The sequence below is a fragment of the Amphiprion ocellaris genome, chromosome 13 (genome assembly GCF_022539595.1).
Source record: "Amphiprion ocellaris isolate individual 3 ecotype Okinawa chromosome 13, ASM2253959v1, whole genome shotgun sequence".
NCBI lineage: Eukaryota > Metazoa > Chordata > Actinopteri > Pomacentridae > Amphiprion > Amphiprion ocellaris.
Window position 1 is genome coordinate 31,840,391 of NC_072778.1, and position 70,437 is coordinate 31,910,827.

Consider the following 70,437-nt stretch of genomic DNA (forward strand, 5'->3'; position numbering starts at 1 on the left):
GTTTAATTGTTTTTTCAAATGTTTTATCGGCTTGTTTGAAAAACTTCCTTTTCTTTCCCAATGTTTAAGTTTTCGATTAAATCTTTAAGGTTTTTCTTTTTAAATGTTTTACCACCTTTTAATGTTTAATTTTCTTTTTAAATGCTTCATTGTATTTTCTGTTTAATTCCTATTTAAAGTTTTATTGTCTTTAAGATTTAATTTCTGATTAAACATTTAATTTTTTAATTAAATATTTTGTCTTTTTAAAGGTTTAATAATCTAATTAAATGTTTTGTATTTTTTAAAATGTTTAATATTCTTGTTTAATTGTATTTTATAAATGTTTAATTATCTAAAATATTTCATCTTTAATATTTAATATTTGTTAAATAATTTTGTTTAATTTCATAATTACATTTTGTATCTTCTGTTTAATTATCTAATTAAATATTTTCTCTGTTTAATATAATTTAATTGTATTTAATGTTTAATTTGCTTTTTAAAAGTTTTATTGTATTAAATGTTTTTTTTTTTATTGAATGGCTTTTTTTTAACATAGTTTATTTCTTTAATCTTTTTGTCTGTCAAGATTTTAACCCCAACCTTAAAAATGAAACAAACCCTTAAATCACAATGAAAATATTTCCGTTGTCACAATCATGAGTTAGTCAATTATTCACTTTATCAATTCAACTTTATTTGTTTAGCACTTTCACACAAATGACAAAACTAAACAAGCAAAGTGATAAAACTATGCTGAAACTATGATTAAAACTCAAAAACATAAAAAAAAAAAAAAAAAAAAAAAAAATTTAACATGGTAATAAAATATGTTGTGTCCAGGGGATGGAGGGAGTTTATTGAAGTCTTCTTGGGCTCACATGGTAAATCATTCAAAATAGAAACTTGATATTCAGTCTAAGGAAACTGGAAACTGCAGAGCGACAGAAGAACCAACAATATCTCCTGTTTTCTCCTTTAATGAGTCGACTCTTGTGCTTTCAGACCAAAGAACTACAGACTCTTCACAACCTACTCAAACTCTTGGTACAGGACCTCACCACACAGGTCAAGAAGGTTTCTGTCTCATTTCTACTCTGAAGCTCACCTTCTCCTGCTCAAACTGCTGACAAATGTTTCTGCTGCTCTAAAGTCTGGTCTCCAGAACTTCCTAAAAACTCTCGAAGTCTCTTCTGCTGCAGGTTGCTTTGTAGAACTGTTCCATAAAACCTCACTAAACCACATGGAGGAGCCTCAAGATAGTCCAAATGAAACCATACAAAAACCAAACTAGCACAACCCAAACGCTAAAGTCTCCTGCAGCCTACCAGAGAACCTCTGAGAACAGAGAATCAGGACAGGAACTCTTACCTTCTGGACAACCAACATTGCTTCACAAACAAGAATACAGAATGTGTCTGACCAAAAACCTCTGAAGACTCACTACAGCCAAGATAAAGACACAACTCAGCTGGACCAAATCCACTAATCACTGCACACATTAGCACCATGTGCTAACTGTGGCTAAAGAACCACATTTACCAAGACAACTATCCAGTACAAAGCCCTAAAACACACCAAGAAACACATTAAAGACGATTTTACTGCTGGAAGCTGCAAGCCAACACCTAAAGAACAAACTAAAGCAACAGAACCAAACCCGGATCAGTGGTAAAGAGAAACAGAGGAAATGTTTGTTTGCAGCCACATAAAGCAGGAAGACACTGAGCTGCTCAGGTGTTCCTGATAACACCAAGCTGCTCAGGTGTTCCTGATAACACCAAGCAGCCACCTGGACAGCCAATAGGAACACAGCTTACTGGAAGTCCAGAGGGCTGGGTTAGTGAAGGAAATTTAGTTTAAAGCTGAAGCAGAAAGTTAACAAAGAAAGTTGAAAACCAGCTTCTGATCCCTGAAATCTCTGAGTTTTCACACAAAGAACACCTGAACATGTCAAACTGGTTCCATAGTAGAACCATCATTGTAAAAACATCATAGTATGGTGTGTTGCTCAAAAAACATTAAGACCCGGCTGTCATGGGACAAACATGTAAGAAACATGAGAACAGAGAGAACCCAACCAGTAGGTCACAGTTTATCATCCCCCAGTCATCTCCTGAAGTCCATATGGTGAGAGACATCAGTATCTGGTTGTTCATTTACCAGAGGATGCTTATAATCATGCTGATGTGGTCTGTACTCTACAGTATTTTAGTGACTCAATAAATGCCTAAGTTGTTTTTTTTTTTTTTTAATGCTTTTTAGTTTTTAATAAACATTTAACAGCCTATATGTGATCAATAAATGGCCTTTGCCTATCTTAAGAAAAACTCACTCAGAACTCTATGTTAACAGTACTAAATAAATCAATAAATACATGCATACACACAAAAATAAGTTAATACATTAACTGTGTTGAGATTTAGATTTTTTTAAAAGTTGTTTATGTTTTTGCAGAATCCAGTATTGCTCAGTGGTTCATCATTACATTTTATTAGTTTGATTTCACCGTTTAAAATGATGCCACCTCTTTTCAGACAGAACCTGTGATCATAAAACAATACAAAATTTTTAGTTCCGTGTTAATAAAGCACTTAAAGATTTAAGTATGGCTAAGTGCTTTTTTCAAAATTAAATATATCACTCCTTAGGTGGTAGTGGCCCCAAGTTCAGTAAAGTTGGAAAGATATTCACAGATTCAGACTTCCAGCATCAATAACTCATTAGATATAGGTTGTCAAAACATAAACGGTGCCTCTTTCCCATTGTTGCAAGGCAGACAATGTGCTACAAGCCCAGTTTTATCAAAAGTAGCTGTCTTTCAAGCTACAGGAATAACATTGGTGTCTATGGAGTGAACAGGGTCCGTCTGCAATTTGCAAAACCGCTGCAACAGTAAAGAGAGACAAATATTCAATAACTTCACTCTTATACATTGTAGTGTCACTAAAATCACTGCAGCCTTCAACTGGCTCCTGTTGACAAAGTGTTTTAACAGTAATGTAAATGCTGTAATCTGATTCTTTTAATGAACCATGTAACATGAATGGATGTGATGCTGGTGTGACCACAGTGCACACGTCTGATGTTGCTCACAGTGGTCCAAGGAACGCTCAGGGAGTTTGTGTGTTTGCTCAGACTCAGGAAAAATTACAGGGAACATTGGCTGTCAGCACTACCAACAAACACAACACACACTCTGACCCAGGCTGTCCATCATGAAGAACCTTCCCTCTTCCTAATAGAATCCGTTCGTGCTAATTCCTCCCCTTGTCTGATGTTGGATTCAACAGGTGTGTGTGTGAGAGAGATGCTCTGGTGTTGGTTTTTATTTAATACAAACCTATAAATCAGCCCTTTTGGAACAAGAGATGTGAGATATTCTTTTTCTCTTTGCCCGTATCTCTGACAGAGGGATAGATCGCTCTTAGCTCTTTTTGCTTCCTGTGTATGACAGGTTATCACTCCTGGGACAGATACAGAGGGAAGGGAGTGAGTAAGGAAAGAGGTGGAGAGTGACTGAGTGAGAATGATGCTCCGTGGCTGATGTATCGGATGGCAGACGAGGGGACGGGGCGGAGAGGAAAAAGTGATTTAGCGCCGGCCTGCACTCTCCTCTCCTCTTATCCCTGCCTCGCTTTCTTTCATGTCACAACCAAGGGGTCGACCCGCCTGCCGCCCCAGATGGTGCTGTCCGTCTGGGCTGCCCTCTACAGGATGTGCCCCTCTCACCCCCACAACTACAGACCTATACTCGCTTAATTGATTTCAGGGGGGGAAGGTCCTCTTTCTCTTCTGATTCACACACACACACGGACAGTTTGCCAACAGCTCGTGGCCCCGGTGCGCACACACGAACACACACATGAACACGCGGCTGCCGCTGTGTGCTGTCAACGCTAATTCAATTTGAGACGCAGGAGTGTGACTAACAGCAGACCTACAGAGTGTTTTACCATATGCACCACACACACACACACTCCTGACTGATCACTGCTCACACTCACCATTCTGACAAATCCACTGGTAGAATAATAACGTGATTCCAGAGGTGTAAATTCTATTAGTAGATTTGCTGTTTTCCTGTTTCCATCTTTGTCACTACAGTTGTCTTGTCAACAACCCCCTTCATCTTAATTCAGGATTAACTTTGTAGCAAAGAGAGATATAGTTGCAGCATGTTAAAACTATTAGAGTTATAACCATAAATACAAGAGAGAGTGATTTAACTAACTTGTTTCTAATTTTAATTACTTTTTAGTATACTGCAAACTTTTTAAAGGAATAAAACAAAGTAGTTTATATTGAACACTGCATTATGTTTGAAGTTGCACACAATACTTTCTGAAAATATAGAGAAACACGTTAGATATACACTCAAACACAAACAGAACGTGTGAATAATATTGATTATCTTGTTATGGTTAACACTTGAAATGTTTTCCTGGTACTCATGTGGATGTTACTTTTTTAGACACATAGCCCAGCACTACAGCCTCCCCTAGCAAGACAATTGTTGCATGTCAAAAACTGTTCAGGAATGGTGCGAGAAACACGACAACGAACCAAACAAAGCTCCAGTGACGCTGACTGAGTATCCATGGGACCAGAACAAGACTGATCCACAGAGGCCCCACCCTGCATCCCACAGGACCCAGAGGTTCCCCTATAACATCAGAGAGCCACATACCACAGGACACCCCCAGAGGACCCGTGTCCAAATACAATAAGAATAGGATCAGACCTGTTTTGGTCAGATTTGGGTGACCTACACAGTATTAGGTAGGTGGTTTTTAGTGTTGCAGTTGATCAGCATATTAAAAAGAGTAAAACTAATGACAGCTCACAGTCCTGTGAGTGCAGGCATAGCAGTCCTTTGTGCTAAACACTAATATGCAAAGCTAGCAGCTATCACTTTTTACCACTTTCACTACCACAGTATAGTGTGTTAACCTGCTTTGCTAAGTAGCAGTAAACACAAACTACAGGTACAGGTGACAGGAATAATATTAGTTTACAGGCCATAAACAAAAATGTCAGAAAATGCAGGGATGATTCCCTCTGCCGAAAAGATAGGGATCACTAAAGTTACTACAAGTCATTCTAGAGGGAAATAATATTAGTAAATGATAATAATAAGTACACTGACATTATTTGTATAGCACGTTCTGAAAACAAAGTTACAAATGCTTTATAATAAAACGAATGCCAAATTAGACAAATACTGAAAATGATTTCAAACGAATAACATCGTAAGCATGATAAAAGTAAGTCAAGACAGCATTCTTAAATGGCACCAAAGTTTCTTCCAGTAAAAATATTTATAACTGGTTTTATGAAAGCAACCTAACGAGACTTAACATTGCAGTTAAGAACCTGTAGTTTTATTTAAAGTGTGATTATACCACAGTAACTTAAATATTAGGAATTAAATCCAATAAAAATTCTATCTATCTATCTATCTGTATAAAATTATTATTATACACAATACTTAACTGGACTATAATACATGTTAAGGCTGAGACCCCACAGAGTTATTATTATCATTAGACTAATCTAACTAATGTAATAAAGCTAAACATTACAGTATAATTTATGGAACTTAACTAATATAAATAGTGTGGCTTTATATTATTTCATGTGTATTATTGTTATTTTATTGTATTTTATTTGCAACAGTGACAACAGGAATACACCTCCAGCAGAACCAGGCCCAGGGAGGGTGGCAGTCTGCCCCAACCGGCCGGGGCGATGTGGGAAAAGAAGGAACACAACATGACAGCAGAGACAAACATCCGTCCATCCATTATCTATACACCGCTTCATCCTCATTAGAGTCACAGGAGGGCTGGAGTCTATCCCAGCTGACTGAGGGTGAAGACGGGGGACACTCTGGACAGGTCACCAGTCTGTCACAGGGCTGCATATAGAGACAAACAATCACTCTCACTTTCACACCTATGGACAATTTAGAGTTACCAATTAACCTCAGCATGTTTTTGGACTGTGGGAGGAAGCCGGAGAAAACCCACCCATGGACAGGGAGAATATGTGAACTCCATGCAGAAAGATTCCAGGAAGGCCGGGACGCAACCGGGGATCTTCTAGCTGCAAGGTGAAAATGCTAACCACTGAGACACCATGCGGCCCAGAAAAACAAACAGACAACACAAATATCCGTGCCGAATTTCACATCAATCCATGCAAAGGTTGTGGAAATTATTCTTTTTTGTCATGCTCGGCTTTGCTAAACAGAGCACACCAGAGAAAAGAAGAAACGGCTTGAAGTGTTGTTATAGTTCTGCAACACATGGATGCAATGAGAGTTCTAATTTGTTTGATATAGCCTGAAGCAGCACTTCCCCTTTGTGAGGTGATGAGTTAAAACCCCGATAAAGCAAGCATGGCACACCTACTGCATTCATATGTGTGGAAACAAAAAATGGCAGACAAGGCTAGATGTCCACGTTCACGGGCTGTTTGGCTGTAAGAGATATCAGAGTGGGTGACAGGGTGAGGTGAGGGTTAAGTTGAGGGGGGTTAACAGGGTGAGGAGAGGAGTGGTGGGATCAGGTGTGTGACACTGAGGTTGTGAGCAGGAGATTGGTTAAATCTTAATGAAGCGTGCTCTGGAGAGCAGCGATGGACAGGACCAGCTGTTAGTGTGTGTGTGTGAATGAGACAGTAAAACTGATTAAAAGCAGCGTTAACACATCTGACAGGATACAATGGTCAAGAGGTGAGTGGAAACTGGGGAAAGCCTCGGTCTGGAACGATTAGACACACACACACACACACACACACACACACACGCGCAGCAGCAGCAGATGGAAACTGGGGAAAGCCTGGGCAGCAGCGATTGGTCACACATGCCCATCGATATCCGAGTAGAACCAATCAGGTCGGCTTCCTGTGTTTGACCTGACCCTTCACGGATGGTAATTGAATATTTCAAATGGGAAGCTGAGAGGTAAAAGGCAGACAAGCTGAGTAGAGGAGGAGAAAGACCGCGTGCTGCTTCATTGTGTGAACGTTTTCCACCTTTAAAGTCACTTTAAATAGATGATGGGTCTTTTTACTGTCTACACTCACAAAAGAGGGTAAAATTTGATCTTCAAACCATTTTAAAAGAGATACAACAAAAGATAGAAACAACAAAAACTTGCGCTTGTGAAATATTGTGGTCTATATAAAATTCTAGAAGCGCATTCATTTAATATCCCCCCCCTTTTTTTTCAAACACCTACATAACTTTAAACACATTATATACTATAAATATGCAGCCCCGAGACTTTTATGAAAAATTTGGTGACACAAAATTTTTACATTTTAAGCTTTTGAAACTTTAGTCAGAAGTTTCCTGGAAACAACTGTGTGTTTGAGTATTTATACAGGAAAAGAGGAATTTCTGCTGAATTTAAGTACAATCAGGTCTCATCATCAATTAAACTGCCCAGTATTTTTGATTAATCAGTTATTAAACATTAAAAAATAATACAATAAAACCTAAAAGTCAAAAGTTATGCAGTTTACAATTAGCTTACAGCAGTAAATCATCTCATGTGAGAAGCTTCAACTAATGTTTTTAAGTTTTCAAATTTTTTTCTTGTGAATTTCTGAAACAATTAATTACTAAAACAGCTCCAAATATTTTACTGTCAATCTACTAATCTCATTATCTTTTGGCTCTAAATTGCAAATACATATCAGATATTTGTTTACCTTTTTTTGTTAAAATGTGTGATGTGTAAGTATGTTAAGTTTTCTAGTTCTTTTTTCCGCTATAACAAGCACCCCATTTAATAGTTATTTCCTGTAAACTTCTTGGAAATTATTAGGAACTAATCCAGAAGTTATGGAGTCATAAATTCATGCGGGTTTTATTCTCAAGATAAAATCTGGGGTTTTAGCGGCATGGATGTTTTCCTGCTGAGTCCCAGCTCATGACTAACTGAACATACCGTTTCACATCCTGTGTGTGGATCACTTGAAGGTCCAACCAATCCCCCTTGTTGTAATTACAGCTTTTCCACTGAGCCAACGTACCCCCTTTTAATGCAGAAGCAGACGGGTCGGCCACAGGGACAAGACCACCAGGCCGCCGGATCCCCCGCCTGTCAACAAGTCCCGCTCCTCTAGGAACCAGAACATGGAGGTGTTGATGGCACTGGAGGGGAAAGCCACAAGGTATCAACACCTGACACACACATAGATACACAAACACGGGTTTCCCTCATGCAGCAGCGCCATACAGGAGCCGTCTCCTGCACATCTGGTGGACGCATCCCTGCACACATGTTGGGATGCACACGGCCGAGAGGAAAATAGGCCGTGGCAGACTCGCCCAGCTTTAATCATGTTGAAAGAGAAGAGATGACCATTGGGGGTTAAAAATAGACTTTAAGAAAAATGTATCAAATAGATTGTGTGGCTCCTGCTGCAAAGGGATGAGGAATTTTAATTTCAGATGATTTAACTGAAAGCAGAAATGACTGACAGCTGCTGGATCACCGGGGTCGGCGGCAAATAGAACAACTGAGAGGAGCGTGTGCGTGCTCGCTGCAGACAGCTAGCTCATCAAAGTATCTGGTAATAGGCAAAATAGAGACTTGTGTCAGTCTGGGGCCACTGATGATGATTGTGGATGTAGTTAAGTGTGTGCTGATGATGATTGGGAAGGACACAAAAGGGGTCAGAGGTGGCCGAGTGTCACTCTGGAGAACTGCCATCAGCTGCAGGGCTGCGGGTGTGTTCATGCGTAGATATTTGTGTGCGTCGGACAGCACCTGTAATGGCTCCCAGCTGAGACGAGGGATGTAGTGAGCTGTGTGTTTGTAATGAGGCTCTGGCATGCGAGCGGCAGAAGGCCGCTTCCTCTATAGGTGACACCTTTGACCTCTCATCTGTTCCCTGTTGGAGGAGAGAAAGAGGAGGGGTGGGGTGGAAGATGGAGGGACTCAGAGGCATGTGGCGAGGTGCATACTTCAACCAGAACACAAAATTACAAAACAAATGGGACAAGCACAATGTGTTAAATTGTCTTTAATGTCTTTCTTTCTGTGCATAGACTTACCACCAGAAGCTTACAAATACTTGTGAAAACCATGTATATTATGGCAGTTTTGAGTTTTCAATGACTCTAAATTTTCTATGATGGAATGACTGAAACACGCGCCTTTCTCACAAAACAACAACAATCATGCATGTTTGTTCTTTCAGAAATGTATTATAGATCTTCCAGACATATGACAAAATCTGCTGCATTAAAATTATACATACAGCAACGTGAATCATCAGATTTGGATTAACTGATCAAATGTTTTAGTGACATGGCCTTTCAACCTCTTCTGGGTGTTATGATTGACTAGAGCTGCTGACTCTTCTGAGCCAAATTAAATTGGACCCATTTGATACTCATCAGACTCAGCCACAAACACTGCAGTGGGAAAGTCTGTGGAGCTCAGCAGATATCTGAAGAAGCAAAACCATTTTTTGTTAGTATAAAGTGCATGGTACAGTTGAGTCACTGCCATGACCAAGAAGAAAACACAAACTTTCACCTGCTGCTGAGAGACAGTTGGTGAAGATGGTCAAGAATCAACCAACAATCACCAAAAAACAGATCTGCAATGAATCAGAGGCTGCTGGAACACAGCTGTCAGTGTCCACAGTCAGCTGTGGACACTGACACAGCCAAATGTACTTTGGCTGTTGAAAACAGCTGAACATTTCAGTATGGATATTTTTGACCCCAGCAAATTTTGTCATATTTCCAGAAGTAATAAATCTATTACAGAACAAAAATGCATGATTTCTTTTTGCAACACGACAGATGTGCTTCGGTGATTTCATCAGAGAAAATCTGTAGTTAAAGGGAAACTCAAGACTGCCATGATACACGTGGTCTTTATGAGTGTATGTAAACTTTTGTTCACAAGTGAGCCGCTAGAGGGGTTACATGAAGAAAATAGCTCACATTTCAGCTCTCTCCTTAGCAGTACTCAAGGCAAACATTTACTGTGGAGCGTCTTTCTGAGTAAAATATACAAAAGAATTAGAATAACTTTAAGTTACGACAGTGCAGCCAAAACTGAAACTGTAGCAGGAGTCTCCACACCCTCAGTCATGCATAAAAGACAATATAGTTACACTAAAAGCATGACCTTATTGATATCCAGTCAGTCAATAAATAAATAATTACACTAATAAATAAATAAATAAATAAATAAATAAATAAATAGCTCTTTGCATTTTATACATACTGCATAACAAGTTTGGAATGAGGTATTAGCTGTACACAATACACAAGTATTATTTCCCACCAGCTGTGACAATTTAAATATAAATACCAGCAGAGTCCTGTTGCTGAGCTACATAATGATAATAGATACGTGTACCACAAAAGTGTGCAAATCAACAATATTGTGGAACAATGCAGTTAGTAGTTGGACTGTAAACATTCGGTTCTGGCATAATAATTGCATTTCTCCAAAGAGAACAAACCTGGAACACAGAGGAGGGCAAAAAGCTTGCAGGCACATTGCATCTTTTTTTTTTTAATCGATTCTCCACTTTTTCTTTTTCAACTTCAGTGTCTCCTTCCTTCTCCTCTTCTTCTTTCTTTTCTTGTAAACATCATTATGATACCTGATCTCGCAGCCTGGACAGCCTCTGTGAGAGCTCATCCTAATGCCAACACGAAAGACAAAAACAGGTCAATCAGTATTGGGGAGATTTGTTCAAAACTGAAATTAAAATGATTAGTCCCAAAAGAAAAGCCAGATACTGCTTGGATACTAAAATTTCACAACACGAGCAACGCAGTGCTTAATAGAAAACCAATAAGATATGTGTGATGCACTAGTCAAAATAAAAATAAGCAAGCTAAAATATGACTAAAATAGAAAAAGTAAAATGAAACACTGGCATTGATCCTGAGGTAGTAAAGTTCTCTCACACATGCTAATGAAATATTCCACATGAAAAGAAATATTACTTCTAAAATTGAAATATTACATGTAATAAAGAAACTGAATGCTTTCATTTCAGAATCAGCGATAATGCAGTCAATATATTGAGACAGAATGTAGTCCAAAATATGTTAAATCTATGATATTAGAAAGTAACGTGAGCTTTTGTGAGCTTACAGAATGACTGCATTTTAAAACTCCACGGATCTCTTTCTTTCATTAAGGGATTAGTGACTATTAACTGGCAAAGATCTCAGAAAATCCCTCTCGGATTACTAAAGGTTTCAAGTCTACTTAAGAAAAACCTGCACTTGTCAGTGAGGGAGGACTTGTCACTATTTAAACCTGCATACTGCACACAATCCAAGCTGCTCACAGCCACCGTTTTAAAACTACAAATGTTTAAGAGCCACTTTTCAAGCGTACAAATAATCGCTCAAACATCCCTTTAAATTCTTGTGGTTGAAGCGACTCTAGTTCATGTGTACTAATGACACCGCCAAAGAAGCTAAAGATAATTCTGTTGTGAGATGTAAACACTAAAAACAGCAACAGCATAATGACAAAAGTGAATATGTTACCTGCTCTGTTGATGCCACGGATGACGCCAGTGTGGATGTCTGGCCTGGAGGAAGCTCCAGGTTAAGATCCAGTCTAAAAATAAAGAAGGAGGGAAAAACAGGAACAGTTTCACAATGATTGTTCCTTATCTGTTAGAGAAAATCAACAAAAAAAGGGATAAAGTCACTGTGGCCACACAAAGGAGCTTCTTTAAAACCCTAGTATTAATTGTAAAGGACCTTTCGTATTAATTCAATTCAATTCAATTTTATTTATATAGCGCCAATTACAGTCAAATTGCCTCAAGACGCTTTACAGAACCCATATGCCTGACCCCCCCAGAACAAGCCAAAAGGCGACAGTGGCAAGGAAAACACCCTTTTAACAGGGAAAAAAACCTCGAGCAGAACCTGCTGCAAAAAGGTTAAAAAGCAGCCTTGTAAACAGTGAAATGTTGCTAGGTTTTAAATGAAAGTCATTCATAGAAACTTTCTTCCTGTATATAATTCAGCCTTTATTCCAAACTACAAACACTTTAAATAAAGTTTTAGGTACAATTTGTATTACTTGCCAGTTTTACCTTTATGTTTTAAAACGAATGGCACAATATGTCCTTCTTTTATTTTATCTCTATTACTCCGCCAAGGAACGCAGCAGAGTTATGTGACGATCAGCGTTGGTCTGTCTGTCTGTCTGTGTCTGTTCACAACATTACTCAAAAATGGACTTATGGATTTGGATGAAATTTTCAGGAAAGGTCAGAAATGACACAAGGAGCAAATGATTATATTTTGGCAGTGATGCGGCTTATGGTCTGGATCCACGGGTTTGTTAAAGATTTCTGTATCGTTGCCAGATAGCGGCACAGCATCACTGTAACTATGACAACAAGTGAACACTACATCAGCTGCCTGCTGACGATCACATGATTGTGATCCTACTACAAATCCACCGCTAAGGACTTATCAAGACTTATCCATTGGAAATGATACAAGGAATAGTTGATTAAATTGTGGGGGTGTTTCTGAGTCCCATCAATTCTTGCCACCTGCTACATATTTAGGTCACGCGATTCGGTATCTGTCCATAACGTACATAACACACACCTGTGCTCAGCGCACGGTCATTTTGTTTGTGGGTACATCTATATTAAATGGTCACATTCTATGTTGCTGTGATTTCGGCCACAATTTTTTTTAAAGATTTCATCCGTCAGAAATGATTCAATGACTGAGTAGCCTTGGCAGAGTACTGCACTCTCTGAGTGCTTTTCCTGTTCCAAACTACAAACACTTCAAATAAGGCTTTAAGTACAACTTGTATTACTTGCCAGTTTTACCTTCATATTTTAAAACGAATGGCACAATATGTTCTCCTTTTATTTATTTTTCTCTTTATTAATGCTTTTTCTGCTATCGTTATTATTAATTGTGTTGTCAGACTGTTTGTGTATCTTACCCTGCTTCATCAGCCATCTCGTGTAACAGCAAATCCACTTCATTCTAAGGGCAGAACAAGTAAATAACAGTTTTTAAAAAAAATAAATAAATACATTTTTAGAGGAAAACTTTGTTTTTGTGTGAGAGCAATTCTTCATTTATAGGCAGCGACAAGAGCAAAGCCGTTTTCCCTGGTTGGGAGACACCAGTGTTTGTTACCTGAGGTGTTGTCAAAGTGGTGGTGCTGCTCATGGTGTCTTCCATCTGAGCTGTCTGCACATCAAGGGTCTCAAACTGGTGCTCAAACTTGTCCATCAATGCAGAGATCTGTACAGAAAATTAGATAGAAAAAAGCCAAATGAATACATTCTGTTGAATGTCTGCTAAATAAGGATGAGTTTTATTTACCTTCTCCAAGTTCATGCTTTTCAGTGTAGCATCCATGGACTTGACCACCCCCGACATGGATTTAGACACCTGGGCAAAAATGGCATGAAACAAAGTGTTGAGGCTACTTCTCAGTTGCTGGGTTTTTTTTAATTATTATTATTATTATTTTTTTTTTTTAATACAAATCTAATTTGTAGTCCCTGAAGAAGCAGGATTATAAATCAGACAGGCAGACTGTTGACGTTACAAAGCTTAAAGTGCTGTACCCTCATATTTCCACTAGGTGTCACTTTAACCTTTTTAACTATACTTTGTCATGACTACCTCTCATCCTAGAAGCATCCCTAATGGTTCGAAGATGACGCTGATTAAGAATTATTCTTGTCAAAACCAACCTAGCATTACTTCAACAAGCTATGCTAAATGGGTTTGTTATTAATGCCACGGATTTAATATTCTGCGAGACAGTCAGTCTGCTAAGATGTGTTTTCCAGCTGTACAATCTCACACTCTCCTACCGGTTCTGCAGACACCATTATGCTCTATTATATGAAATGGTTCCTCTCCTACGGTGAACTTGAATTAAAGCAGTTTTAAAGAGGCTGTCACTCTCAGAAGAGCGAGAAGCTAATAGCATAAAGTGTGAAGCACATCTAATGACATTATGTAATTGAGTCTTTTTGTTTGCATGTCTGCCAGATCTTTTTTGCAGAATGGCTGCACTCTGTAGCTCCTAACCTTCTGGAATAAAAAGTCCTTTTCAAACTATAGATATTACACACTACGTGCACAGTAAATTATGTGGCAACAAGCATATCCTTGTCTATCACAGATATAATTAGGTGCTTTAATGAATTTTTGTTCGGAAACTCTCAGATACAACGTAAAGATACAATACAGTATAAAAAACTACAAATTAAACATAATTAAAGAGCAAATCTAGAAAAAAGTCTCACTATTACCTACTATCAGGTACAACTCATGTAATTACTGCATCTGGGTCAGTAAATACAATGGGGTTTTTGCTAAGGTGTCGAACAAGAAGGCAGCTGGGTTAAGAAAGAGGCTGCCGCTATATAATCTGCTGCTTTTCAAAAATGACAATGTTGGACCTTGACAATGAAGTGTAACAGCCTCATATTAAATCCATCTGGGAACCTTTGCTGTCCTTCTCTTGCCCTCAATTCTATTCATCCTCTTAGTCTCACAATCTAATAGAGCCAGAAAATACACAGATATATGCATTTATAGGCCACAATTACGTCATTAACTTTTCGTCTCCTCTCTCCCTACTTTGTGTTTTGTCCTCTCTGTCCTCCTTCTCTCTGTATCAGTAGGTGTCTCTGGATTCAGAACTATATGTTTCTCATGTACAGTGAATGATCCCTGCGATCTGCTTTGTTTGTATTGTTCTCTTGCACGTTGTTTGTTTTCCTCATTATGATCCTTGTGTTTCTCCCCTTTATCTTGGCCATAACCGGGCGAAGCAGATAGCTGCCCTCCCTGAGCCTGGTCCTGCTGGAAGTTCCTGTTAAAGGGGATGGGGCTTTTTTCTTACCATTGTCGCCAAAGTAGAAGTAAAGTCAAGTTTCATTTATATTCACTGTGTAATAGAACATGTGATGGAGCAATACAATGTGAGATACCATGAGGAATTTGTAAAACCACTGAAATTTCATACAGTTTAAACTCTTTATCAGACTTGCTGCATAACAATTTGTTCAACCCTAAGCCAAAGAGTTTGCTCAGAAGACAGTTTCTCTCCGTCGTATTATAAGGGTTAACCTCGCTATGTGAAGTGCCTAAGATGACTCATGTTGTGATTAGGTGCTATGAAAATAATAATAAATTAAAGTGAATGTACAAAAGTTAGTCTTTTGATAAAGCTAGTTATGTGTATAATAGAACCATCTTGTTGTAGGAAATCTGATACGACTATTACTGTTTTCTTGAGAAATTAATGTGTGTTTTTCGCAGGCACTTGTTTGACAACTGGTGAGCAGTGGGAGTCTTCTACAAACCGTTGACCTGTAATCCTGACCTGGTTCATAGTGACAGCAGTCTGGACCCTGGAAGCCACCGCATCCACACGGGCGCTCATCCTCAAGAAGTTAATAGACTGATGCTTCTGACGGATGGCGTTCTCTGCATGGATCCTGGCTGCCTCCATGTTCCCCTTCTGGATAGCCTGAGAAACAGAGACACACATGTACACATGACACATGCGTTGTAGCCCAGCTTATCAAACTGCTAATAAATCTAGAGTTTAACGAGCCAACCTGCTTCACTTTGTTTTTTTCTGCTTTTTCCTCCTTGTCACATTTCTTTGAGTTGCGTTGGAGCTCCTTGGCAGCAAACTTGAGGTTGAACAAGTGTTCTGTACAGCTAGTTAAGGGATGTTAGTATCAGTCAGTTCAAATCATATGCTAAGACGCCTAATGGCATTTAGTTAGCTAAGTCAGTACGTGCATGAGTGTTTTCTCAAAGTAGTAAAAGTCATATTTGTAAGGGGATCTACACAGCTGTCAGTGTTTTCCTTCATCATTGGGCAGAACTAAGAGGCGTAGCAGAGTTAGCTGGTTAGCTTTATGACAAGCTAAAGCTGCTGCTAGGGAAATGTATCGACCGTTAAGCTGCACAGCAAAGGATACTGTCCATATTCGACATGACGAAGGCCTCTTTCTTTCTCTGTTTGGCTGTATACGGACACAAAGCAGCAACCAACCGTTAGCTTACTTCCAGAGTTGTTTGTTTTGATTTGTCGAGGCTGTGTTAGCTTGTCCAGCAGATCAAGATGGTTCCCTTACATGTACTTCCTTATTCGCTTTAATTCAGTTAAGCGGAGTGAAGACTTTGCGTGTGTGGCGCTAATACAATTACTGTCTTGCACGGTTTTTCCTTTTCTACAAATTTTATTCAATTTCCATATTGGAAAAAAAAACATTGCAACCGATTAATAAAAGTAAAATACTATTGAAAATTAGGCATTTTTATATTACGCATGCGCAAAAGAGAAATGCGGAAGTATCACTGATTATTTACGAATTTTCCCTCAGTGTTTTCGGTAATATTGGATTAAACACCGATACGTTGGGGTAATTATTGATTAATGAACCAGTTAAGTTAATGCGCAGTAATGTTTTTTGGTAGCTGCTGAATAATGTTTTTTTATAAATTCTCTGTAATCGTGACTGGACCTCTTCACTGGGTCCGGCGTGAAGTATCTAAACGTGTATTTATCTTTGAATACGACGCTTTCACCGTCGTCACACACGATCACGATTTGGCAACGACGTGCTCGCGCCTCCTACGTCACGACCGTCCGTGAAGTGGACGGGCGCGCGTATCCAAAGCAGACAAGTTCCACCGAGGCTAAAAATAGTTTGTACCCGGTATCGGTGGGCCGTGGTACGCGTCTGGTGACGTCATTTGTGCTTTTTTAGCGAAGGAGTAAATTGACCTTTCTACGGAGCCGCTCCGTGTTTGCTTTCACTCATGTTTCCTCCGCTTTATCTCCGGTGCATTAACGAGCCTGCAAGCGGGGTTTTATTGCGGCGCGGAGAGAGAATGGCACCAGTCTGGACTGGTCTGTGAACTAACACCTACCTACACACAGGGATTTAGTGGAGGAGATGGGAAGAAAAGAAAATACAGCATGAAGAGGAGGTGGTGGTGGTGGAGGAGGAGGAGGGGGTTAGGGTAGAAAAAACCGGCTCCGGTGTGTGGCTGCACCGGCCAACCGAGGAGGGCTGGGGCCGGAGGGGGGATTAACAGCTGGGTCGGGGAGGGAGCAGCACGGATGACTCATACTGTATCTGCTGACACTTTCTATGGACACGGCATAGATATAATGATGTTGGCGTGAGGGAGAGTGAAGTGCATGAGAAGTGTCTGAAAAATGTTCCACAGAGCCACATATATGAAGTCATTTCATGGAGCAGAGTCCTCTGAGGTTTGTGACAAAAGCCCACAAGTCCTGGCCTCAACCTCTGCGCGTGGGCTAACATTTGCGGCAACGTGGCTGCACTTAAACTCACAGTTACGAGATAAAAACACAAGAATCATGCTCCATTTTATTGTCAAGTAGGTTTCCCCTTTACTTGTGTATATGACTGTTTGTATTATCCCATTTTGCTGCTGTAACACCCCCCAGATGTGGGATTAATAAAAGTTTGTCTTGTTGTATCTTATCTGACATACTAGGAATACTTATAAGTATTATTGTGAAAAGCAATATGTATATTTCACGTCCATATATTCTGGTGATATTCCCTACATGTTTGCACCATTTACCACTGTAAGACTGTATATTTCCCATCTGTGAGATTAATAAAGATTTATCTTATCATATCTTAATCTTACATGGGAGAATTTAGATTTGGTGTTTTGGTGCAAAGAGTAAACAAGTAGAAAATCAGTTCTATTGGAGAGTAGGTTTTCCCTTTTAGTCTATTCCTTGTCCTTGTTAATGATTATTTTCTGGTGATTTTCCATATATGTTTGCACTATTCATTGTCGTAACACTTGCAAATGCCCCTGCTGTAGGATTACTAAAGGCTTTCCATATCTTAATCTTATATAAAAATAGTTTGACTTATTGGTGCACAGCATTACAGACAATTACATAAAGATAAGAAACAAATGTTACAAGTACAGTGAAAATCAAGTGCAGTCCTTCAATTTGGTACATTGTTTCTATGTATATTCGTCATGCCTCATCTGTACATGTGAAAGGTGTACGTAGTTTTTATTATATCTTTGTTTTTAGCCCTGCTGTAGTTTTGTATTTACTTCTTCCATGTCAGGGTTGTATTTAGCTGCTGTAACATTTAACTTCTCTATATCTTAAAATAGCAGTAGTAAAAATATGTACAGTGGTATTTGAGGGAACAGCTGTGAAGATTGCGCAGGGATGTGCAAATTATTCGCCTGGGAATGTGGAAAATCTCACAGTGTAGTGTAAACAACTTAAAATATGCAAAAGCATGCTAATAATAATCCCACATTCAATATAATGGGTGAGTAACACAGAGTACTGCTTTCTTTTTCATGCCTCTTGTGAAAAAGATACACAAAGAGAAGGGGGGTTGACTTGTAGCAAACATCTGTGAGCGGGAATCGAATCCGCGCCGCTGCAGCAGAGACTAAAATCTATGTACACTTCGATTTATGTATCTACCTTCCCTACCAGAAACCACAAACTCTTAACTCCCCCATCAGTGTTGTGAGCACACACACTTTACGCACACGCACGCACGCACGCACGCACGCACTCCCCAGTCATAAGTGAATGACGGCAGGTCGCTATGGAAACTGCGTTACGCTCCGGGCGGCCGGAGGAGAAAACAAGAGGCGCGAGGGCTCGTTTCATTCTTCATTTCAGCACCACGCTGCTCCTGGACAGCGCCCGAATGAACCCGAGCGCAGATTCAGGCGTCGCATGTCTTCTTATAAGAGACGGAGCCGCAGCACCGAGGAAAAACAGACCCACGGACACGACACGAGAAACTCCAAGGACCTGTAGATCGGTGGATACGCGAGGCGTGATTCGGCAGAAGAGCCAGGAGCCGGTCGCTCCCTTCAAATGCCACAGCAACAGGTAAGAAACCCCAGTTTAATCCTGCTAATGCCCTTTAGCCTGTCTGCTACTTAACTGCGGTTAATTGCTCTCATTTGGCATCTCAGGTGTAAGAAAGTGCATGATTAGGTGATTAGAGTGAAACCCAACAGGACTTCTGGCTTATTTCCAGTAAATTCTAAGCAAGGATGGGCTGAGAAACTGTGCAAGAGGTGAACTCTAACATCCAGCAGGTGGTTCCCTCATCATTTTTGGCTGATAAACTCGAACATTATCAGAATTTCTCTTTTATTGCAGCAACAAGCAGTGATGTATTATCCTATATGCATGTATTATAGTTGTAGAAGTGAACAAAACTACAATCTATCACAGAGCATGATGTAAAAAAAAAACATAAGAGCCACTCTGCCAAAATTTTCTTCACACAAGACAGATTTATTTGTTTTCATTTATGCTGCTCTCCAGATTTTGCACCTAGGACAGCCACTAAAGTTTACAGAGCATTATTGTTTGTGTATAAGACAGCCTAAGATTTGCTGGGAGTTTTTTAGTTGTTTTTTTTTTCTTTTTTATCCAGTGGCCATAGATTATATGCGAGCTGAGCCGATACGCCTGGATGAGTCACTCAGGCTGCAAGTTTGCAGAAGAGTGCGAAAGGGGAGGGGGAGATACAGGGGACCAGCTGGAAAACAGTCCCGCAGTGCCTCTCTGCTTCCTCAACACATTGTTTCGTTTTATTGTTACGCTATGATCAACATCTGGAACTTTATTTCTCATCTCTGGATGTGTGATTATTTTGGGACAAAGGCAAGGGGTCTCATCTGGAGCAGTCTTTGTTCTCAGACTTTTGTTGTCTGGTAAGCATGCTCACTTCTTCTTGAATGGAGAAGCTTAATAGAGTAAAAGAGCAGATCTAGTGTTTGTTGAAATGCATGCAGCATAGATTAGAGGAATTCTAAACACCCGCTAGTAATAGATTGTTTGTGGTTGTTACAGACTACAGCCCTCTGATGTCTGATAGCAGAAAGCATCCCATTATGGCTCATTAGTATCCCTGTGTTTAGCCTGCTGTTACTGACAAATCATAGCAATCAGCAGCATTCAGCTGTAGCACTGAGTGACAACTATTGATTAAAGCAAACAATAGATCATAATGGGTTGCTATGAACCACAGTAGCACACTCAAACACGAGCACTCACTCCCTGAAAACACTTTGACAGGCACCCACAATCACACACTCAATCACATAACAGAGACCGTTCGGACCGACTCAGTTAGGCAAATGCTGTGTGGCTTATTGAAAAATGTGTCTAGTTTGTACACATTGATTGATGGAGTCTGGATGCTCTGGAGGCTGCAGGATTACACGTGTGAGAGCCAAACAAAAAAATAATTGGCTGATATTAAATTCTACTTTGTTCCAGTTTGCCTCGCAGTTTTCAGGGGTGGTACATAAAAAAAAGAAGGAAAAAAAAGCAACTCCGGTGAACGTGTGAAGGAGTCACTGTTTGTAATGTACACACACATCATGTGCTGCACACACGGACACAAAAACAGATGTGCGTCTTTAATTAGTGACGTTGGTGTGATTAATGCAGTCTGCCGGTGATGACTCATTCAGCTTAACCCTTGCTGCACTGGTGGAAACAATCAATAAACAAAGACTCAGTCTGCCTTTACATTTATTATTTTTATCCTTATTATTTCATGCAATATTTGAGTGTTTTTTTTTCTTGCTCTGCTGCTTTTTTTCCTTGCTCTGCTTTGTGGTTTTTGCACTGGATCTTGATTGAGCTGTTAAGTCTGAGACTGTAAATAATGTGACTTATTAATGTGATGTCAGTCAGGGATGGTAAATGTTTTAATGTGTTTCCGACTTCAGTTGCAACTCCAGTCAGACACGTCCTCATAATTAGTTGTGATCTGTTGTGATCAGTGAAAGAATATTTATGCAAAGCACATCTACGTGGTTTTGCTCCATGTGTCAGCTTGTCAACACAGCAGTTGCATTAGCATTGTGGAAAAGCTGTCAGCCAAGCTGTGACTTGCAGACAGCAGACTGGCAGGAAGTGTGCATATGAGTGTGACTGAGTGCAAAGTATGTGTGTGTGTGTGTGTGTGTGTGTGTGTGTGTGTGTGTGTGTGTGTGTGTGTGTGTGTGTGTGTGTGTGTGTGTGTGTGTGTGTGTGTGTGTGTGTGTGTGTGTGTGTGTGTGTGTAGGAACAAATCAGAGAGCAGAGTTAAACACAAATTTTGTTGTAATTAACCCTCACTGTCGTCTTTCTTCAGGGCAGCAGCATGTCTGAGAGAAAGTCCAGTCAGCGGTTTCACAGCCTGAACGCTGAGCAGGTGGAGGTTCTCCATCAGGTTCTTTCAGAAGTGGTTCCCATCCACGGTCGCGGGAACTTTCCCACATTGGAGCTGCGCCCTCGAGACATCATCATAGCAGTTCGGGCCAGGCTACAGAAGCAGGGCATCACGGTCAGAGATGTTCGTCTGAACGGCTCCACCGCCAGCCACGTCCTTGTCCGAGACAACGGAACCAGCTACAAGGACCTGGACATCATCTTTGGAGTGGAGCTGCCCAGTCAGGAGGAGTTCCAGGTGCGATTACTGTACTGCATTGATCAGCAGTCATTCTGCTATAATATCCTTAAGCACAGCACTGAATATTAACTCTCTCTAGGGTGTTGCAGTATTGGTTTTTCTAGTGCTATGATGAAAATGTTATTATTGTAACCCTAACCATAATTGGATTTCAGAATACTTTACCTTAAGGCCAGATCAATACAGCTGGTTGTGATAGTTCAGCTGCATGATATAGAAAACTAAACCACAGTAGCACCACGATATTCAATGGCACAAGCAAAACTAATCTCAGATTGCCATCATTAGTTATCACTGTCATGTTGTTGACCTCTTGTCCTCTCAGGTGATCAAAGAATCAGTGCTGGGCTGCCTGCTGGAATGCTTGCCGGCTGGAGTCAACAGGGAGCGGATCAGCAGTGCCACAATGAAGGAGGCCTATGTCCAGAAGATGGTCAAAGTCTTCAATGAACACGACCGCTGGAGCCTCATCTCCCTGTCCAACAATAGTGGCAAAAACCTGGAGCTCAAATTCGTGAGCGCGCTGAGGCGGCAGTTTGAGTTCAGTGTCGACTCCTTTCAGATCATTCTGGACCGTCTCCTAGAGTCGTACATGCAGCAGGAGTCGCAACACAAAATGAATGCTGTTGATGTGAAGGACCAGCCTGCAGAGAATCTGAATAAATGCTCCTCTTCTTCGCAGAATCAGACCTCTGCTCCAGAAACAGAGAAGCCCACAGACTTATCCAGCGAAGAAGGGCCTCAGATCAGTCGGACACAACAGAAAGATGCGGTGCATGTAAATGAGTCTCAGACAGAAGTCTCACAACAAAGTGAGAATTCAAATCAGACAAAACACACCATACTGGAAAAAGACAACAAAGAGAAAACACCTGCAGAGTTGACAGAAGTGTCAGCGCACAAAGGAAACTTGAGTGAGACAGACCAGACTTCTCTAAACCTTTTGTCAGAAAAGGAACAAGCCTCTGAGAATGCTGAACCACCAGCTCATATTGATCTCAGACATGAGCCAGAGCTCTTGGACGAGACTAAATGCTCAGTGAAGGTAGAACAGTCAGAGCAGACAAAGCCTCGTGATGGCCGACAACCAGCACATTCGAGTCACAAGGAACTCTCTGTCCAGAAAGAACTGTCCAACCACACAAACCCCCCTGATGAACAGCAAGAACTCACAGAGCAGATGGGACCCCTTGAGACGCCAGAAACCTCAAATAAAACCCAGGCAGAGTGTCTAAACCTGACAGACGAATCTCAGAGCACAGAGCAATCTGATAAAACAAATTTATCTGAAGGTTTCAGAGAGGATCAGAGAAGCAATGAGGAAGATAAAATTCAACATGTGTCTGCTCCAGACACTAGCACGTCTTCACATGCAAAGTTAGAGACAGAGTTAGAGGATGAAGGAGAAGCAGAAACAGAGCCCCAGGATGAGATACAGGCAGAGAGGGAAAATGACACAAAGAGAACCGAAGAGACTTTAGCATTAGAAGCAAAACATGCAGGAGACACACAGGGTATTGATTGTTCCTGCTCCACCTCTTCCACTCTCACACTTCGCAACACACAGCCTGCTGGCACACAGGATACACTGGAGACTCACAGCACACAACACACGGATAACTCAGAAAAAAACCCAAACACACTTGATGCTGTCAGCCCTCCAGATACTCAGGATATTTTACCTGCACCACCCAGCCTTGTTTCTGACAAAAAGACCTCCTCTTCTCCCCCCACGAAGGCCTCAGAGAGACTATCTCACATGGTGGTGCTGAAACATTCATCGCCCAAACCCCCTCGGAGGATGTGTAGAAAGGTTGCACCAAATCCTTACCCCAGCCCACTCTCTGAAAGTGAACTTGTCATTTCAACCTGTTTAGATCCAAACTCCTGCCCCGGCCCAGAATCTGAGACAGCCTTTAACCCTACAACTATCCCAACAATCAGTAAAACAAATTCGGGGCCTGAACTCAATCCTTCCAGTGACCAATCTTCAAACCTTCATCTTACCTCAGCTCCAGATTCAGCCCCTGATTTAACCTCCACCTCTGCAGCTGATGCCACGTCTGCTCTACCTCAAGAGCCATCGTCCTCTCAGCTAATCACGCAGAGTTCATGTGAAACCAGTATTCAGAGCCTAGAAGAGACACCGACCACACAAGATGCTGTTGATGGGCGAAGCCAGCCCTCCCCTGTAGAAACTGCCTCTGCACCCAAACAATCAGAGCCTCTCGACTCAGTGGACACATCCAGCTCCAACACCCATGAACATACCTCAGAAGCTAAGCTCAGTGACGAAAACAGTACAGAACAGACCAAAAAGGTGGACTCGAATCAGCCCAACGTCAGTCCACAAGAGACTAGACTCAGTTCAACCTCCTCCTCCCACTGTGTCACCCCTCCTGTTACCTGTCTGACCCCTCCTGTTCTCAGTCTCTCCCCTCCTTGCATCATGTCGTCACCCCCTAGCCTCAGCCCTCCCCCATGTCTGACCCCTCCATCTCAATGCCACTCGTCTCCGATGCTCAGCACCATCAGCCCCACCACCAGCTTCAGCTCTCCACCCTTAAGTTTCAGCCCTACGTCATCCTGCCTCAGCTCACCTTACCTCACCCCTCCCATGCTCAGCCTAAGCCCTCCTCCGCTCTGTCTCACCCCACCATCCCCCTGCCTCAGCCCTCCCCTCCTATGCCTCACTCCGCCGGTGGAGTCGGAGGACCTTGTACCTCAGGTATCTTCAGACTTGGAGCCTTTGATACTGAACACAGACAGCGATGAACAGATAGAAGAGTCCTCCCCTCAGCCAGGAGTTCCTCTCTTACAGTTGGAGGATAAAAAGGAGCATGATTATATCTCATCGTTGCCTCAGGTTACTGAGCCCGTCTCTTTTCCAATCACAATCCCAAGCTCCTCCTCACATGCGCTGCCTCACACTCAGTCTGGAGACTCAGGGGAATCTGCCCCACCAAAAGCTGTTGAGGCATCCAGCTCCCTGCCTGAGAACAAAGAGGCCTCTGAGGTAACCACAGACCTGCCTGAACAGTGTGACACTCTGGCATCTGACTCAGTCCCTGCTGTCGAGGTCCTGGCAGAGAGCATGTATGGTGACTTTGAGGCAGCCATGGACCACCTGCGCTACCGCCTGATCGCTACCAGGAACCCCGAGGAGATCCGAGGTGGTGGTTTGTTGAAATACAGCAACCTGTTGGTCAGAGACTACCGACCAGCCAGCGAGACTCAGATAAAGACACTAGAGCGCTACATGTGCTCACGCTTTTTCATCGATTTCCCCGACGTGCAGGAGCAGCAGAGAAAGATCCTGTCGTACTTGAAGAACCACTTCATCGGCGAGGAGAGGAGCAAGTACCAGTACCTGATGACGCTGCGTCGCGTTGTTGACGACAGTACGGTGTGTCTGATGGGACACGAGAGGCGTCAGACGCTGAACATGATCACAGTGCTGGCGCTGAAGGTTCTTGGAGAGCAGAACATTATACCCAACACAGACCATGTGACGTGCTTCTACCAGCCTGCCCCCTACCTTGCCGAGCACAGTGCCCCCTATCTAGCAGAACCCAGCTACTGCAGCTACTACATACCCCAAGGAGGGTCGACTCTGCTATACCAACCATATCCGTTACACTTACACCCGCAGACTGGACTAGTCTAACACACGCATACATGTATTTACACAAAACACACAATTGAGCAAGGGGATGGTGCTTGCCATGAAGAAAGAACTGGAGAATGGAAATCTAATCCAGGGATAAACTGTTTGGTCTATAATAGACCTATGGGGGTGGGATTGAGTGGGTTTTTACAGTAAACTCCCTGACTACTCTGTAAGGTTCTAACATGATTATATGTGATTATCTAGGCTTTGTGGGAAAATAATAATTCTTCCGATATTGTTAAAATTCCAGATAATGCTGTATGCACTGCATGAGTCATAGGCCTTTGGTCTCCCTGGGTAACCAACAGTGCTGTTGACATTCACACACATGCACAGACACGCAAACACACACACACACACAAACACACACACAAACACACACACACACACACACACACACACACACACACACACACACACACACGCAAACACACTTCCAGGTTCTTGAATTCTTGTACACTCTTTTCATGTTCTTACTGTGTTGTTGTTAATGGGTTTGTTCAGAATGTGGACCTTGCCTGTGGTTGATATTGTGCATGGATAAATTAGGACTGTTCTCTCACTGCCAAATACTGTGTAACTACTATGCTTCTTAAACAGTTTAATGTAACTTTGTTATTCCTTTACTGACGGGTGTATTTCTGAAAAAATACAGAGGGACAAGTCTACCAGTGTGTACAGTATTTTCAGCAAAACACACAAAAGCATGGACAACACACACTCACACACACACACACACACATACACACACTAACATATACATACATGCAAGTAAACATGTAGTACTGTACACACACAAAGTTAGACAATGCATGAGTAGCTAAATAGATCACATCCTACAGTCAAAGCAAAGGCTTTTAATTTATTAAAATTGATCTATTTTTGCAAGACTTTCCAAGATACTACTCAGTGGTAAACAGACTGGTTAGTTACTACAGAAAAATGCCAACAACATTGCCTTTGAAATAGACTGTACAGCGTATTGATTACAGTATATTGTGTGCGATTACACTGCATTGTTTTCAGGTAACTTGTGTTAAATTGTACTGCTTGATTCCTTTCCCTTTGTGGAGTCTTTTCTGTAATCATGTGACGTATTGTATCATCTAGTGTTAATTTATTTAATGCTAAAAGTTTACTCTATGGAGGTGGTCAGGTTATAACCATCTTTGGGTCATCTCTAAACATGGCGGATGTAGATCTGCCTGAACCGAAAGGAATTACATTTAAACCCGTATGACTCCTCTCAGCGTGAATCCTCGGATTCACACCAGAATTAAACAAGATCCACCTCTTAAATCTAAGTTTTAAGCCGTGCAACAGCAACTATGACCAAAGATGGTTTGGTAGGGAAATCAAGTGCCTAAATGTGAGACATCATTGGCATGTCTTTATCTCACTGCACTGGGGGTGTTAATGGGGTGGGCCTGGGGCTGGGTTGGGTGTGTGTTCAGTTGTTGACCCCTGTTATTGCTGCCCATTTTGATGTCTTCTTTAATGTAGTCCTTTGTTGTAGTTTATTCATGTACATTTTGATATAATAAAGGGGAACCTCAACAAACCATTAGACGTGTGCAAAACTGAATTTTCTTTTCTCCAGAACAGCTAAAGCCTCAACTTTAAAGAGAAAAAAGAATCCCAGTATCATCTTGTCTTCCCTTTTTGCATGTGCATTCATACCCCCTCTGCACTTTTTTTCCAAAATGACATGCTGCACAGCTCACCCATCCTCCCCATGATTGCGCTCTGCAATGATCCACTTAAGCGTGACTGTCGAATCACGATGGTGCCCAGGAGAGCGACCCAAAGCTGTGAAATTCTGTCTGTGTGAGGACTCTTATCGCAAATCACCTGTCCTTCAGATGTGTTTGGACCCAGATGACGCACGGGCTACGCAACACAGCGGGCTCAACAATGTGTAAATGCGAGGAGAATGTGGTTCGTGAGGTGAGAGACAGAAAAGGGGGGAATAAAAAGGAGAGGTGGGGTGGGGGGGGTGCAGAGTGCGTGGACATGTATGCGTGAGCTTCACATGGGAATACAGAGGCGGCATCAGGTGGTCCCTTTCTCCAGCTGGTAATTGAGGAGACTCACAGCGTAATGAAACAATAGCGCTGCCTCCTTACTCCCTCATTGCCTCCATCCTTTCCTCCCACTTCACACCACTGATAGGTAATGGGCGCGAGGGGAGATGAGGTGTCTCTTCTGAGGTGGCGTATTGCCATGGTCACACGCCATCTATTTACACACAGTGTAGGCTTGCAGTCCAAGGTTGCATGGGAGAGAAAAGAGAAAAGTGTGAGTGATCTAAAAGGGTCTGTATCAGTGTCACACAGACCTCTGAGCTACTCTTGTCCACTCTGGGGTTTCCATAGAGACACAGACAGGGAGCACTGTGGGCGCACAGAGCATGACGGAAGACAGGGAAGACCCACACACCGAATGAGGGGGAGAGAGATGAAAACAAGTAATAAGAAGAAAAAGAGGTGGGTGAAGTGAAAAAGAGAAAGGCAGTGGTGGACAGAGAGATGGATGGATGAGAGAACAGAGTCGAGTGAGTGAAGGGATGGGCGAGGTTATAGATAAAGCCAGGAGAGAGGAGCAGGAGCAAGGGGGGAGTTGATGGGGGAGAGCGTGGGAGGTTGTCAGGCCTTCAGTCACAAGGGAGTCACTGTGAGGTGGCTGCAGTGACGGCAGCAGTGATGTCAGAGCACACACACTTGTATGTACGAGCACATACACACAGCTGCATGCACATCAATTTTCCTAATGGCCTGCCCACCCGTCCACCCTCAACAAACATTTCCTAACTCGCCCAGACAAAAAGAGAACATCACCCACACATCTGCTTCTCTCTCTCTCCCTCCCTTCTGTCTCTCGCATGCTTCGACCGATTGGACTTCGGGATCATTTTAGAATCAACCGCACAGGTTTGACACGTTCCTCTGAACAACAACAGCTTGCAGCCACATGCAGTGTGAAAATAAAACCATTAAGCTGAGGTTAAGAGGAGGCTTAAGGGGTGAAACATGTTGCTCCGATGACCAGTTTATTCTCACTACTCCCTTGATCATATTCTCTGAATTGTTTTTCTGTCATTTTCGGTAAGTCTTTATTAATCCCACAGTGAGGAAATTGGCATTGTTACAGCAGCAAAGGGGGATAGTGCAAACATTGAAGAAATATCAGTAGAAAAATAAAAATAAAGAAAAATGGTTCTTCCATGTGTGGATATTCAAACTATACACATTCCTGTGGTGTTGCCTGGATTCTTTCATGGGTAGAAATAATGAAGAGAAGTACAAATACTGCACAGATTTGTCTGTAAGTAGAAAATATTCAACATGCACAGTCAATTTCAGTAAATTACCAGCCTCTTTGAAGTCTCATGTGAGATCTATGTTCACTGAATATCAATAAAAATGAGGCAGAAATGATTAAATAAATCTGTTGTTGTAAAACACTTACTGGAGCGTAATCAATAACAGAAACCATAATCGCTTGTGACGCTTTATGTGTCGTTGCAGACAGAATTTCTATTTCTGTGACTGATGAGTACAAGGCAATAAAACAGATGCATAGTATTCACCATTCATGATTTTTTTTCATTCACTACAACCTCCCACTTAGTCCCCCACTTCCCATATCCTCTCCCCTTCTCCTTACCCCCCTACCTCACCCACTGTGTGCCTCCCACCCACCTGCTTCCTTGACTGCTATGACTCAGTCCTCATCCAACTGAGGATACATGAGGATAAAAAACCTTGATGAAAAACAGCCTAGAGAACCATTTTACCCAAAAGAAATAGAGCAACTGGCGAGGCAAGTGGCTGCTGCTGCTGCATCTTTAGTTCTGATGCTCCCCGCCGCACACCCCCGCTCATTAGAAACACACACACATTCAAATTGATGCTTTATCCGCTAATTCATCCTTAAAAGCAAAAACTGGGAAGGCAGCGAGGAGTGTTTCAAAAATAGTTTTTCATTTCTCTAGATAGAAGTCTGTGTCGTCACGACTCGGTGACATGGATGGATGATTTCTTAAAGGCGAACTTGCCAAACACGTGCCTTACATGGGGCCTGATTCAAGAGAAACCTCAGAGGAATAGGAGCTGTCCATCATCTTAATTTGTTATTCCACTTGCAAACCCATCTGTGTGATTTTAATGCCCACAATTGTGCCACTTAAAACTCCTCTTACGTCCAAAATTGTGCACTGATGCAAACTGTAATGGGAGACAATCATTAGCTGCTGCCTGTCTGCTGGTCCCTGTAGTTTCAGCTCCGTTCAGGAACCTGCGGGTCACAGAGACCTTGCTTTGTTAATTATGCAAACTAAATGTGCCATAATGGATGATAACGTTAGCCATGTGACACAGACACGAGTTTGCATAACGTAATCAATCAGGCGAACTGAGAGGCAGCTTTACAGCAGAGTGAGGAGTTCAGTTTACTGAGGAAGGATGCACAGCTGTACCTTACTCTGTAACTTCACCAATTATTTTACTTTTACACAGCAGCCACTATAGACCTGGTAATATATACATTAATGCATCACCTGGCCTTAGAAATAAGTGGAAGTCATTGTCTTAAAGGGACCTCTAGGAGTTGGTCACAGAAAGATCAGTTTATACAGCATAAGAAATGCTATTAAATGATTTGTATAATGCATTCTGTGATTCTGGGCAAGCTTTCAAAAGTGTCCCCTCCAAAAAAAACATTGTTAAATGCTGATGTCAAATTGATGTCATCAGGGTTATCTCAGGGTTATTGCTTGCGAAACCTTTTAAATTACCGTTCTCTGCATGCTAATTAAGTCTGTCCTATGCAGCGGAAAGTCACTAAGTGCTGTTGTGAAGTACATTTATAAAGTAGATGTACTTGAGTATTTGTAGTTTTTACTACTTTTACTTCACAACACTCCTCTGCATACACAGTATCTGACATTGAGTTGCTGGTTATCATGTAGATTAAGATAATACAGAGACAAGAACATATTTCTAAGCTCAAAAAACACTAAAAATACTGACTTTTGATTAAATATAAAAGGACTTTCAACTTGGATCTTCTTATCATGTTTCAGGTTTTTCTCAACTACTAGATCTCCACTAAAAAAAATCTTACTTTGTAACTTCTAACATGGTTTTATTGAAACAACAAATGAATAAGGTACTAGTTCCTAAATTTCAATATAAAATCTACAACAAAACTGTATTTTGATTTCTTTAACCTGCATGAATAATAATTTAATAATGTCATGTACGATATATCAATTTACAAATAATTCTTCAGTGCTCTTACTTTAGTATATATTTTATATATACATTTTCATGCTGATGTAGAACACGTACATATGACTTATTGTTTCAACATGAGAATATGAGACAAAGTCAAAAAATACGGTTCATCCTTTTAAGCCACCAAATGTTCTCCTGACTGAATATTAAATGCTCATTGATTTGCCATAATGCTGCTCCACTCAGAGCTATTTTGCACCACAGTCAGTGATAAGATGTGACAAAATTAATGTACAAAGGGCTGAATCCAGTTTTAACCTTCACCACAATTAATGCTGTTTTCATTACCATGAGCTCAAACAAACATCTCATTAAAGATGCAGCAAGTTTCCATCACGCCTGTTGTCTTCTCACTTCAAAATAAAGGAGCCTCTGGAGCGTTTTAACTCTCAAACAGCTTTGAAGTCTGCTAATGTGCCAGTTTTGTTTCTCGAAAACTTAAATAAATGAGTTGAGTGAACTCTCAGCAGTACATTCATTCAACTCATTAAAAGAGCTCACATGTGAGAACAAGTCAGATTTAATGTTTCAAAACCTGATGCAAAAAAAGAGATAAAATATAGCTTTGTGTTTGAATGACAGAAACGAGAAGCTGGCATCATGAGCCGGGTCAGAGATGAACCCAGATCTGCATGTCTGAGTGTGTCTGTGTTTGTTTTTCATGGAGGAGCTTGTTTGTGTGCTGATGTTTGTGCCTGTGATCCGTAGCACCGCTGCTGTTTGCACTGAAGCATGTATTAGCATGGGACTGGAAGAGGAGGGGAGTGTCTCGCTGTGTGTGTGTGTGTGTGTGTGTGTGTGTGTGTGTGTGTGTGTGTGTGTGTGTGTGTGTGTGTGTGTGTGTGTGTGTGTGTGTGTGTCTATGTACACTGATTGACGTCACAGACGCCCACTCATTTCCATCTTGTCTGCGTGCACGGAGAGAATAGATCCCCATCTGCATCCAGCTCTTCTTCATCCCCCCTCCTGCATGCTTCCTCTCCTCCCTCTTCTTCCTCACCCCCTGGTACTTTCTCTTCCTGCCTCTTCCCATTCACTCTTTGCACATCCCACCCCCATAAGAGTGCAGCCAGTCTAGCAGATAAACAAGACCACTTTAAGACAGCCAGACAGCAGCATCCTCTCAGAGCAGCGTTTTGTAGGAACCTTGCCACAAAACATCTGCTCATTTCAAGCATCACTAAGGTCTGGAGATCTGGAGGGAGGACAGGCTGTTTCGTTGTTTTTGTGTGTGTGTGTGTGTGTGTGTGTACCTGTTGTGTGTGATCTCGCTTTAAGCATATGTGCAAATCCATGACGTTCTTTCCACAACAATGGCTCATCCACATTCACACAGTGATATCCCTGCTGACGACACCACGTCATTTAAATCACTTCCTCATGAAAGGTCATCCTCATTCTTTACTCTGAGAATGCCCCCACCCCCCTCTCATACTACACACACACACACACACACACACACACACACACACACACACACACACACACACACACACACTCAGCTAGGAAGGTATGTGTGCGAGCAGTCCTTGATTGTAGACATGAATGAATGAGTGTGGGGAGTCGACAGGGAGCTGGAAATGCGTGGGATGGCAGAATAGGATGTTTAAAAAGAGAAAACGTGGCTATTTTAGTCAACAGAGCGGAGTTAGAAAGGGCAGAGGGAGCTCTGAGGGGGTGTTTGTGCACGGCTGGGGGGCAAGACTCCCCTGAGATTACTCAGACTAGACAGTGAAAAGGCACAGAGGAGGATGAGTAGCAGACAAGGAGGCAGGTGGTCAGACATACAGTTACTCAGGCAGGCAAACATTCAGGCAGCAAGCATATAGATAGGAGGAGAAAATATACTGGAGTGGAGCTAATTAGCACTTTGATGCCTGATTCCCTGAGGAGAGGGGCTATATGTCTGTGTGTACGTCTGCAGGAATCAAAGCCAAAGTCGGAGGCCTGATCACAGGAGACAGAGTGAATGCAGGTGAGAAAGACTGATGAAAGAAGAGTGAGACCACCGTGGCTGAGATGTGAAACTTTCTGGTCTGGTCAATAATGCGTTTCCTTTTAGTTCCCCTTACAACACCGCACCCCATCAATACATCTCACACAGAAGATGCGCTCTTAATTGAACCGTCACGTTAAATTGAAAAGTAAATGCATTAAAGAGGTGATGCTGACAGAGGATTAAAAGATGTGAATGAAAGGAGGGTTTTTTAGGAAGCCTTTAAAGTGCTTTTTAATTAAGGAAATGCGTGATTCGTCTCTTATCATTTATTATCAGCAGTGATGTGCCTGCAGGAAAAATAAAAACACCTCTAATGTATGAGATGAGTTAATAAATCCTGAGGTTAATCAAAGCTCCTCAGGAGGCCCCTTGGACATGGCTCCTCTGGGTTTTAGCAAAAGTAAATATGAGACAAGGCTGCCATCTAGTGGTGCCGCCGTGCAGCAACGCCTGCACCCGAGAAAAATATCGACAAAATGGAGCCCGGTGCTCGGCCATGACAATGCAGGTCAGAGGGGCTGCAACTGCTGCACACAATAGCGGAAGAAAGGTCAAACATGAACGCAGCGATGTGTTTTGTGCAAAATGCAGGCAGTGACTGGTGGTTAAATGCGCACTTAGAGCAGCTGTGAAGTGAGAACCAGAGGCCCTGCTGCAGCCACATCATCAAATTCTGCCAAACAAATGACCTTTTTAAGAGGTGATATGAATCATTTTCATTATCATCGCTGTATCATCGCTAAAATGTCTCCCTCTATAGGTTAACTCACCGCAAAGTGGGCTTTTGGCCTTGAAAGAACACAGAAAACACACTCACATCTTCACACTGCCGGTGCTGGAGGCAAATGCACGCATTCAAAGCCTCCCTTAATGGACTCTATGCATTTTCTCCTCTCTTGTCCTCCCAGGACTGAACTGATGCATGCAGCTTTGTATGTAGGAACAGAATATGGAGCTGGCTTCAAATGATGCCACTAAACCTGCTGCTGATATGTGCTTGATGGGGTTGAGGTGAATGTGGGTCACAGCACTCAGGCAGGAGTTTGTGTGGAGTTTAATATGAAGGTGTGAAGCCTGAAGGGGAAGGAAGGAGCTGGGTGGATTAAAAAAAATGTCTTTGGACTGAATACATAGAACGCTGAAACCTTCTGTCTGGAGAAAAGGCTCCACTAGAGGCCTTCAGTCAGGTTTTGGTTGATGATGTGTTTTACTTGAGCATTTCAGTGAGTAAACAAGGATAAGTTAGTGGGATAAAGAAGCACGTCCTCCAGGAGGATCATTGGGAGGTCCTTTAGGGCCTGTAGCAGCAGATAATGTGCACAGACCTAGAGAAGATGTTGAGGATTTGTGAACTTAGGAGGAATTGCCTCGGTTAGCTGTCGGTATCCTGCAGCTCTCTCAAAAGCAAATGTTAGACTCGTTTACAGTGAAATTGCATTACAGGGAAGGTTTGTTTAATCAAAGGTCACGCCAGCAGTTAGAATGCCGTTGTAGTTCTTATTAAAATCATCTGATTATACAGCTGCTTACACAGATAAACACAGAAAAGCTCTCACATGTAGTTAATAATGGAGATTGCCAAACTAGGTTGCTGCCTGCAATGTTGCTTTAAATTTTAATTTCAACACGGCTGCATTTCTGCTATTGCATTGCTTTCCATTCGCATTCATCGGTGGAATTATTGGAAGAAACAAACTGGAGACACCGATTCGAGGAAAATTCCCAGGACTTCTTTTTATTAAGAGAATTTCAGAACATAAGAGAAGGGACCAGACACCTGCATTTGTCAGAGAAGGTTTCCAAATTCAATCGTTTTAAAAAAACCAGAGTGTTTAGAAAAGCCGACATGACAGCAGCGTGGATGGAGCAGGAGCTGTTTCTTTTTTACAACGCAGGGTCGTCTAGGAGACAGGTCGGAGGCAATCGCTGTTCCCGGAATGTTTCACATGTTCGTCTTCCTCTTTCTTATGGACAACACGCTTCAACACGCTATTTTTTTTTGTTTGTTTGTTTGTTTAAAACACAATTTCAATGGAAAAAAAAAACAAGACCATGAGACAGAAGCAAAAAAAAAAAAAAAAAAAAAAAAGGGAACTCACTGCACATTTAGAGGTCTAAAAGAATCACCCACATTAACATGGCTGAACCGTTAATAAAACATGGATAAAGGCTGAGCTGTCGGGGAGGAAGAGGAGGGAGGTCTAATCTGTGGAGGAAGAAGAAGAAGAAGAGGAGGAGGAAGAGCAGGAGGGGGAAGGAGGAAAAACACAGTAATACACAACTCACGACGTAGCCAATCCGGCAGGGACACGCTTTCTACACCAAAAACAAGCCTTCAACAATCATGAAATGCCATTTAAAAAAGATTTTAGTGTGTTCATCTTTGCTTGCAGACACTTTGATATGACCACTGCAAATCTGCAAGGCGCTCCATAATCAGCTTTGCTTTTTGTGCTAAAAATCTGTACGGATACTTATAAAATCATTGATAAAAATATTCCTCTGTTAACAATACGCCTTGGAGGGAAACCATGTGAGAGACTTGGGGTGGATGGAGGAGGAGGAGGGGGTAGAGCTGGCTGGCTGGGTGGCTGGCTGGCTGGGTGGGTGAGGGTGAGCGGTGGAGAGTGGGGGAGGTCTAGGAGGGGTTGGGGGGTCGGGAGGAGTTTGTCGAGGAGGAGGAGGAAGCTTGGGCAGTGGTGCTACTCGGACTTGGCCTCCTCCTTGGCCTCCTCAGGGGCTGCCTCCACCTGCGGGACGAAGCACAAGAGCCAAGGTCAAAACTTTTTCTACATCCACTCGATATTTGGTCGAGGGTGACGACTTTCTTTCTCTCTCTCCCCGTCGACTCACCTCGTTGGTCTTGGCCTCTCCGTTCTCAGAGTGGTTTTCCTCGTTGGCCTCTGCCTCGGCGTTCTCCTTTGCCTTCTTGGTCTTCTTGTCCTCCTTCTTGTCATTCACAGCCTTTTCTTTCTGTTAAAAGAAAAAAAAAAGGCACCAGAATAAATTGTTAGCAAGCCCAATGTTCAATACTGAAACGTGTGCATCTTCTCAGAATTAAAGCTTCCTACCTTTGCCGCCTTCTTGACCTTTGGATCCGGCTTGGGTGGGGCCGGTCTCTGGAAAGAGAACAGAAAAAGGATCTAGAAACAGCTACAACTGAATATGGTGTGTCTGTTATTGCATTTTTGAAGACAGAAAACTACTTTTAAAATCTAAAATGCCGTCAAAAATAAAACTTTACTGAATTTAAGGCTTTATGACCTCAATATCTATCCTTAAATGGTTCTATTGAGGGATATTATGGTGTATTCTTGATTGTATATTTCCTCTTATTCTGTTGCTATTTAACTAGTATCAAAGCTAAATAGATGTAAAAATGTGTTTAGTGCAGTTTTTAACCTTTCTAAATCATGTTTTAATTGTGCAATGAGCCATGTATCAACTTTACAGTGCTACACATTTGTTCTTCAGCTGCACTTTCTAAAGAAAATAACATGTTTTTGTTTTTTTGTTGTTAAGAATCATATTTAAAACGTACAAATACGTAGTTATATGCTTTTCTAAATGCAATACACCGTTTTGTCTACCTGTTTAACCGTGTGCCGCTACTTTTAAGCATATTCTCCTATATTTTACATGTTCATTAACTGTATTTGTTAATGTAAATGAGATTAGCGAGGTTGCAAGCGTGTCTTCTTACCGCTGATAACCGAGCTGATCTCCTCTGGGGCTGAAACAGAGCAAAGATGGTTATCACATGGAGGTTTTTTTTCCATTTTTGAATAAGAAAATATGCATTTTAATGAACTATATCTTTTAAACAAACACTCACATTCTTCATACTAATTAAAATTTAATTCTAATTGTGAGGCGGGACTCAGCCAGGCCCTCTCTTACCTCCTCTCCTGCGTCTCCCTGTTCAGGAAAAACACAAAGACAACAGGTTAAAATCAGAAAATGAAAAAATAATCACAGTGAGAAGTTTAGCTGGAGTTTATAATGAAAGCAAAAGGCTGCAAAATGCTTCAGCTGCATATTTTGACTAACTGCAGACTTGCTGAAAAAACTTCTCGGTTTCAGGTGAAAACTAAAATTCACTGCAAATACAGGTGGATTTCAGGGATTTCTCCCCAGAAGCGGAGGCCCTGTGCGCGGGTTCGGCAGCGGGCCGTGCGTCCGGAGCCCTGCGGGTCTCCGGAGCCACATTCTGAGGGTCCAGGCCCCGCTTTTCCCCCTCCACTCCCCCCTCCAGCTCTTTCTCTCATTCAATGCATGAAGCCTGGATTTGAAAGCTGGCGCGGGAGTCCTGGAGAAGGGGGAGGGACCTGCTCCGCGGCTCCGGTGCGCCACCGGGCGGCGGACCGACGCCACCGCAGCCATTTGGGACCACGAACAAAGAGCAAAAATATATAATTTTACCGAAACGCGACGGCCAATGTTCGCTTTCGCGGTCAAAACGCAAAGTAAAGGCACTGAGGCAATTTTTGGCGCCACTTTCGGCCGGTTCGGCGGCCGTGCGGGCGATAAGAGACGCGTTTGCTTTTGGTAGGTCGGCGACGAAGGTGGACAAGAGCTGCAAAGCATGGCTGCTGCTTGTGCTTTAACTGCATGGAGACCAGGAGAGAGACTTCTGACTCCCCCAAAGGACAGCGGCTCATGCAGGAAAATGCGTTTTTAAACGCCACGTCCGAGCAGGAAAATATTGGTTCCAACACGCAAAAAATGCACATTATATCTAGAAATTCCGCAAAAATTCCCAGCGAGAAATAGCGGTCGTACACTGCGTTATAATTAAGTAATGTCTCAGAGGGATGTCTCCACAATCGTTTGCATTGCATTAATGGCAGATTTCCCCCTGAAAGAATTTTTATTATTTTCAGAATACGTACCTTTCTCTTGGGCATGTTGAGCTCTTGGAGGTTTTCTTACAAATACAAACTAAAAACAGTTTTTCTTAGTGCATGTGAAGACGAGTGTCTCCCTTATGCTCGGCAGTGTAGTAAACACACTGGAACAGAGAGGCGAGTGGTTGAATGGGGGGAGGGGTGCGGCTAAAGGCATGATTGATAGGCGCTCGGCCAATCCGGAGCCGCCATTCGGGGCTGCAGAACACTTGGAATTTGGGAGCCGGTGATGTTCTGGGGCGAATGGCTCCTTCTTTTTTGCACGGCAGAGATGGGAGGAAGCCTGCAAGAGTGTGGAAAAAAGGGGGCTTTGCATTCGAGGACATGTTTGCCTTCATGCAAGTGTGACACAAACACGGAGGCAGAAAAGGGGGGGACAAAAGGGCAGCGGAGAGCCGGCCTTGTGCGCACTGTGGCACAGGCCCGCGGCGCACAGGCTCGCGTTGCCCCCCGGTGCAAAAGCGTAAAAGACAAGGAGCGGGGCTCACATCTGCAGCGGTCAGCCAGGAGAAATTTCACCACTTCGAGTCCAATATGGCGCCCACCCCTCTCCCGACACATTTTTTTGTTTTGTCAGTCGGCTTTCCCTAAATTCGTTTCAGGGTTTTAAAAAAAAAATCTGCCCCAGACGCCTGCAGGGGGCCACAAAGCCCGTCTAATGAACCGACACTGGCTGCTCAGGACTTCCACAGGCTGTGCTGTTACACACACAAAAAATCACAGCATATATTTTTTATTTTTATCATATTTATTTTACATGCATCTTTTTTTCTCTCCACAACCTCTCCAGTTACCGTGCAGCAGTTTTTTTTTTTTTTTTAAAAACAGAACACCTGCGGCGGGTTTTTGCGGAACAATAGGCAGCGTCTGGCTCGCATTTGCCAGACAAAGGGGGTCGATGCTGAAATATTCAGACAATATAACCCCGTTGTGTTGCTATCTTACGTGTCTCCGAGTGTGTGTGTGTGTGTGTGTGTGTGTGTGTGTGTGTGTGAGGGAGAGAGAAAGAGAGACTGGAAGGGGCGGGGAGGAGAGAGTGGAGGCGGAGGAGGAATGCGAAGCTCCATCCAGTGCTGAGAACGGGAGCATTTGCGCAGATAGTCTGCGCTGGGGCGACAACACACGCACACACACCGTATTTCATCCCCTGGAAGTTTGCTGTTTAGCTCCCGCTGCTGAGCCACCCGGTCTGCAAAAGTGTGTCTGCAAAGGAGCGGGGCGACGCATCAAGGGATCCACCATGGTGATCAAAGTGTACATAGCATCGTCCTCCGGATCCACTTCGGTAAGAGATTAAACAATAGCGCTGCATGCATGAGGGCTTTTTTTTTTTAGGTGGATTAATTTGTGCAGCATCCAGGGTTGGGTTTATGCAACAGAACGGCGAGCTGAACTTTTATTGAACTCACTGACTGATGTCCATCCTCTCAGTCTGGAGTGGCCCTGACTCATCAGGAAGCATCTGCCCTCCTTAGTAAGAGTCTGGACTCATCTCTCTTTAACTTTACAACAAAGAGGAAGTTTCTCTCTCAAGCTGCGGTTTGTCACTGTGCTTCCTCAAAGTGGTGACGGTTGAGAGTTTGTTGCAGTTGAAACAAGCAGGGAGAGAAAAAAAAAATCAATAAATGGACTTAAAATGCTCTGCTGTGTCACCTGATGCCAGAACAGGAAGTGTGTGTATTTGATCTGATTTGGTCCAGAAAGCAGGTTTTACTTCATGTTTCTTTCAGCCCAGAGGTCCTTAAGCTTCAGACTTGCCAGTTTCTTCTTGCCAGTGCAGAGGAATGATGGTGATGCAATTCTCCAAGGCCCCTTTTTAGACATGCAGCTGCAGCCCAGGAACACTTATGCAGTGTTTAGGACTTACTGATGGTCTGAATCAAGCTATACTTACTACACTTAAACGGTCACTATGCTTTGAATTCTGGCCAGAATGTGACTTTTCTTTGTAGTCAGACATATTTTGTCTAGTGCTGTTGCACAATCTGGGATGTAAACTGTTACTAGCATCCACTCATTGTCTTCAATATCTTCATTCCCTTCATATGTGATGTGACTTAAAGCCACTTGGCATGTGATGTAGTTCAGATCCCTTTTAGGATAATTTACTTTCACTGAGCAGTTTGTTTTCACAGCCCACGTTCAGAGGAAGCAATCAAGCACAGAGGCTCTGTTCAGTCAGGCAGCTCTGAGTGACTTTATTGCCCTTTACAGTAAATGACATTTGCAAAGGCTCAGCAGCAGCAGACTTACAGTGCATGGGCTTCCTGGAGTGTCAGAGTGGACCAAGTTTAGAGCCAGCGAGGCTTTCTGGGAAAATGCATTACCTCTCATTGATCTGTCTTTAGTAAAGTCTTGTAGAACAAGCAGACAAGCTTTTGCACTCTTGCACTGCACAGACACTTCCTTATTCTCATGTTATCATCTCCATTATGCAGCAGTTCACACTCAGCAGCAGCAGCGTCTAAAGTAGAGTTTTGTCAACACTTCACATGTGTTTCATGGTAATTTAGAGAATATGGAACCACATTAAAGTCATCCGATTTACACAATATTTTAAAAATGCAATGGCAAGCTGCCGAGCTGCAAATTGTGGTCGAAGCCTCCATCTGCCTTCGCCCTTGCAGTTCGATTGCATCAGTATCTCCAAAACAATGAGACTGCTGCTACATTAATCACCCCAATCTTGCTCAGTGAGAAGTAGGAGGATTTCCAAAATAACTTTTCAAAGCTTATGGTCTACCAAAGAAAACCGATCACATCAAGGAGACAGACAGTGTAAAGTTAGCCAGAGAGATGGATTGGATTTTTGACATGATAAAACACTCAGCATGATCCAGATAGCTGTTTTTTCCCCAAAGATGTTAAGTTTTAGTCTGCGTTTGAGGTGTCTATTAGCTATTGGTGCATCAGAAAGTTATTACAAATAACTGTGATGGATTTAACTTTCTATTTTTAGATCAAATATGTGTTTTAGATAGAAGTACTGTTGGGAAATGATGGATAGTGAAGAGCTTAAGTGAGTTGTGTCAACAGGCTTGTTCCCATCTGCAAGTATGGTAAACACATTAGGTTGGGTGTGTTTGTACCCACTGGTTTACTGCAGTCTGACACAGTAGTCCTGGAGTCAATGCTGTCTTTGTGAGCTGTGGTTTGAAGGAGAAAATGACACAAATACTTTACGATGTTGCACTATTTAACAAAACACCACGAGCAAGAGTTTAACAGATTCTTGCTTGGAATTAACACTTTACTGCCACAAAAGGCAACACATTAAGAAAAAAATGACATACTAGTATTCATATTGATCTGCTTCCTGGTAGAGCTAGCAGGAGTGGAATAAGGACTGACTGGCAGCTTAGTCCTCTCCTGACCTCTGATCTGTGAAGTATGCAGGGTGGTATCCCTGCAAACTGAATGAGAACTGACTTCATTGTATTTCCATCCAGTAATAATGAGAAGTAGTGTTTGAATAACTGGAAGAAAAAATAGTGTTGTTCTTCTGCATGAATCCTCTAGAGACACTTCTGCTGTTAACACTAATGAAGGCTTTCAAAAGATTAGGTCATACAATCAACTTGTGTCCTTACATAAACCGAATAAAAGCTTCTGGCATTCTACATTCTTATTGGATTTGCATACATTTTACCTACATTTGACAGATAACTACCATGTAGTCCTGTTTGATATGGTTGTGTAATTACATTGGGGCTCAATTTGAAAACCAAACAAGGATTTTCTTTTCTTAAATACACACATGTAAATGCACATGCACACCTGCAGCCCTTTGTCTAGACTATAGACCACAAGGCCAACTTAAAACTGAAATTACGTCGACTGTAGCACATTTCCTGCCTCATTTCCATTTATGTACTGCAGACATGCCATAGTTTCCTCATTGCCACAATGAACGAACCTAGCGGTGTGCATGTTCACGTCTCTCCACCTCAGAATGTCAGCTTTACTGCGCTTTTCTCCACTGTAGGTTGGGCGTCAGGGTCCATAGGTCGGGCCTGATGCTGACGGCTGCTGCAGTGAGTCACAGTTGGTTTTATGTAAGAGGTAATTTCTCTGACCTTTTGTTGTTGTTTCACCTTTAGGCAGCAGTGAGGGAATCCAGCCAGAGTGGCAGTGTAAGGCTCTTTTGTAACCATATTGTAATGCTGACTAAGCTCAGGATTGGGTGGAGGCTACCACTGCTGGTGAAATTCCAGCAAGCGACTGTTTTCAGCAGAAATCAGACTTGATCTAATCAAGAACGAAACCTTTATCCCTTACGAACACACAGGGGCTGGGGGTGATTCATGTTTCCTTTGTGCACAGAGTGGATTTTCCTTCATTTAACTGTTAGCCTTCAGAGGAATTAGAAAGGTCATTTAGGCTTATCTGTGTAGAACATTTGGCAAATTTAGGTTTATTGTATTATCTTTTCTGTCTGATTGAATTGAACATGAACTGACCCCAACCTTGTGTCGGCGTAACAGACTGAATCAGTCTCCGGCATATTGATCTAAGCCTGTGTTGTGGATACAGTCCATCCAATCAATGCCTGCCATTGTCTGGCAGCTATTAATGCCAGAGTTCTGACCTTTCACTGGGATTGATCAGGTCTGGTTCTGATCTCATCAGCCTACCACAACTCTCACATGATGAAGTGGAATGTAATCCAAAGTGCATATGGTGCAGATTCTAGTTGGAAAAAAATAATGATCCGTGTAACAATAAATGTTTCACTGGAACTTGAGAGGCATCTGATTCGCCTCCCATGAGCAACATTATATTTACTGGAACGCTGGATTGAGGCTGTTGAATGAATCAGAAGCTTTGTAAGTTTACATCAGTGCACAGACCAAATGCAGTTCCAGAATAACATCGGATGATTGCTCCAGTTGCTCCATGGGCGTGTCCATGAACTGTCTTGAGACTGTGATCAGACATAAGTTGTGTCCCAAGTCAGTTGCTATAAAATTGGTATCATTGTGCACCAAAAATAGATCTATGTCAAATAGTGTTTGCAAGTGATTCTCAGGGTTTGTTTTAAAATGCCAAGAAAAAGCCAAAATCCAAAAGATGTGTTTGAAACCAGCTTAGTAAGTCAGGTAGTAAGTCTGAGAAACATTTTCTTGGATATGATTTGTTACTCCAGACTAAAGAGCTGGTTCTTCTTCATTGTGGATGTGCACTCTGGCTCCAAACTATTCTACTTTCTAGTCCACTTTGAATCCATTTCGTAGACGTTTTCCATACATGCACAGTATATTTGCATCTGTGTCTTCCATAAATGCACATTACTGCCCTTGTAGTGTAGCTGCACTCATTGTCCACATTCACGCAAATTTTGGGATGTGCATGGAGATTTTGTGCAGAAAGTTGTTGTTTATGCAGACTCTTACAAACTTGGGCAGACAGCAGAATTTACATCACTTGGATCCCGGCGTAACACTGGCCTTAAACCTTGTTTCTTGTTTCGTGTCTATAATTCTGACTAATATTCAGACTACTGGTATGTCCCTCAACATTCAGTGCACAGAATTTCATTTGTTCTTGGATTAATGGAAAGTTTTTTTTATTGCAACCATAATAGAGAGACTTATTTTTTCATTTTTTTTACTGTCCAGTTTTATCGAATATGCACATGGAGTACTACTGCTACAAAAATGGACCAGTACTGAATGCCAAGAAATAAGTGAGAGGGTTGACGTTCCAGGTGTACATTTGTAAAAAAAAAAATTGTCAAAAGTTGTACGAAGCACTGTGCGTACTCTAACTAAACAAGTTTCTTTTTAATTATACATTTACAAGATTTTGCAGTCGAGCAACTGACCAGCCTGTTGGGTAATTTGTTTCTTCAACTTTCTGGCAGAAATCCAATGCAAATGATTAAACAATTTTAACGCACTTCGGGGGGCGAAACACAGAAGGAAGAGTTTTGCAAATACACTGACAATCACATAGTATCCCACAGGAATGAATGGAGCTCTGGTTGAGTTGCAAATAAACACAGAGCTATGTGGAAACGGCTTTATACTACTCTCTGGTCTGTTTAGAGCCCATTCAGAGGATGTGCTCCATACATGCACAGTGGATTGGTGTCCGTGTATTCTACACATGGACACTTTGAATCAAATCCAAATGGCACATTTTGTTTCCAGCACATGCACAGTTGGTGACCTTGGATGACCATATGGTCACAAAATAGTGATACAAGTGTGTTTTTTTGTTTTTTGTTTTTTAATCCTGTTGTGAATCACTTGTAATTATTAAGGAAAAACCCAAGTATTTAACAAGGAAAACTGAATTGGGTCAAAATGTGAGATTACAAGTAAGCTGTTAATTCATTTAAAAGGAAAATGAATCTGTTTACCAAATTTCCTGTCAATCTGCCCCATAGATGTCAAGACATATTGCTCAAAACAACACTTGTCAACCTCATGATGACTGTACAGATATGGGTTCTTTCAACTATGAATGTCTGCACAACAGTTAATTAAAATGAGATACTTATATATTTTCCAAGATAGACTGAACTTTTGCCTGCTAGAGGCACCATAAGATAAATGGTGGTATGACAAAAAGCATCAGGGTTCGTCTTCTGGGGCCACAAATTTTCTGTACAAAATTTCATTGCAATGAATGCAACAGTAAAACTAACACATCAAAATAACAGCCCACTGATGGCCCCAAAGGGAAAGTTAAGATATTGCCAAAATCAACTGTATACATTGCATGGGGACAACGAAAATCCTTTGAAAAATTCATCGCAATACATACCATAGATAGATATCTCAGTCTGATCCAAAGGGTTGGACAGACTGACTTTACCACCCATGAAGCCACACAGCAAGTCTGGCTAAAACACTCAGTCACTGGCTGTTCCATGATTAAACAAGAGAAAGAACACAGGCGTAAATTTCTCTTTTTGGTTTTGCATTAGGTTAAGCTTGAAGTCAACGTTTGCATACATGTGAACGCTGTTGAAGTACGACCATGACTCGCTGCTGGAGAAAGCATAGATTATGGAAATCACACTTGAGACCTCCAGGTGCTGATAATGGCCCAACTCTCAGTCTTTCTAGAGGAAGAAGACTGAGGAGTAATTTTGTAGCATTCCAGAGAGACAGATAAGGACTGAGGAGTACTTGTTTATTACTGCAGCCAAAGCTGAGGACAGTCTAGTTTCTCCCATATTAAAATCACCAGGGGCTCAATTCAAGACTCAAGACAGCAGAGAGCATTTTCAAAGGGGCAAAGCTGGGAGCTCTCACTGTGCAATTAGAGTCAGGGGCAGATGGCACGAGGCCAGTTTGTCCTACAAATTAATTTTGGTTGGTGACAGTACAATGCAGACTTGTTGTGGCCAGAATGCACCAGAGTGAAGTGCAGAAAGTGTAGGAAACGCCACAGATTTAGGGACCAGGTTTGAATCCAATGCAAATGTTAGTCAAATGAGAGGCGAGCCATGGACGGGTTAGTGAAGGGGAGGCTGTGCAAGCTCTTCCATCAGAGAGAGGATTGTCTCTGTGAGTGTGCCAAGGCAAGTTCATGGCGTTCCACTCGGTTGCTTCATCACCGCTGCTGGTTTTCCAGAGTAGGTGGTTAGAGAGCTGGTTACAGGACTTTGCCCTTTGGAATGCAACTTCCATCAAGTGATTCAAACTGTACCCCAACTGGCTGCTCTGCCAGCGCTGTCAGCTTCCTCGTTTCCGTGTCGTTTCAACAGATGGCTATTAAATAATCCACCTGCCTCATCTGCACACCATGAGGCTGGGAGGAGCCCTCGCACGGCGGCGTCAGGACTGACAACAAACTGATCCTTATTGTTGCTCTTGCAGTGAGGTTGGTTTTAGGTGTGTGAATGTGTGTGTGTGCAGCCGAGGCTGGGTGAGTGTGTCGTCTTGCAGCAGACCTTATTTGGCTCGTGTTTGACCAGTTACCTCCTCTCGGGTCCCAGAGGAGCTCTTGCTTCCGTCTGGCCTTGTAGGGCCATCCTCCTTCTGACACACACCCCCTGAGAGCTCATTGGACCACAGTTTCACACACAAAATCACATCCATAGAGATGGAAACAAAAGAGAGAAGAAAACACACACTTCTGTCCATTCTGTGTGTTTGCATTTGAGATTCTCAGTGATATAACTTAAAAGTGCACTTTGAAAGAGGTGAGATCCCCAAGGATGTCATTTTTCATACACTTTAATTTCCTTTTGAGCTGTCGAGTCGGTTCTCTGCACCCTTTTAGATGAAAAGCTTCTCGTTTTGCATCAAGCAGGATAGACGATTTTAGAAGTGTCACAACTGCTTAACATGGTTTTTTAAAAAACTGAATATCCTTTTGTGGTACAGAGATACATGTCAGAAAGGATCACATCTGCGTAAAAGATGCAACTCTAATGTGTAATCTGGCTTTATTTGTTAAGCATATACAGTTTATTGTATATAGATGCCACATGTATATGTACATATGTGAAGAAATGATTAAAGTCCAGCCCTGCAAATTTCCGTCTTCCACATTATCTGACATTTTTCTTGCAGATAAAAACCCAGTCTCTCACTTTGTAGCCTTGCCCAAGTTCATCATCTTCAATACTCATGCGTCGCTTCATTCACTTGTCAGCAACTGTAACTTAGTAACAGAGCGACCGGTGATCTCTGTGGTGCTGTTTCTGCCTGATGCCAGTGTGTTGAGGCTCTAATGTTTCCTGATAGAGCTGGATTGAACACACGTTTAACCGACAGCTTCCCCTCTGTCATTCTCTCATGCAGATTAAGAAGCAGCAGCAGGATGTGATGGGCTTCCTAGCGGCCAATAAGATCGAGTTCGAGGAGTGCGACATCGCGGCCAATGAGGCCAACAGGAAGTGGATGAGAGAGAATATTCCGGAAGAGTCCAGGCCGGCCACGGGGAACCCTCTGCCCCCACAGATATTCAATGAAAGCAAATATTGTGGGGTGAGACACTTGAACTGACACTGAAATATTAGCATGTGAGATTCTCTGCGATATTATATATTAACAGCTGACATATGTAGCATGAATGAGGTTGCTTGTACTTGTAGAGAATCATCAGTTGACTCAGAAGTTCACCTCAGTGATAAAGCCTTCATGAACCCACTGTACAAAACCTGCTCAGCACCATGCAGCAGACAGATGAAGTTAGCCCCTTAGTAGGGAATTAAGCAACTTAAAGGGGAAAATCAAGTGTTTTGTACCTTGCTAACATGTGCAAATGGTGTTTCTATATGCCAGAAAACACTTTTTGAGATAAAATTAAACAAATCCTGGTGTAAATTGTTTGTCCAGACATGGTTCAGAAAAATAAAACAAAATGGTAAAACATAAGAAATGCCATGTCTAGTAGAATGGCAATAAAATATTAGTAGGATGCATTACTCAAAAAATAAAATAAGTAAGCTAAAATAAGACTGGAATAGCACAAAAACTAAGAAAAATCACACATGAAATTGAAATGTTGCACCTAAAAAAGTAAACGTTGCACATGACATTGAGTGAATATTTCTACCTTGAAACTGCAGTGAAGTGATGAGACTTAAAAATGCAGACTCAGACCTCTGGGGTTTCTTAACAAACCCAATAGAATAGGATAGAATAGAATAGAACAGAACAGAATAGAATAGAATAGAATAGAATAGAATAGAATAGAATAGAATAGAATAGAATAGAATAGAATAGAATAGAATAGAATAGAATAGAATAGAATAGAATAGAATAGAATAGAATAGAAGCCTTTATTGCCACCGTTACAAAAACATTGAAAATCAGTTTAGCAACATTAAAAAAATAAACTATATAAAGCAATATTAAACACAGACTAAAAATATATACAACAAAATATAAACATATATACAATGTGAAATCAGTTGTGTGGTTAGAGACCTGCTCCACGCATGATTATTGTACAAAACATGAATACTCTACACAACCATAAATATTGCAACTAAGCATAAATGTTGCACTTAAACATGAATTTTGCACTTGTAGGCATGCGGTATTATAATTCAGGGGAGTCAGAGAGGACATGTGACAGCTTGTGGATAAAAGCTATTTTTGAGTCTGTTGATTTTGGCTCCAAGTGTCCTGTAACATAATCAGTCAGTTTGCAGGACGGGGCTTTTAGCATCATTATTTTTCCTCGGAATTGAAGAGCTGGTTCCAACATGAATTACACCAATATTACAACTTGCTATTGTGTAGCGCAGAGTGCTTTTACCGTGTTTGAGTAGCAGGTGAGCTGGTATGCTTGAGCTGCAGCGAGTGGGAATGCCAGGGTGGAAAGAGGCAGGGATTTAATAAAATATGATAAATCTTTTTAATCCCGATGGAAAATCTTTTGCCAGATATTGCACAGAAAACCAAATTCCACAACCTGAAAAATACAGTAGAAAAGAAATAGCATATAAGTAGGACACGTTACTGAAAACAAGAAAAGCACTCAGAGAGCGCAGTACTCCCCCAAGGCTTCTCAGTCGTTGTATCGTTTCTGACGGAAGAAATCTTGAAAAAATTTGGCACCATATAATGTGGCCATTTAATATAGATGTACCCACAAACAAAATGACCTTGCGCTGAGCACAGGCATGTGTTATGCATGTCTACATTTTATACGGATACCAAAACGCGTGAACCAAATATGTCGCAGGCGACGGGAATTGATGGGACTCAGAAACACCCCCACAATTTAATCAATTATTCCTTGTATCATTTCTGGCGGATAAGTCCTGATAAGTCCGCAGCGGTCGATTTGTAGTAGGATCACAATCATGTGATCGTCAGCAGGCAGCTAATGTAGCGTTCACTTGTTGTCATAGTTACAGTGACACCGTGCCTCTATCTCACAATGATGCAGAAATCTTTAACAAATCAGTGGATCCAGACTATAAGCAGCATCACTGCCAAAATCGAATCACTTGATCCTTGCGTCATTTCTGACCTTCCCTGAAAATTTAATCCACATCCGTTATTTCGTTTTTGAGTAATTTTGCTAACAGACAGACAGACAGACAGACAGACAAACATACGCTGATTGTCACATAACTCCACCATTCATTGGCAGAGTAATAAAAATAAATACACTAAATAAGTATTAAAAAACTTATTTATCTAAGCCATTTTTAGGCAAGAAATGATTATTATGATGGAAAAAACTTATGAATATGTAACAGAAAGGAGTTTTTAGGGATTTAATAAATGACATCAATCAATATGGCTTCTTGACATTTTCAAAATTATGTGGAATTGAAATATGGAAAATTTCCCAAGAAATGCATGTTGGCAATGTGCAGAAGGCATTAATGTAGCACTCTAGAGAACATTTTTGAATTGACAGTGAGGAGTTAGATGCACAAATTGACATCATTGTGAATTTCTGTCCGTTCAGTAAGAAGCTGGAGCCAGAAGTTTGTTAGTTTAGTTTAGTATAAAGTCTGGTGGACACAACTAACCTGCTCTGCCCAAAAGCAAGAGACATTATTACTTTGTCTGCTTCCATTTTTTCAGCTTAACTTTTCCCATTTTATTATACTGTATCGATCCCACAAGGGAAATTGTTATTTACTGGAGCTTGAACCCAGAGTCTTAACTGCTGAGCCTCCGCTGTGCCCTTTGTGGTTTATGTAGCTTAAGTTAAGTGTCACTGTGCTCCAGCTTAATATTGAAGTCGATCTGCTCTTGATCTTATCGTGTTACTCTCGGCAGAATGTCAATAATCATATTTCTGCTGAATTCCAAACTATCTTTATCAACCATCATGTGTGCAGATTAAATTTATGGAATGGAAACATATGATGAAATAAAAAAAATGAGAAAAATAATCAGAATATTCAGAGCCCTTTTTGGTGCTGAACTTGGACTATTCAGGATGTATAATTTTTTTGGCTTAGATATATTCTAACAAATCCTATAGAAACCTCTGCAGATGCCAGTTTATTCCCTTTATAAACACACAGGACGCTACCAGGCGTTCACTGTGGCATCATGCTGTGCAGCTAATGGATGGCTGGAAGTGAGTTTGCACATGCAGGATGGCCTGTATTGAATGTCACAGACAAAGAGCAGACGGCATTTCCTAGGATACTTGCAGCTGTAGGGAGCCTTTTTTGCAAAATCTGCGTGAGAAAAGAAGGAGGGAACACAAAGGAATGAGAGGGATAAAGCATGTGAGACAGTAAATGGGTGAACGCGTTCGCTTGTTTACTCTGGCTTGCATTCTCAGAGACAATGCCCTCCTATCAGATTGACTGCCGAGGCCCGTCCTTGGACAAATAACACAACCTCGACTGTTTTCTTGCTGCTGCTCAGATTGTCGCTCCGGGGCGCAGATCCAGAGTCTGTTTCACATTATCATTCCTCAGGATGGGGGGTTAAGTTTTGGGTCAACTGATCCTCTGATCAATCTGCATTAAAATTTCCTCCCTCGCCGTGTGTGTCTTCCTTCTTTCTCAGAACTATGAGGCCTTCTTCGATGCCAGAGAGGACAACGCTGTGTATGCATTTCTGGGCCTGACTGCTCCCCCAGGCTCTAAGGTAAGCTTATGAACACACATGTTGATATCTGTCCTCTCCGTGACCTGTATTCATGCAGCTTGGCCCTATTTCCAGATTATAAAAACGGGCTCTTGTGCCCAAACATACTGGTCCTCGCAGCGTGATTTCCATACAGAAAACACACACATTACATAATACATCTGTTCATGATCTCCTCACACCCTAGCAGGCCTCTTCTGCTCTTGTATCCGTCACTCACTGGCACCTCCTCTCTGCAGCCACGGGAACAGCAGGGAGGTGCGCCAGTTACCATAGAAACAGAAGGGGTTTTCCTCAGAGCTGTGGCAGGGGATGTACAGTATAAACCAATACCCTCCATTTTATTCTAACACCCTCTCCCTCCTCTCTCTCTGCTGCTCTCCAGGAGGCTGAGGCTTTAGCGAAGAAAGCGCAGCAGTAGCAGCAGCAGCTGGACACCATTTCTACCTGAGACCTCAGGCTCACCCTCAGAACGGACCTGGACCCAGACTGACCTGGAAGAGACCCAGGGAATAAAAGAAGCAACACTTCACTCAGCTTATAAATATGTGGATGGTTTTGATTTATGTTTTTTTTTTCTTTTTTTATAATCTGTGTTCAGCTGTGCCTTGCCAGCTGTAGTGAAAGGGGGTATCAGAGCAGAGAATTATGGGTATCTAGAATCAACTCTGCTTCCTCCCGTTAACCTCAGCCTGCTAAGCCTATTGGCCTAATGCCATGTCAATCAACCTGCCTGTGTAGCTTCCTATTTGACCATCAGACACAACAAAACATAAAGAATTTTCTAGCACAGATCCAACAGAATGTCATCCATGTTAACATTAGAACATCACCATCGTTTAACTCGTCTAATCAGAAGTCTTAAATCGCACTGAATCAAAAAATGTGCTGCTGCCAGTTTCGTCGTCGCCAAAACTGCAGCACCTTCTGTCAGAGGGTCTATTACAATCCCATTCTATATGTTTTATTTACTTTATATTGTCTTAATGCTGTTTTAATAGCAAACTTTTTTCTACGAGATGATATATGTTTAAAAAAAAAGGTGATAATACATGCCAAAATGTGCAAGTCTGCAAACAGAGGGATGTGAAAAGGAGTTTTTGTATGTGCAGTTTATTTTTTTTTAGGAGAAATTGGATAGCTGTTTGTTTTTACTATAAGAATCTTGTCTCGCATTGTGTTGTAATCCCCCGTCTGATATAGGTTGGTACAGCGACTTCACTGAAGTAAAACAGAAGTAAGAAGAAAACTTGACTCGTGAAACAGTCAGCCAAATTGAATTAAATTCTGCCTCCCCATAACATACTGGTGTTTTATATGTACAATAAATAATGTTAAGTTGACAGAATGTGAATGTTCTTTGGACTTGTGTTACTTTTTGCAAACTTTATGGTCAAAATTTAAGTTTGAATAAATAAAATTGGGGTTTTCTCTTTCAGTCTACACTCAATAACTTATATAGACAAAGTGAGAACATGCTTTCAGAATTTTTAACAAAGTCCCTCCTCCATAAAAAAATCTCTGTGTATCATCTGTGGTACATATTAAGAGGTTTTAATCCATTAAAATAATCCCTTCTTGGCTTTAAAATGGTTTGAATACAGATGCTCACTCTCAGTTCTGAGTAAACACTGTAAAACTAGTCTTTACTACACAATGACACCTGTAATACTGGAGAAATTCAGCCGCATAATTCTCCAGTAACAGACTCTGAAAAGTAACAATACTTAAAGCTCCACCCTACAAGTTAATCAGATTGGTTCTTTAGGTCTGTTATGTATGAAATCCTGGACGTCTGAATCTGTGTTTTCTGAATTCTCACTGGTACGCTGCAGTTTCAAGGAGGAAATGCTCAGCCATTATGTTGACGGCTTATTTGGTTCATAACATGTTGCATAGATTGTAAGAAACGCCATATGAACATGTTAACAAGCTAAAAAAGAACACTTGAATTTCACTGCAGTGACTCTTTAAAAAATTTGAACTGACATCTCTTAAACACAAAAGTATTTAAAACCTCTGCTGTGGCTCCAAACTGTGCTCAGATGCATCCTGCTTGCTGTGATAATCCTGTAGATGTGCCCAGAGCGGTAAACTGACTCGACTGGATATATGACGTTTAGTAAAGCTCACAAACCATAAGGTCCAAGGAACTCTGTAAAACCCAAAGATAGCATTGGTGAGGCGTACATCAGGACAAGGATGTAATACCATTCCTAAAGTTCTGAGCGTTACCTCAGTGGCCTCCATAATTGGGTTCGAGTTTGGGATCACTTGTACATTTTTAGACTTCTTTGGGCTTCGAGACAAACTGAGAAAATTGAGAAGAGCTAGCCAACAGAATAAGTTCTCCCATCGTTGCAGGAGAGATGCGTAACCCTGCTGAAAGAGCAACCATCTCAGCAGTACTCCATCAATCAGGTCTTCATGTTGGAGCAGTTACACAGGAGCTGCTCTGAGTAAAAAAAAAACAAAAAACAGCCCACTTGGAGGTTGCCAGACGAGACTCAGAGAGGATGAGGAGAAATATTCTCTGATCTGATCAGTCAAAAGTATTTGGGCAGAACTCCAAGCATGATGTCAGGAACAGCAGGAACTGTTCGTGGCTTGGTTAAGACGATCACTGCAGTGAAACATGGCGGTAGCATCATGTGGTGGAGGGGCCTTTCAGTGGCAAAGACATTCATTAGACCTGACAGGAGCATAAATGCTGCCAAATACATGAAGAAAACCTGGTTGTCACAGTGCAAAGAACCTGACCTCTCTTCAGGACAAGTCATGAGCTCAGACTTAAACCCAACAGAACATTAGTTGAGACACCTGGAGAAGACAGTTCACAGATGCTTCTCGTCCAGTCTGATGGAACTCCACAGGATCTGATAGGAAAAATGGGAGAAGAAATGAAGTATCAAATGAAAGAGCCGAGTTCCATGTGCTCTAATTGCAGCTTTCAGTAGGTCTAGTTGTGTTTTGAATTAACTCCAGGTCTGTAAATCAACTATTTGGTGCTGTCTTTAATCCACCAGTAAATGTTCTATGAACGTGCACACAACTACTCTAACTTACAATTCCATCTCAGATCATCACATTTTTAAAACACTTTCTGCTCAACCATCACTGATTTGCCCGAACATAAAAGATGGATATTTATAAAGATATATTTGAAATGATTTTCTTAGTTATATTTGGAGAACAAACAACTTTTTTTCTGACCAAATATTTCATGTTAAATGTTTTCCATATGTCTTGTTTTGGATTATTGTGGTATGCAACTACATAGTATGTTTTAGAAAATACCACTAGCTGTTTTCTGCATTATCAATGTCTTTGTAACTGTGTACTAAAAGATGGAGCTTTTTCTTGGCAGCTTGACCTTTTATTTATTTATTTATTTCATTTTAACTCACCTATATTCAGACTATTATATCTACTTGTCCAATGTTGTAGCTCCTGAATCATTGTGGATTCATGAATAAAGTGGGTTAATTGGCAAATTTAAAATCTCCAAAAACATTTGGTATATCAAGCTAATACTTCATAGATACCCCTTTGGATAACCATAGTTTATGATTAAAACAAAAGCGTTTCAAGCAAATCAGAGATGGCCAAACAGAAGACTTAAATGTCCTAATGTTGTGTTTTCTCTCTTGACTCTTTTCACTACTGTTGTTTAAGGCCAACAAATACCAAGGCTACTTTGGGCAAGATTTTTTGAATATAATGAGTGATCATTATTTCTGCATATTCCTTAAAAAAGAAACCTTAAAACACCACTAATAAAATTCATCTGAGCTGTGATTTCAGTGTGAGGACTCCTCGCTTTGCAAAGATTCCCACTGAGGTTTTGTGGATATGCACATGACTACTCGTCCTTATTAAATATTAAACCAGTGGGTGCCACACTAGAGAGAGATTTCCCCTCAAAACTTTTCATATAATTTCCCTTTAATGACCGTTTGAGGGCAAAATATAAAAAACTCGGCAAAATTCCATTTAAAAAAACAAAAAACTACTGAGAAGATTCCAAAAACATGAATGCTCTTTTGTGTGGCGTAACATTTTTTCTTCTTTCCCTACTTTGTTAATGATACCACAAGCCCTGAGATTTATCTTTTCACCTTCTTGGATGTGGTCTGACCCTGAAGCTGGGAGACAGAGTATTAAAAGTAAACTGAACTAACTTCTTTGCAGATTTTAACTTTAAATAACCATTTAATGCATGATTTTTTACTAATAATGGAGTGTTTTTATGTTGATGTACTGTCTTTTTACATTAAGTAAAGGATCTGAATGATGTGTACTTCAGTAAACCATTCTTTCTCAGCTTATGCATCAGTGCACTGCTGTGTTTTTTTCATCAGTGATTTTCAGTTACAGATTAATAAAGGAAGTGTGTAGTGGGAGGTGGAGGGCCCAGCTGCAGAAGTGAAACACGACAGAAGCTCTTTATAATTACATTTGTCATCACACTGCGCCATAAGGACTCGCAACTGACAATCATAAGTAGCGAAAACGAGGCTGAAAGAGGCAGAAAAGACGAGGAAGGTGTCATGTTGGCTGAAGGTTTTCTCAGAGTTCTGCGTTACAGGGAGGAGAGAAGATTTGCCTCCTCTAACAAGCAAAAGAAACGTCAGATAAACCCTTATTGTACTGACTCTGTTCTCACTGATTCTACAGATTTGCAGAGGCTTTCAGCTCAAACAGGTAAATCATTGCTATTATCTAACTAAAAATGTTGAAACTACTGTCTGATGTATTGTAAAATAGGACTTTCTGTACCGGCTTCATGTAGTAACTTTATCTTAAGCTCTGAAGCTCTATAAGTTCCCTCTTACTGAAATGGTTCCTCTTTTGTTAAATATAACAGATACACTAAGAGTCACAGGATCAGAATTCTGTACAGGACTAGGTTAAGTTAGTAGTCATAGGTAGGAAGTCACCATAGAAAAGGACTGTTATTGAGTATTTTATGTATTATGTAATTGGCCTATTTACCTCAAAACAAAAAGGTTGCTGGTAAACTCTGTTCAAGCTCTTACAAAACTTTAATGTCATTATTTGTCATTTATTATTAATAGAATGCCAATCAAACACTGAGCCAAAGTACAACTTTGATACACTTTAAATACTTCAGTGTAATGCTATTTTCTACTTCTACTCCATTCAAATATTACCTTTTGTATTCAATTTAATTTAATTTGAAGCTTTAATTCTTAGTCATTTGCAGATTTATATTATCAATAACAATTGTAACAATAAGAAATAATAATATAATGTATAAGTTAACTAGGAAATGATGCTGTATTCTTGCAGATTAAGCTACCTGGAAGCAGATAAAATAACCAGTTTGCTCTGGATGCAACTTGAAAATAATATACTTTTATTAAACAGAATTTTGTGAAACTTTTATTGCAGCACAACATTTTTACACTCTAGTATAGCTTTTACTTTTACTTCAGTAAAGGATCTAAATGCTTCTTCCACCACTGTTAATGGCTAATGTGCAACAGGTTTGAGGATAAACTTGAGCTTGCTGAGTCTAACACTACGTCAGAAGAGTTAGTTTGACTACATATTACAAATAACACAGGCTTGAAAACAGCAGTTGATACTGTGTGATTTAGTATGAATGATTCATGCAGGAAACCCCCCAAAGCAAACAACATGAAACTACAAACAGCTAAATCACCGGTTTATTTTCTGTAATCAGGGCCAAGCCAGGAAGAGCTTGACTCCACCCAAACCCAGATGCTTCGGGGTTGTGTCGGCCGCTCAATCCCTGGCAGTTCATCTGTCAACACCCTGCACCCTGTTTGTATAGAAGACTGCAGCCTGCTGGAACAGTATCCAGACCTGCAGGTGGCCGATTCAGGCCGCATCTCACACAACCCACCAAGAACCACCGTCATCCAGCACGATCTTTACATCCATTCCTCAGTCTCTGAAGTTTGTCTCCTCTCACAACCTGCAGCTCTGCAGGATCCAGCAGGTTATGTGGCGTCATCCATGCCAGACCAGGGTTATCTGGTGATGGGGGCCAGTGTGAACATCAGCCTGGACCTGCCCGGGTCAGGGTTGGAGCCCATGTCTAACTCCGTGTTGAACGGGCTGCTGGAGAAGCAGCTGGAGGAGGTTTACATGCAGCATCTGACTGACAACTTAGCTCGATGCAACTCCCACCTGGGGAACAGCCTCCTGCACGGCTTGGTGCCACCGCCGCCGCCCGGCCGGCCTCCCCGAGGGCCCGACTCACTGGAGGCAAGTCTGGAAGAAAACTCAGAAGTCAGCCGCAATAAAATCAGTTACCTGAGCACCCAGAACTTAGTGCCCTGCTCATCCAACTTCAGCTCCCCGGTGTTGAGGATTTCAGAGTCAGACAACCCTCATCTGCAATGAAACCTTGTAAATGTAGTGCTCAGCTGGCTGTCTTCACTTCTGTTCTTCACACCAAAGTTTACACACATATAGAGGTGACAAAACAAGTGCAATTCACTATATCAGTGCTATTTTTACACAATGCTTTGTTGACTTGCTTAATGAAATGATGCTTCACAGTTTGCTGCTTCCATATGCCATCTGCTGTTAGACTTCAGTACTACACCGTCATTCATTCAAATGTATTTTTATTGATATTAAAGCTTGGAGTTTGTATAAGAAGTCTTTAATATATTAAAGCAAGCTGTAATAAAGTGTCAGTTTATGCTTTTTCTGCTTTTATTTCATTTATTCATGAGCACCAGTGTCTTTCTTTTCACTTGCACTGATGCCATTTATTTGTTTGCTTCCTTGAAGGGATGTAGAAAGGTTTGATTTTTCAACAGATGGTTTGCAACATCATGGTGTGCACAGAGCAAATGCAAAAGTTCATTATGACTTAGTTTGCAAGCTTTGGTGTTGCATACTTACCACATAGTAACAGCAGGCCTCCGACCCTTCCACAGACAGTAAGATGACCATGACTGAGTCCGTTCTGATGAGAAAAAAAAGACCATTTTATATGTTTACTTTTATCATAATAAAGTAGAAATTATACAATGAAACACGAGCTAAAGCACAGATGTCATTAAGATGTTTATGTGAAAACATAAACCTAATATCCCACACACTTACCAATATGATCTAATAAACCACACAAATTGTATAACCCTAACAGCACAGTTAGAATTTAATTTCCTGGGACCAAATCTGAGCAACTTTATTCAATTATGAATCTAATTTTGGTGCATCTTAATGTAATTGTGAATGTGATTTTGCTGCCCATCCTTGTATGCATGTAAACTTTGCTGTCAAAAAGGATTTGAACAGCACAAAGTAAATTCAGGTTCATATTTTGTTTAAAACAGAACAGCCAGCAGGCCGGTTTATATTTTCTGCTTGAGTCTGCACAAGGTTCTTCCTGCCATCCAGATACTTGAAAGCTGACAGCTGCTGATATCTCACGATGAGATGGTATATAAATGTAAGGCAGACTTACTAAGGGTAAAGATTTTGCATGAAATTCAAGTTGTGTTTAATGAGGAGCTGTGCATCACAGCCTGGCAGGCTCCAGCTCAGCTGCTTCCACAATGCTGACTCTTTGAGTTTATAGGGGGTCAGCTGTTCTTTTTAAACTTAGACAACTAAATGTCCTCTGAGGGTCAATATGTGGTACAGCACAGAGCATATAGCGGCTTTAAAAACACATAAAATGAGGCAAAACAACAGAAATAAGCATAATCTATAACAGCCATCATAAAGTAAATATCATCCCAGTGAATTCAAGCCAGAATATTTGCATGTAAGTTCCAGCATCAGCTCACACAGATATAACTTTAAGTTTAATGCCGCAACTCGCTGCTTAAAGTTGATTTGTAACCTGTGATGCACAAATCCTCACAAATGGGCTTCCTGCAGTGAACATAATGCCGTCCATTAACATGCACTAACATTCTCTTTGGAGGCCTTATGGCGCTTCACTCATCTGTGCAAAACAATAATACTACATAAAGGAAAACTGAGATTCACTGAGATTTTCCTGTAATTAATAGATTAGAGCTAACAGTCTAATCAGGCTTTGGTACATGCTGCTGCTATCTGGAGATTATGGCAGGTAATTCCCAGGTAATTTAGAAGTGCTAATCTAAAAATTAAATACAAAGACAAAAGAGCAGGAAAAATTAGAGTTTACCCGTGGGAGGTGTGTGAATCAAGTCGTAAACTGCTGTGAGCTACTGGAAAATTACATGTAAATAGTGGTGAGGACATAAAAATAAGAACAACAAACTTAACCTACTTCAGTTTGATGACTTTATACATTATATATCATGTAAAAAAAGGACTTTTCTCTGCCTGACCGTGCAGCTCAATCAGGTGATCCTCAGCAAATTTTCAGAGAACAAATGCAGACTGGAGCTCAGTGATTAATTCACAGCCTTTCAGTGTGCAAACAAGCTAATGTTTGAATCATCAGAATCATTATCTCATTATCAGTCATTATATATTATACACACCCAGCTATCACTTCTATAAAAGGCCATATCTCAGGTGTTAACGCTGATTAGACCTCTGCTCAGACTGAAGTAAGCTGAAGTCATGTTGGCAACTGAGTCACAAAAGTCCATGTTACAGTAATAACAACAGCATAGAGTAAGCTGTCTCACTCTTAACAGGGAAATATCAGTAGGCCCTTTTGACCTTTTCACTGCAAATTGCAGATGCACAATTAAAACACAGTTATGAACAGAAGTTTACATCCATTTGCGAAGGTTATGTACATCACGGCAGTCTTGAGTTTCCAATGACTCCTACAACTCTTAATTTTCCATAATGGAATGATTGAAACAAGTGTCTTTGTCACATAAAAACAATCATGTATTTTGACTCTTTCACAAATGTATGTATGCCATCTGGAAATATGAATATATCTACTGGGTCAAAAATATGCATACAGCTATATTAATATTTGGTTAAATGTCCCACCTCAACTAGACATTTTATTAGCCGTCCATAAGCTTCTGGTTTAATCGTTGATGCTCCTCTTGACAGAATTGGTGCAGTTAAGCTACATTTGTTGACGTTCTGATACAGACTGGTTTCTTCAGCATAATCCACAGGTTCTTGATGGGGTTTCAGTCAGGACTTTGAGGCAGCTAGTCTAAAACCTTAATTCCAGCCTAATTTATCAATTTCTTTACCATTTTGATGTGTTTTGGGGTCATTATTGAGTTTGAAAACCGAAATGTATCCAAGATTTAACCTTTTGGAAACCCTCCTTCTTCATTATTTCATTTACTTTCTCTAAAGCACCAGTTCCACTGGTAGCAAAATGCTATATTAATGCATCGTGCATGATACTGCCACCACCGTGCTTGATGTTCTTGGGGTTAAAGGCCTAATCTACTCTCCTTCAAACATATTTCTGGTCATGGTGGTAAATTGTTCATCTTTTGTTTCATTTTTCCACAGAACATTTCTCCAGAAGGCCTTTTTTTTTTGTTGGTGTGATCAGCAACAAACTTCAGTTGAGCTTTAAGGTTTCCTTTTTTCGCTGCAGCCATAGCGATATATTACACAATTGACTGTGGAAACTGACACCTGTCTTCCAGCAGCTTCTAATTCATTGCAGACCTGCTTTTTGGTGATTCTAGGTTGACTCTTGACCATCTTGACCAAGTGTCACTCAGCAGCAGATGTTAGTTTGTGTTTTCTTTCTGATCATGGCAACTTTTTGCATAAATTATTTTGGATTTGTAGCTGCTTTGAAATTGCTCCAAGTGACTTTCCTGACTTGTTTCAGTCAATAATTTGCTTTTTCAGATATTTACTCTGCTGCTCAGACTTTCCCACATGTCATGTTTTTGGCTGACTTTGATGAGCATTGATTGGGCCCTATTTAAAGTGTCTCAGAGGACTCAGCAGCTGTAGTCAATTGTAATTACTCAAGAGAAGTTAAGAGGGCATGACACTAAGAAAATTTGATTACCGCTATTTTCTACATCACCAAAACTAATCATTCAAGTTGCTGTATGTATATTTTTGACCCCGCAGATTTTGTCACATTTTCCGGTCTATAATAAATCTATGAAATAACCAAAATGCATGATTGTATTTTGTGACAAAGATGCATGTGTTTCAATGATTCACTGGAAGAATTCATTGGAAACTCAAGACTGCCATCATATAAATGGCCTTTACAAGTCGATGGATGCTTTTGTTCATGACTGTAAAAAATTCATTAAAATAGGGCCAAAAAGTCTTATTTTCATTTGAAAGCAAAACAACTAAAATCCCATGACATGCTTGGGGGAAGGAGCACTGAACTCAACGGCTGTCCTGTCACATGAAGTCGGATTAAAGATCCACAAAGGGCCAATGTCACGTTATGTTTACTTTGTGGAGGATTTCAGAACTGGAGACAATGCCACATTTGGTTTGAACTCAACTGTCTAGACTTTAAACATGTCTGAAGAAACACAGGAGGTGCTTCTGCCTCAGTCAACACTTTGGTTGCAACTTCAAATTCCTCTGGTTAGAAGTGTGGTGTAGGTTTAATATCAACTTGTTAAGTTTGTTCTGGTCTCTACATGCACTGTACTGTAGAAGGTTAATTTAAAGTGTTTCCAGCACTCAGTCAAGGAGTTATTTTGACTTGTCGTAGCAAGCAAAAGCACAGATGTTACCAATATCGATAACAATGACTCAGTGTCTCAGTAAGCTAGCATGCAGCCTTTATTAATACATCTGTGCTTTTCCTATTATGTCACAATGTCTAAATAGTCAATATTTTCTGTGCAATGCTCATTATTTGTATTTGTCCTTGCAAAGAGATGAAGAAACTTCCAAAAAGTCAAAATCTGTTCAGTCACATAAGAAGCTAGCACTTTTTTCAAGAAGACAAACTTTACAAAGACTTTCTGAAAAATGGTCCAGATGCTCGGCAGCACTTTTCTAAGACAACAAATATTCCAGTAAACAGCAACTTACAAAGTCAAAGCAAGTAATAATGAACTGACATTTAAACGGCAAAGTCATGCTTATAAATGACTCATCAATAAATAATTATAAGGAGTTTTGTTCTAAGTTTTTAAAAATCCTGTGAAAGCACGTCGTATTTCAAAGCGGTTACAGTATAACTTTCACGTTATTCTTACGCATCAGTTGCAGAGGTGTTGGTTCAATCCCCACATGCTAAAGCGTCCCTGGACGCTTTAGCATGTGGGAGCATCTGTGTAAATGAGCGAATGACAAACACTAAAAAGTGCTTTGTATTGCCAAGGTTAAAAGGCTCTATGTGAATGCAAACCATTCATATTTTATATTAATTTCAATTCCCTGTAGATGTTTGAAAGCATTGTGTCTCTCCAGCTAACTCATCAGCTTTCACTGTCTCTGTTTATTGTGTAATCAATAATTCACCAACATATTGCAGAAAAAAAGCCACCTTAGCCTCAAACTGTTCTCTTGGCCTGGATTTGAACGTTTAACAACTTTCCCAAAGCAGCAACAGATTTTAAAACCAAAGGAAAATAAATATTTTCACATTCCATCTGTTCAAATATTTGGAGAAGAGATAGACTCACAGAAGCAGCATATTTTTGTGTTTACTGTGTAAATGACCTGCACAACTAAACTCACTAAACCCATCATTATTCAGAGTAATTATGCAGCAGAAGACTTATTTTAATACCGACCCTTATGTTGGCCATCAGCAGACTGCAAACATACTGAAATGAAATGAGAAATATGACAAAAGACTAAATTCAATAATGAGACACAAGAGGGGAAAGATATCTGTAATTAAAGTGTTTTTGTTGCTGCATGAGAAAATAGTCACATAATGTACTGTTCTAAATAATTTCAATAATCATAACATGCCATATCCACAGTAACTTGTTTGTTTGTTTGTTTGAAATAGGATATTACGAATCAAATAGGCTGCAATAGAATACAGATTCCAAGAAACTGAAGATTGTCGTCACAGAGTAAATGTGGAAAATTTAATCCCAGAAGCCTTTTTTCCACCCATGTTATTAGATGAAAAAAATGTGTCACTATTTATTTCAATCTCTTTGAACTGTTAAAGGCTGAAACATTAAACCATCAGTGGTAATTTTACAGCTGATCTACCATGTGTGTGCGTGTGTGGGGAGATATATTTGTCTTCACACTGTAAATCATTAGATGTCTTTGAGTTGGTTGAAGGTTTAGGTCAAGTTTAGGTGAGGCAGGTATTGATTATAGTTAAAAAGAATCAGTGCGATGTGCCCTGAAAAGATGGGAACATAACTGTGTGCTGCAGCCCTTGAGCTTTGTGCTGCTGGTTGGATATCATTGCAAGCTCAGGGATTCCTGTGCACATTAGTGGCTGCATGAGTTCTGCTCACACAGTTTTGTGTGCATGTGTGCTGCTCGCCCTCCCCCTGTCTCCACAAACCCCCAGTCCTATTCTCTGCGTCCCTGTTGTCCCAGCATGGCTGCAGGATGGCTGCTCTGTGGACTCTCCCTCTGCTGCTCTCTGCCCGTCTGCTGGGATGTCTGGCCCTGACCCCTCCCGATGAGCTCCCTCAGCCCCACAACCTGCCCCCCTCGCTGGGCTTCAACATCAGCCATGGCGGCCCGTCCGTGGATCTGCCCATGGCTCTGAGGGTGTTCAGCGTGGACTACCACCATGTGCAGGCTCCCTTTGAGATCGTGCTGTGGATCATGCTGGCCTCGCTGGCCAAGCTGGGTAAGCCTCAATCTGCTCGTACACGAGAAGCCGACTTTGGATTTGGCGCTACAGGCGCTTGGATGTGATTATGCAAGGCTGGAAATGCTAATAAAAGTTTTTTTTTTAAATCAGCCATTGCATCAATAACATAACTCAACCTATTAGCCCCAAACAATTACCTCTTGAATCATTTGTTTATGTTTTTTGAAATATAAAGGCCAAAAGAAAAGGTGCTAAATTCCATTAATCAAATGTTTCTCATGAAACAGAACCACTCTGTTCCACATTTTTAAAGAACTGAAGAACTGAAACACACTGCATGTCAGCGTTAGTGGTTTTTGGAATGTCTTTCACTTTCTCTGGTGTTAAAGCTGGGGTAGACAGGACAGTATTTTTTTTAGTGCCGTTGGGCAAAAAATCCCTAATAACAATATGTTGGAATAGATGCAATTTCCTCATGAATTTTCTAACGTTTACCCCAGCCTGAGCTTCTAAGGACTTGTGCTTTCTTGTATGTTTTCTTGTATCTATGCTGCCATGGGAAAGTGTAACAGTGAATACGTGTCAGAGACATCAACAGAATGATTGCTATACATACACACATCTGTGTTTGTCTTTCTGGTTCCACATTTTTAAAGAATTGAGACATACTGTTAACACCATTTGTGACTGTCTGCATTTCTGGCTTTCACTTTCTCTTGCAATAAAGGTGGGGTGGACAATATTTTTTTTTGGTGCAATTTGGCAAAATTTCCATAGTAAATACAATTTCTCCTTTAATTTGTCAACCTTTACTGAGTTGCTAAGGACTTGTATGTTGTGTGTCTTTCTGTGTTTATATCTGTGCTACTATGGGAATGGACAATCAACAGTACATACATGTCAGTGAGTTGAACAGAAAGACTATGATACATACAGCTGTATCCAGAAGTTTACATACACTTGTAAAGACCATGTATATCATGGCAGTCTTGAGTTTCCAATAACCCCTATAACTCTTGCATTTCTAAGATTTCTATTCTCTTCACAAACAACAATCATGCATTTAGGTTCTTTCATAAATGTATTATAGATCTGGAAATATTACAAAATCTGCTGGGTCACAAATATACACACAACAATGCCAATATCTGGTTAAATGCCATTTATTTTGTGTAAAGCACCAGTTCCACTGGTAGCAAAACAGCCCCAGAGTATAATACTGCCACCACCGTGCTTGACAGTAGTTCGTTTTTTGGGGGGTTAAAGGCCTCACCTTCTCACCTCCAAACATATGTGTTCATTGTGGCCAAATAATCAATTTTTGTTTCGTCTGACCACAGAACTTTTATCCAGAAAGTCTTTTCTTTGTCCACCAGCAGCAATATGGTGCTGCTTCTAGAGGAAGGGCCTCCATCTTGCAGCCTCTCAGCTCACGGTGGTTCAAAACACACTTGACTGTGGACACTAACGCTAATTTGCTTCTTCAGATCTATGCTAAACTCTTTAGAATTTCCCAATGTAGTGTTTGTGGCTGAGTCTGATGAATGTATTAAATGGGACCGATAATAAATCATTGACAGAATCAAAATGCATGATTGTTTTTTTTTTTTTAAAAGACATGTTTCAGTGATTCCTTCATAGAAAATGAAGAGCTGTAGCAGTCATTTAAAACTCAGGACTGCCATGATATACATGGTCTTTACAAATGCATGTAAACTTTTTTCACAGCCCAATTTTTTTCTAGTGCTTTTTCTAGTTCCATATTTTAAAAGAACTGAAACAAGCTGTATGCCACCTGTAGCAGTTTTCTGACTTTCTGACTTTCATTTTCTCTCACATTAAAATGGTCACTGCCTGTAAAATTCCAACTTCCATAACCTTTCAGTGTTTTGTATTTCAAGTGGTCTGAAAGCAAACCAGACCTCTCTGCCTCTTCTTGGCTTCGTTTTCAGACTTTAGAGAATCTAGGCCAAAATGGGAGACTTTAGCCAAATCTTTTCACCCAGGCAAGCTAATATAAAGAAGAACAACAAAGTCTAAAATGGGAGAAGAATGTGCTGGTAGAATGGATTAGGCAATCAGCTTTCACTTTGAGGAGCGGTGATTGAATTCAATGAGAAGCCAAATGTCAGTGTGACTTTTGGCTTGCATGTGCCAGTGTTCATCTGGTCAGAGGTGTTTAGCTGTGATATGTATGACTGTAGTCCAAATGCCCAACGTATTCTATTTGCTGTTTTATTTTCTCTCTGCTGCAGGTTTTCACTGGTCTGGTAGAGTCCCAGCAGTCGTCCCGGAGAGCTGCGTCCTCATCATGGTGGGCCTCCTGGTTGGAGGGGTGATCTATGGGGTCCGACACTCTGCTCCCCCGACTCTCAGCGCTGACGCTTTCTTCCTCTTTCTGCTACCACCCATCGTTTTGGATGCAGGATATTTTCTGCCAGGGAGGCTGTTCTTTGAAAACCTTGGTACCATTCTCTGGTTGGTAGGCTTGAAGGTTTTATTTGTGTGTGTGTGTGTGTGTGTGTGTGTGTGTGTGTGTGTGTGTGTGTGTATGTACTAGTTTTTCACAGATTTATAGACTGAGCTTTAAAGTCAAAGTCAGAATAAGGACTTTAAATGTCTCCATATGACACAACTCTGAATAAATGCTGATGCTGTCTAGTGTCTGTCATGTCATTATTGAAGTTTTAAAGGAAAATGTGACAGCTGTACTAAAGACATACTCTTCAAAGTTATAAAGGAGGTTCATTCCTGCTGTTGTAAAGCTGTGTTTTGTATTCACCTCCAGGTATGCAGTGCTGGGAACCTTATGGAACGTGCTGGGCATCGGCCTGTCTCTGTATGGTGTTTGCCTGCTAGCCCAGAGCTCTCTGGGAGACGTCTCTTTGCTGCACTGCCTGCTGTTCGGTTCCCTAATTGCTGCCGTCGACCCGGTGGCCGTACTCTCTGTCTTCCAGGAGATGCATGTGAATGAGCAGTTGCATATTTTGGTGTTTGGAGAGTCACTGCTAAATGATGCTGTTACTGTGGTGAGGGCAGGAGTGATGCTATGTCCTATAAATAAATTATATATTTTATGCAAACATAGTTGTGAAGAAAGGTTCAGATACACTTGTGTATCATGTCAGTCTTGAGTTTCTACTGGTTATTCTTAATTTTCTATGATGGGATCATTGCAACCCATGTGTCTTTGTCGTGCATTTTGGTTCTTTATTTAGAGGTCTTCTAGAAATATGACAAAATCTTCTGGGTCAAAAAAAAAGCCATACAGCAACTTGCAACCTACAGCAAATTATCAGTTTGGGTGATGTAGAAAGCTGTGTTAATCAAATTTTCTTTGTGGCATGGCCTCCTAATTTTGCATCAGTGATTATAATTGACTACACCTGGTGACTCCTCTGAGCTAATTTAAAAAAAGGCCTGTTTGATACTCATTAGACTTCAGTGACAAGCACTACAGTGATAGATAAAATCTGAGGAGTTCCACACATTGGCACATTGTTGACTTGAACAAGCCAAGAAAGAAACTTGAAACCATGTCAAAGCAACTGCAGATCCACAAACAGTGTCTGTAAGTATGAAGTGCAAGGTGCAGAAAACACAAGCTATCACCTGCTGAGAGAGGTCAGAAAGGTCAAGAGTCAACCAAGAAAAAGCAAGTCAACAAAAAATTAGAAGCTGCTGGAGCACAGCTGTCAGTTCCTACAGTCAAGTGTGTTTGACATGGGCATGGGCTGTGAGGCTACAATGCAAGAAGGAAATCCTTTTTCCAGAAATGGCACCTTAAAGGTCAGCTAAAGTTTGCTGCTGATCACACAGACAAAGAAAAGTCTTTCTGAAGGAAAGTTCTATGTTTCAATTAATCAAAAATTGAGCCATAATTGAGCTGACCAAAAATATGTTTGGAGGACCAAACCTACCCTCAAGCATGGTAGTGGCAGTATTATGCTCTGGGGCCGTTTTGCTGCCAGTGGAACTAGTGCTTTCCACAAAGTAAATAGAACAATGATCAAGGAGGTGTACCTCCACATTCTTTGGGAAAACCTAAAATCACGGCCAGAAGGTTGATCTTGGACTTAATTGTTCCAATAAGACAATCACCTCAAACACAAAGTGGTAAAGAAATTTCTAAATTAAGCTAGAACTAAGGTTTTAGACTAGTCTCTCCAAAGTCCTGACCCAAACCCAATCACGAACATGTGGACTATGATAGAGAAACAAGTCTGTGTCAGAAAGTCAACAAATTTAATTAAACGGCACCAATTCTTTTGCGAGCAGTGGTGAAAGATACAACCAGAAGCTCGACATCTACAAAAAGTTTTTAGTTGAAGTGAAAATGGCCAAAGGACATTTAACCAGTTATACTGTTATATGTGAATTTTGGCCCCTGCAGATTTTGCAATATTTTCAGAAGGCCTTTAATAAATCTGTGATAGAACCGAAATGCATGATTGTTGTTGTTGTTTTGTTTGTATTTTTTTGTGTGGCAAAGACGTATGTGTTTCAATCTTTCCATCACAAAAAAATCCACTCAGGAATACCATCATATGCATGGTCTTTACAAGTGTATGTAAGCTACTGTTCACAACTGTACACGTTTCTTCCTCTCAGGTGCTCTACAAGCTGTTTGAGTCCTTCCTCCGCCTGCCGTCGGTGTCGGGCCTGGATGTGTTGCTGGGGGGTTGCAGGGTGGTGGTGGTGGGCCTCGGGGGCCTGTGTGTCGGCCTCTTCTTCGGCCTGGTGGCGGCTCTCACCTCACGGTTCACCTCCAAAGCCCAAGTCATCGCCCCGCTCTTTGTCTTTCTCTATTCCTACTTGTCCTACCTGACCTCAGAGATGCTCCACCTCTCTGGTATCATGGCGTGAGTGCTGCTGAGCATCATCCAAAACCCACACTATACCTTTTATACTTGGTAAGATTTGATTTTGCGTCACAGTTTTTGGGCTTCTCTTTGTAGTATTGTGACCTGCGCTGTGACGATGAAGCAGTACGTGGAGGCTAACGTATCAGAGCATAGCAACACCAGCATCCAGTACTTCTTGAAGATGTGGAGCAGCGTGAGTGAGACCTTAATCTTCATCTTCCTGGGTGTGTCCACCATACAGGATGTCCACATGTGGAGCTGGCCCTTTGTCTGCTCCACACTGCTGCTGTGCCTCATCTGGAGGGCTACAGGTAGCTAGAATAATCTTTCTTGCACTTTAGCCAAGGATCATTCCAAAATACCAGTGCACTGGTACAATATGAGATGTTCACTATACTGTTATCATGGCCCAAAGAATTCATGATTCCGGCATTATTGCAATATAACTTTCTTTGTTGTGTGTTTTTTCACAGCCTAAAAGTAGAATGTCAACCAGATAGTTATTGGTGCTGGATTATTTGCATTATACACATGTATTACTAACACAATATCAACATTTCATTTGTATATCACAGTCAATAAGTTGTGGTCCTTTGCAGCACCCCTCACAGCTTAATACACAGCACTGATGAATAGAATTTCTGAACACTTTTACTTCTTGTAAGGAGTTCTCCTGCTGACTGCTGTGGTGAACAAGCTCCGGAGAAACGCTGTGACCTTCAGAGATCAGTTCATCATCGCCTACGGTGGCCTGAGAGGAGCAATCTGCTTCTCCCTGGTCTTCCTGATTGACGACTTCCCCAAGAAAAGACTCTTCATCACGACCACCATCGTGGTCATTCTCTTCACCGTCTTTGTGCAGGTGAGAACATTATGTGACACGAATTGCAAAGAAAACTGTTTAGTGGCTTTATGGAGGATGTTCTTGGTTTCATTTGCTGAGCTTGGTTTCCAGGGGATGACCATAAAGCCTCTGGTGGAGCTTCTGGATGTGAAGAGGAAGAAGAGAGCTCTGCCTACAGTCAGCGAGGAGATCCACAGCAGGGTGAGGAATTACAGCAATCACAGCCGAGCGCAGGTCTGTAATTCACTGAGCCATTATTACAGTCTAGACCATTACAGAGGAAATTAGTACTTACCTGTTGAGAGATGGGGATGTAGACATAGAAATTATTTTAGGATTTAATCATTTAAACACACCGCTTAGCTGTTTTTTATAGGATGTATTTTAGTGTGATTATTTCCTGCAGCACAGAGTAAAACATCACATCAGTACAGCAAGATTAAATTTGTAAGTAACCAAAAGAAACACAAACAGTGGGTTTATTCAACAAGCATATATTATATCTCAGTTTTCCTACTTTTAGAGGCACACTCTATACATAATGCATGCAGTGAACATATTTGCCACACAAGGACTGCCGATCTCTGGGGACTCTAAGAATAAAGAAACAAACATCAAAGCAACATATGAGCTTCTTCCTTCTTAAAACATTATTAGTTACTGAATGAATGTAATCTGAAAAAAGATCACTATCTCAGGGAAGTTACACATAATTTGCATATTGTGCAAAAATGAAAATAGATAATGACCATCATCTTGAAGAGAAATTGCAACTTTTAATCCAACTACTATCCAGAATTAGTATTTAAAAACATGTTTACCATCTTTTGATTCTGATATAATTTTGTTTTCAGTAATTTCACATCATTTGTGTTAACTTTATATGTCTAAAAATGTAAACAATGCTTAACTGGATCTTGATATTCAAAGCTGTATAGAGACATATTCTACATGTATTACAGCCAAACACATCTTAGAGCTCTGACAGACCTTCTCGATGCACACCTCTTCTTCTCACCTCCTCCTTCTGCAGCATTTCCACATTTACACCATGTTCTGATCATGCTCTGACTGCATGTCAGTAATACACATCCATCCATCCATTATCTATACAATGCTTAATCCTCACTAGGGTCATGGGGGGGGGGGGCTGGAGTCTATCCCAGCTGACTCAGGTGAAGGCAGGGGACACCCTAGACAGGTCACCAGTCTGTCGCAGGGCTACATACAGAGACAAACAATCACTCTCACATTCACACCTACGGGCAATTTAGAGTAATCAATTAACCTCAGCATATTTTTGGACTGTGGGAGGAAGCCGGAGTACCCGGAGAAAACCCACGCATGCACAGGGAGAACATGCAAACTCCATGCAGAAAGATCCCGGGAAAGCCGGGACGCGAACCAGGGATCTTCTGCAAGGCACAAGTGCTAACCACTACACCACTGTGCAGCCCAGTAATACACATGACACACTATTTTAGTCTAAACTTGTAGAAAGGAAGAAATTTACATTGTATTTTTGACTTCGAACATTATTGTATATTAGGAAGAGCACATGAAGAAATTTATGTCTGTCCTTTCCCCACCTAATAAAACTGTCACGGCGTGGGGGTGAACCCCAGCAGAGAGCACACAGACGAGGGACTGAGGCAACGAAGGTGGATTTTATTTAACAAAACAAAGGGGAGTGCTGGATGGGGTGGGGAACCTGGTGACTGGAATAACTGAACTAAAGGGGAGGTTGGGGCGGTGACTGTACCAGGAACCGGCGGCCGGTGGGGGGGTGGGGGGGTGGGGGGGGGTGGACACGGTTAGTTAAGGTAAAGCTTTTCAATGGGAAAATCTCAGCAAAGGTTCAAGGCTAGACGACTGACTGCGTGAGCACAGTTTACTATCTAGCAGGGTGTGGAGTGTGCAGCCGGCTTTTATGGTGGAGATGATCATCAGGTGTGCTGCACCACAGCTGCCCGGAGTTCCGTTGACGAGTGATTGGTGATGAGCAGCAGCTGGACAGAGCAGGAATGTGGAGAGAGGAATAGGAGGAAGGAGGGGGTGAGGGAGGATGAGGGAGGTCAGGTGGGGGCTGAAGCTGGGACAGAGGAGGGAGCCCTGACA

The 70,437-nt window shown here is 41.3% G+C and overlaps 6 protein-coding genes across 10 annotated transcripts in view; 4 read left to right on the forward strand and 2 right to left on the reverse strand.

Annotated features, from left to right (window-relative positions):
- Positions 1 to 643: 643 nt before the first annotated feature.
- Positions 644 to 16,131, reverse strand: LOC111569860 (charged multivesicular body protein 1B1-like). 2 transcript variants are annotated; one of them, XR_008603621.1, is made up of 9 exons: positions 15,994 to 16,131; positions 15,622 to 15,719; positions 15,384 to 15,530; positions 13,361 to 13,429; positions 13,172 to 13,279; positions 12,972 to 13,015; positions 11,534 to 11,606; positions 10,486 to 10,668; positions 644 to 8,892 (listed from the first exon to the last, which is right to left on the reverse strand). XR_008603621.1 is itself a non-coding variant. In XM_023272279.3 (8 exons), the coding sequence occupies exons 1-8, from the start codon at positions 16,007 to 16,009 to the stop codon at positions 10,621 to 10,623; spliced, it is 603 nt and encodes a 200-aa protein (XP_023128047.1). In that variant the 5' UTR covers positions 16,010 to 16,131; the 3' UTR covers positions 9,009 to 10,620. The 2 variants fall into 2 exon arrangements, 1 of the variants encoding a protein (XP_023128047.1); XM_023272279.3 differs by lacking the exon at positions 644 to 8,892 and having other exon boundaries at positions 9,009 to 10,668.
- A 2,507-nt stretch (positions 16,132 to 18,638) lies between these two features.
- On the forward strand, positions 18,639 to 26,765 carry LOC111569872 (mucin-2). Of its 2 annotated transcripts, none has more exons than XM_023272293.3 (3): positions 18,639 to 18,941; positions 21,211 to 21,525; positions 21,854 to 26,765. In XM_023272293.3, exons 1-3 carry the CDS (start codon positions 18,927 to 18,929, stop codon positions 25,193 to 25,195), a joined length of 3,672 nt encoding a protein of 1,223 aa, XP_023128061.2. In that variant the 5' UTR covers positions 18,639 to 18,926; the 3' UTR covers positions 25,196 to 26,765. The 2 variants fall into 2 exon arrangements, with proteins under 2 accessions (XP_023128061.2, XP_035804950.2); XM_035949057.2 differs by lacking the exon at positions 18,639 to 18,941 and adding an exon at positions 19,635 to 19,777.
- Positions 26,766 to 34,202: 7,437 nt separating this feature from the next.
- On the reverse strand, positions 34,203 to 37,526 carry hmgn7 (high mobility group nucleosomal binding domain 7). The gene is made up of 6 exons (XM_023272287.3): positions 37,387 to 37,526; positions 36,395 to 36,412; positions 36,198 to 36,227; positions 35,566 to 35,613; positions 35,348 to 35,467; positions 34,203 to 35,244 (listed from the first exon to the last, which is right to left on the reverse strand). Exons 1-6 carry the CDS (start codon positions 37,399 to 37,401, stop codon positions 35,197 to 35,199), a joined length of 279 nt encoding a protein of 92 aa, XP_023128055.1. The 5' UTR covers positions 37,402 to 37,526; the 3' UTR covers positions 34,203 to 35,196.
- Positions 37,527 to 38,472: 946 nt separating this feature from the next.
- Positions 38,473 to 51,378, forward strand: sh3bgrl (SH3 domain binding glutamate-rich protein like). The gene is made up of 4 exons (XM_023272285.3): positions 38,473 to 38,686; positions 46,164 to 46,349; positions 49,860 to 49,940; positions 50,326 to 51,378. Exons 1-4 carry the CDS (start codon positions 38,642 to 38,644, stop codon positions 50,359 to 50,361), a joined length of 348 nt encoding a protein of 115 aa, XP_023128053.1. The 5' UTR covers positions 38,473 to 38,641; the 3' UTR covers positions 50,362 to 51,378.
- A 2,996-nt stretch (positions 51,379 to 54,374) lies between these two features.
- si:dkey-237j10.2 (uncharacterized protein LOC568721 homolog) lies at positions 54,375 to 56,645 on the forward strand. Its single transcript, XM_035949065.2, has 2 exons — positions 54,375 to 54,644; positions 55,651 to 56,645. The coding sequence occupies exons 1-2, from the start codon at positions 54,491 to 54,493 to the stop codon at positions 56,334 to 56,336; spliced, it is 840 nt and encodes a 279-aa protein (XP_035804958.2). The 5' UTR covers positions 54,375 to 54,490; the 3' UTR covers positions 56,337 to 56,645.
- A 5,681-nt stretch (positions 56,646 to 62,326) lies between these two features.
- Positions 62,327 to 70,437, forward strand: part of LOC111569861 (sodium/hydrogen exchanger 2-like) — a 12,563-nt gene continuing 4,452 nt past the window's right edge. For all 3 annotated transcript variants that reach the window (XM_023272280.3, XM_035949062.2, XM_055016895.1), the window contains exons 1-7: positions 62,327 to 62,646; positions 64,866 to 65,088; positions 65,399 to 65,639; positions 67,222 to 67,472; positions 67,569 to 67,786; positions 68,141 to 68,337; positions 68,431 to 68,520. In XM_023272280.3, coding sequence (XP_023128048.1) covers positions 62,400 to 62,646; positions 64,866 to 65,088; positions 65,399 to 65,639; positions 67,222 to 67,472; positions 67,569 to 67,786; positions 68,141 to 68,337; positions 68,431 to 68,520 — 1,467 coding nt within the window. In that variant the 5' untranslated portion in view covers positions 62,327 to 62,399. The remainder of the gene's footprint in view (positions 62,647 to 64,865; positions 65,089 to 65,398; positions 65,640 to 67,221; positions 67,473 to 67,568; positions 67,787 to 68,140; positions 68,338 to 68,430; positions 68,521 to 70,437) is intronic.

What these genes read in the sequence shown, in the direction of transcription:
- LOC111569860 (XM_023272279.3), bottom strand. An exon ending in AAAGCATGAACTTGGAGAAG is followed by an intron (nt 13,280 to 13,360) that starts GTAAATAAAACT and finishes TTTTCTGTACAG; the next exon opens with ATCTCTGCATTGATGGACAA. An exon ending in CCACTTTGACAACACCTCAG is followed by an intron (nt 13,016 to 13,171) that starts GTAACAAACACT and finishes TTCTGCCCTTAG; the next exon opens with AATGAAGTGGATTTGCTGTT.
- LOC111569872 (XM_023272293.3), top strand. An exon ending in CCAGTCAGGAGGAGTTCCAG is followed by an intron (nt 21,526 to 21,853) that starts GTGCGATTACTG and finishes TTGTCCTCTCAG; the next exon opens with GTGATCAAAGAATCAGTGCT.
- hmgn7 (XM_023272287.3), bottom strand. An exon ending in GATCAGCTCGGTTATCAGCG is followed by an intron (nt 35,614 to 36,197) that starts GTAAGAAGACAC and finishes TTCTCTTTCCAG; the next exon opens with AGACCGGCCCCACCCAAGCC. An exon ending in GAGAGGCCAAGACCAACGAG is followed by an intron (nt 35,245 to 35,347) that starts GTGAGTCGACGG and finishes TTCGTCCCGCAG; the next exon opens with GTGGAGGCAGCCCCTGAGGA.
- sh3bgrl (XM_023272285.3), top strand. Translation starts at nt 38,642, where the DNA reads ATGGTGATCAAAGTGTACATAGCATCGTCCTCCGGATCCACTTCG. An exon ending in CGTCCTCCGGATCCACTTCG is followed by an intron (nt 38,687 to 46,163) that starts GTAAGAGATTAA and finishes TCTCTCATGCAG; the next exon opens with ATTAAGAAGCAGCAGCAGGA. An exon ending in ATGAAAGCAAATATTGTGGG is followed by an intron (nt 46,350 to 49,859) that starts GTGAGACACTTG and finishes CTTCTTTCTCAG; the next exon opens with AACTATGAGGCCTTCTTCGA.
- si:dkey-237j10.2 (XM_035949065.2), top strand. Translation starts at nt 54,491, where the DNA reads ATGTTGGCTGAAGGTTTTCTCAGAGTTCTGCGTTACAGGGAGGAGAGA. An exon ending in GAGGCTTTCAGCTCAAACAG is followed by an intron (nt 54,645 to 55,650) that starts GTAAATCATTGC and finishes TTCTGTAATCAG; the next exon opens with GGCCAAGCCAGGAAGAGCTT.